This window comes from Lissotriton helveticus, chromosome 8 (assembly GCF_964261635.1).
Source record: "Lissotriton helveticus chromosome 8, aLisHel1.1, whole genome shotgun sequence".
Classification (NCBI taxonomy): domain Eukaryota; kingdom Metazoa; phylum Chordata; class Amphibia; order Caudata; family Salamandridae; genus Lissotriton; species Lissotriton helveticus.
In genome coordinates, this window is record NC_136069.1 from 1,232,374,863 (window position 1) to 1,232,446,951 (window position 72,089).

A 72,089-nucleotide genomic window follows, 5' to 3' on the forward strand; every position below is an offset into this window, starting at 1 on the left:
GGGCCTTTGCCTAATCCAAAACAGTTCTGGTCAGTCCTGGAGCACTCTGTTTACATGACTCCTTCTTTCCTTTCACAGTGCAGGTCAGAAACAACAGATGCCCAACAGGAGGTGAGCCAGCATTGTGGAGGGAAGGCACAGCCCTGGAGCACTCTGTTGACATGACTCCTCTCCTTTTACAGTGCAGTGCAGAGACATCAGACGCACCACAGGAGGTGGAGCCAGCATTGTGGAGGGAAGGCGCAGCCCTATTCAGGTCCCAGGTGCAACTCCTCCCGCCATTTAGATGGAGATCTCTCTAGTCACCACTGGGTGGACTCATCCTGTCTCCTGGAATCCCCCAGCCCTGTCACTCAAACTCCAGAAAAGGAATACACAACCTAGCAGAGGCAGGCTTGGATAGTTAGACAAGAAAACACCTACTTTCTAAAAGTGGTATTATCAAACACAGAATGATAAAACCAACTTCACTAAAAGATGTATTTTATCATTCTGAGTTCAGGCATACTAAACTCGAATTTCTACCATGTTCCCTGAGTCAGTTAGGAGTATAAGATGTAATAATCTAACTGCTGATTCTGGCCTATGGAGAACAAGTAGCCTTGCAATAGTGAAAAACGAAAATGGCTGTAATTCACTATTAGGACATGCCACACACACCAGGGCTTGTCCTACCTTATACTTACAATGCATCCCGCCCGTGGGCCTACCATAGGGGTGTCTGACATGAAGAAAAAGGAAGGTTTAGGGACTGGCACTTGGGAGCACTTGCCCAGTCAGCATGGTAGTACCAGACTGCACACAGGCTCTGCAATGGCAGACCTTAGATTCACTTTTACAGGCTGCTTCTGTGGGTGGCACAACCAGAGCTGCAAGCCCACCAGCAGTATTTGGTTTACAAGCCCTGGGCACTCCCGGTGCACTGTACTAGGGTCTGACAGGTAAACCAAACCAGCCAATCACGAAGTCACTAAGCCATATATCAATTTACACTAGGCAGAGCATATGCACTTTAGCACTGATCAGCAGTGGTAAAGTGCCCAGAGTCATAAAACCAACAAAAACAGGTCAGACAGAATACAGGAGGAAGGCAAAAAGTTCAGGGATGACCCTGCAAAAAGGGCCAAGTCCAACAAGAGGCATGAGGTGGAAGGAATTGTTGCCCAATCTCAACAAGTTGATGAGTAGGACTAGTTGTACGGATATTTTGATGATCCACTTAGGAAAGACCTAGATGGTAGTGGAGAAGGGCCTGTCACTCTTATGATCCATGAAACAGGATTTGAGAGAGATAAAATCACACTGGTCAGGGTGTTTCATAGCCTAGAAGGTGTTTATCCCTAGGAGGTGTTGGAGAGGGGCAATCAAGCCATCAGCTGTAGATAAAGCTAGGAGAAAGGTGAATAGAGAAATGCACATTTTTGTAGAGACAAACTTTTAGGAAGGCCACACCATGTTGACTTACGTTATGAAGAGGTTGAGTTTTTCAGGGATGACGGAGTGCATCTTTCATAATATGGGATGAGATTACACTTGTTGCAGTTGAGGGAGTTTTTGGTTAGGAGACTGAGGAGACAGGAATGGTTCATCGAAATAGGGGGGTGGGCAGAAAATGTAAGTTTGTACCATTTTCTGGTGGCGATTGGCCCACAAGTTTGCAAGCCTTATATTAAGGTTATTTTGGTTAATATAGGCTAAGCAAGCAGGAAGTTCTGGAGTTAAAATACATCATAGAAATATCAAGTTCAGCACAGGTTAATTCTTTCACTGCTAAGCAGAGGAAGAAGTTAAAGTGAGACAACCAGAGAAGTACAATAGGTCTGGATGTCAAAGTTTGAAGGGTATGTGTACGGAGGTGGGGTTAGGGGAGGGTGTTATGGAATGTAGGATATTGAATGTATAGTGAGATTTTATTTCTGTAAGGCCTTAGTCCGAGGATGTTTATGTGATACACACCTGTTTCAACAAAGTGGCCTTTTCCACACATACAAAGAGTCAGTGTGCCCCATTTCACCCAATTAAAGATACTGTCTTGACGAAGAATGCATGATGACACAACAATCTCAAGAAGTTTGAAAACTATCCTGTGGACGGAAATAGACAATTTATTGTTCTCAGAAATGGTAAAATGCACACCCAAATTCAACACTCTTCAAATGCTCAAAGGCAATACTTAGGCGTGCAACCCTGGTGCGTACTCCGTTCGTATGCGGTTCAACATTGTGTATTTGAAGAAGGAGCCTTGTCAGGTCTCCCAAACCCAAGATGCACAGGCAACAAGTGAGAGTTAATGCAATTATCACGTTCAAACAGTTTGTTCCTTTTTGCTTTGAGCATTCGAAGATTGTTAAAATTTGGTGTGCATTCTACCATTTCAAATGAACAATAAATGATCCATTTGCATCCACTGGATAATTTGCACCCTTCTTGAGATTGTTGTGCCATGATCATGCATTCTCCATCAATATAGCAGCTGTAATTGGGCACACAGCACTGGAGGTTCACATTTAAATTATGATTTGATGTACTGAAAAAAACAGCAGGCTCTGTGTTTGCTTAGTAATCAACCAGTACATATTGAAGGAATACCTGTGTATATCCAAAGAAGTGTTAACGATCAAACAATCATATGTATCTGTAAAATCTTGTGCTTTATTAATGCATTACATGTTTCTGTTTTATTTCCATTTTTTGTATAACAGCGTTGCCACAACAGTTTATTCTCTGCACCTCTTTCTTTAATGAGATTTTTGTTATGAGGTCTATATTTAGCATTGTTGATATATATTTCATTCACATTGTGCATGGCACGATGATAGTATTCCACTTATTTTCATTGCACTGAGCGGGTTTGGTGTCACATGATATGGATTATTCACATGGTACAATTTAAAAGTACTTGCTACACTAGCGTCTGTTTAACAGAGCATTCACTAATGGATTGAATAGTTTTGGCTGGCTACACTGCCGCAGGTAAATTGAGTGTTGAGCTTCTGGCACATTTAGGATACTTATTTAAAACATTCAATTTAATGCTAATGGTTTCTATTGGACACAATGGTGTTTACAGGCTTGTTTTTGTGAATGATATTATTGTGTGGGTTTTGGTAATGAACATGCTGTTTAGCACATGGTATGAATATGGGAGCACATTACCAATCACACGGTGAACCTGAATGTTTGGTAAGTTGGAAGGATTTGCATTTACACAAACATGTGTCTGATTAACAGTCACTTTATTCACTGGGTGCATTTGGTGGAGGGTTGTGTTATTGGTTGTTGGGAGTAGGGTGGGACTAGGGCTAGGGTTAGACCTTTAATTGGAAGTAGCGATTAGGGCTTCTGGTGTGATTGGTTGCTGGACTGGGTGTGGGACTTAGAGTAGGGTTAGGCTTTCTATTGGAAGTAGGGACTAAGGCTACCTGTGCCATTAGTTGCATGGACTTGTTATGGGACTACTGGTAGGGCTAGGGCCTTTATTGGACGTAGGGAACAGGGTTTTTGAACTGATTGGGTGCTTGGACTAGGGCTAAGATTGGCTGTAAGGTCCTGGTCTCCTATTGGTTCTAGATTTTAGGGCTAGTGTTGTGATTGGATAGTGTTAGGGCTAAGGTTCCCATTAGTTGAAGGGGTCACCTGATTACTAGGGCTATAAAAAAAGGCCAGGCTTAGGGCGTCTCAGACCGGGCAGAGAGGCTAAGGGCTGAGAGGACAAGGGCAGTTTCCTGTTTGAGCCTGTTAAGGGCAGAGAGGACAAGGGCAGTTTCCTGTTTGAGCCTGTTCGAGACTGGTCGGGACTAGGGCAAGAAATGCTGCCCTTTTTCTCATTTAGCAATACCCAGACTACACCATCCACAAACAGAGCAACACACTCACGCCAAATGTACACCACGCACAACACTATGCACAGACTAATGTACCAGCCTGCACTACAAACCCAACCAAACCACATCTACACACCCTACTATCCCAACTACCACACATATCCACCATCACCTACAAACAGTATTCAACTCTATCCTATACCACTAACCAATACACTCATCACTAACACAACGCCAATCAACACCATACATAACTACATCCCATTCAGACACACTCTCCCTCCTGTAATTACACCTAACAAACCACCTTTTATCACTAAAAAATGTATAATCATCCTTCCATCAGTTGTCCAACAAACACCCTCCTCTCCCTTCTACCATAATAACACTACCGCACAACACACACACTGCATGCCACCACACTTTGTAACTCTTGCAACAAACCAGTGGAAGATAAACACTATCACCTCTGCTTCATTCCCTCCTACACACAACATACACTCTACTCAAAAACACATCACCACCCCCTCTCCGTCACATCCTCCTCTCACAAACAATACTACACAACCAAATCCATTGCATGAAACATATACATCAGCACCCTTTTTCACTACTCCTCAAAAGCAAAACATATCACACACACCAGCACAACAAGATCTTCAAAGCACAACACCTCATAATACTTACCATCACAAAATACGAACATATACCCACCTTTCAAACCACACAAAGGAACAAACTCACAGCCAAGCTTTCACTCTTCCACGACATCTAACACAGATACAGCAATACAGCACCTCCCTTCTAACTGCCTCTCATCCATTGGACAATTTATAACATTACTACATGACCCACATGCTGCACCACCTCCCCTGACTCATACACATTCCGCCTTAAACACACACAAACAAATATAAGCAACATGCCACACGTCACAACTTTGCTTCCCCATGTCTACTTCACAACAATGTTACACCACAAAAGCAACACAGCACTCCAACTCACTCTCAAACTCCATCTCCAACACATGCAGACCCATCAAAATGCCTTCTTAGCATGCTGGATGAGGAACACGATACAGAACAGCTACACGATTGCTATCCTAATACAGCTAATACCAGCACTAAAAACACACCTGCTACAAACCCACACAATACTGATCACTCTTCTACCAAACAAAGTCCCACTATCACCAAAGGCCACTCACTAAACTGTCTACTAATAAATGCTCGATCCCTCTCTAAAAACAAGCATCACATCTACAACCTTCTCACCGATGCAAAACCAGACATACTATTCATAACCGAATCATGGTTGGGAGAAGATATAGCTTCAGTCCTGCATGAAGCCATTCCTCTAGGCTATCAAATAATCACCCAAAGTTGTATAGCCAAAAAAGGAGGTGTTCTAGCTGTTTATTCAAGCAAACAATATATATCACTAAAATTTAACACATCTCCATAAAGAATTGTTAGGCTCTTCTAACGAGATGCAATCCTACACTGTCTTCCTCCTGTAACTTCCTGCTCCTTTACAAACCTCCATCTAGCATGGCAACATTCCCAGACGCACTTCTAGACACAGTTACAAACCTGATAACAATACACTCCAACCTATGCGTTCTGGGTAACCTTAACATTTGGTTTGATAAACCCAATATGACCCATCCAAAAACTATAATCACTGGCTTAGATGCATTGAACCTGCATCAGATTGTCCACAATCCGACACACACCACTGGACATATCCTAGATGTCTTTTTGCTAATACTGAACTAGTTACCTTTCAAACTATATCTCCAGTCATATGGTCAGACCACCACTTGCTTGCCTTCCAACATAATACAACGCTAAGCGACTCACCTAAAACTACCTTACATCCATCCACTTATCGGCTGTGGAACAAACTCAATTTGGAATACTTGGAAACACAGCTAACATCCAGTACAAATCTGGAAAGCATCAATTCGGTTCAATATCTATATGAGTGGCTACAGGAAGCTTTTGACATCCTGATACCACTCAAAACCACACAACAGAACAAAAGAAACAAAGCGCCTTGGAGAAACATAGAAATAAAAGACATAAAACAACAAATTAGAAAGCTGCAACGTACCTGGCTCAAAACAAACAAGACAAACTTCACCTACAGAAAATTAACAGATTATACAAGTCGGCTATCAAAAAAGCTAAGAAAAGGTACTATTCAGACAGAATTCAAAACGCTAAATGTGCAAATAAAGAATTCTATAAAATATTCAATGAATTTCGCATACCGAATTGCCTAGAAGGAACTCATCCTGTTACTCAGGATTTCTCAGACAAACTGGCAAATCATTACACGGACAAAGCAGACACATTGGAATCGTACTTAAAACAGAAACAAAGCACCAGCACTAACCCTTGTACAAAACAACAATCCAAGAATGCTCTAATCAAGCCTCTCCGTTCCTGCCAACACATCTCACACGATGAATTGAAGGACCTGGTCAAAGCAAGCAGGCCTGCCATCAGCCCTTCTGACCCCTGTCCGCTACAAACTTTCAAGACAATTCTTTTAACAACCTCTGCTACCACTCCAGTAAGAAGAATCATCAACGATTCCTTAACTACTGGAGTATTTCTAGAAGAACTCAACAAGTCATGCATACGCCCTTTACTGAAGAAAACAAACTTGGACCCGCTGAACCCTGACAACTACAGACCCATTACAAATGGACCGTTCCTGGGCAAACTGATAGAAAGAACAGCGTTCGCCTAGTTGTCACAATTCATTGAAGAGAATTACATACTTTCAGACTTCCAAACAGGATTCCGTCCGGGAAGAGGCACTGAATCTGTCCTCCTTGCCATCTGGGATGACCTAAAGAATACAGTTGACCGCAAGGGGGTTGCTGCGCTACTCCTCTTGGACCTCTCAGCTGCCTTTGACACGGTTGACCATGACACTCTAAACAAAGACTCTATGAAGCCGGCATAGATGGAACTGCTTTAGACTGATTAGCGTCCTATCTTCGAAACAGAACTAATGTCATCCATACCCCACCTTTCTCATCCAAACCATACTCCACAAAAGCAGGGGTCCCTCAAGGTTCTATCATCTCGCCCATGCTTTTCAACATCTACATGTAGTCATTACCAGTACTGATCAATAAATTTCACCTCACGTGCTATAACTATGCAGATGACATGCAAATACTCCTTCAACTGGAATGCCCCAAAGACATTGGAAAATCACCAATTTTCAGCTGTCTCAGAGCCGTGGATCAGTGGATGCCCTGGATCCATCTCAAATTGAATGCTTCGAAAACTGAAATACTCACGTGTGGCGATTGGAAACATTACAACCCGCTTGCCGCATGGCCAGATGAACTGGGATCACTGCCTAAAGTATCGAAGGAAGTAAGAAACCTTGGAATGACCATGGACTACAAGCTGTTGATGAATGCCCAAGTGGATAAACTAACAAGATCAAGCTTTGCTACTATAAAAATGCTGCGACGAATTTTCCCTCATTTGGGATTTCCACACAAGGTCCAAGCTACCATCTCCCTTTTTCTGTCCAAACTCGATTACGCCAATAGCCTCTACCACAGATCCCCTTTAACGACCATGAAAAGACTACAACAGATTCAGAACTCGGCTGCCAGACTACTCTTGCATACTAATCCGCGAGACCACATCTCCCCTGCCTTGAAAGCCCTGCATTGGTTACCGGTTGCCAGAAGATCCACGTTCAAGCTGCTTTGTATCACCCACAAATCAATACATGGAATGGGACCGCTCTTCATCAGGAACACAATCACCAAACACATTCAACAAAGGAACCTCCACTCTAAAGGAGCATCTCGCCTCAAAATCCCACCATACAAGAAAAAAAACATGGGTGGCACATCCTTCTCTGCTCAAGCAGCCAAACTATGGAACTCTTTACCCCCCAACATAAGGTCCACCGACAACCACCTTATCTTCAGAAAACGACTCATGATTTGGCTCTCCCCCACAAAAGCTTCATACGCAAACAGAAATTTACAGCTTATCCCTCTGTATACAAGCATTTGTTTTTCCACTATAGATATGTGCCTATCTTTGTATATTACTTTGCATACACATGTAAAATAATTATGTTGTTGAGAGAAAAAATAATAATAATAAATAAATAAAAATCATCTTTGGTCTACATGTTCATACTTCCATTGTGCATCTACGTACCTTCCATGTACTTGTATCTGTGTGTCTGTTACTTTTCTCCTGAAAAAGCATATCCAATGCACTACCCTATTTCTCATCCTGTGCCTCTATCAATATCTTTAATCTACATATATTTATATACTTTCAATGTAATTATGGATCTATATATTTATCACTTTCTTCTAATTTAGCATTTCCAATGCACTACCCTTTTTCTCAGCCTATACTTCGCTCAATATATCTTCTAGCCCAACCTTCTGACTCATCTCAAACTTCTTCTACTATTCCTTCCAATGCACTACCCTATCTCTCATCCTATCCATCTATCAATATATCCTCTACATCCACTCTCTCATTTATCCCAAACCCCATACCACCACTATGATTGCCAAAATAACCCTTTCTAGACTCTCTCCTACTCTACCCCTCCTTGCATCATCTGACACCTCTTTTACTATACCGATCCCCTAAAACAAACCTTTCTAAATTCTTTCCTCTGAGTCCTCCCCTCCAAAACTCATTTGTACTCATCCAAAAGCCTCTTCCTAATGCTAAGATCTAAAAAATAGAAAAAAAAATCTTTCACTCTTTTATCCCTCCACTATCCTTTTCAATCGAAATTAACAGACTAACATGTTCACTTCTCAAATTCCATATTAAACTATACTAATATACTACCCAAATAACTGAACAACATATCCACCACTCAAATTACTTCATATTTTGTTACTATACTAATTTTCAACAGTAATCCTTTATGGGTTCCGGAGTGGCGTGCTACTCGCCAGAAAAGTGATTCAACACCCATCAGGGGTAACAAGTGTTAAATAAATGCAAACCTTTCTTCCCCTTTTATCCCTCCGCTATCCTTCTCACTCCAAGTAACTGACTAATATCCACCACTGAAATTACTTCATATTTCACCATATTAATTCACCACTAATCCTTTGTTGGCTTCCTGAATAGCGTGCGTCAACAAGCGCTATATAAATACAAACCTTTGTCCTCCTCTATCCTTCTGCTATCATTCCAAATCCAAATAACTGACTAACCTATCCACCACTTAAAATGTACTTGCATGTTTCACTATACTAATTCAACACTTATCCTCTATGGGTCCTGGAGTAGCGTGCTACTCGCCAAAAAAGCACTTTGACGCCTCATCAGGGGTAGTAAGCGCTATATAAATGCAATTACAATACAATACAATATAATCGGTACAACAGTATGTTTGGTTATGTGCTGGTCACCATTGGTTTTTATGTGATCTGTTTTATCCCAGTTCCCCCTGAGGAAGCGCAGTTTGCCTGAAATGCAATGAGTTTATATCACCTATGTTGAGGTATAAGGAACGATGAACCACCATGTGATTTAGAGAAAAGCCTAGTGAGGCATCTCCTTGAACCTGTTTGTTGAAACATTGGAATTTGAAAACAAATGTATTAAAAATGGGTTAAAATAAAGTATTTCCAATGGATGAACAGGAAGAAACTGCTTACTTGTTGAATGCATCAACTCTCACTCGTTAGCTGTGCATCACAATATTAAAACGCGCACAGACAGAGTACACACTGGGGTCGCACGCCTAAGTATTGCCTTTGAGCATTTCAAGATTGTTGAAAATCAGTGTGCATTCTACCATTTATAATGAAAATAAACTTTTTGCGAGGCCTAAATCTTCCTTTTTAATACAAATATGTCACTCATCACAGAGGTAGGCTCTAAACAACTCATAGGGCAGGGGCCATTAATTTAAAATGTAGGACATGCATATTTAAATTTTAAATATCCTGGTAGCAAAAAACTAAATTCATTTTTCATTATTGTATGGCCTACCTCTGCCAATGGATAATATTGGGTTACTTTATTACATTTGATAAGTGCTAATGTTTGATTGGGAACAGGTAGAAATATCAGGCATGGACTCAAATGAATTGTAATTTAAAATCATCTTTAATGGTAAAGTTACAATTCTGAAAATGCCTTTTTTAGAAATTTACATTAATTACTGTCTTCCTTAATCAACAGCACATGCTTGTTCCACTTTTGTAATTGATTCCTACACACAGTTTTTTGTCTCACTTTCTAGTGTCCCAATCAAAGAATTTACTCAGCCTAGAGGAAGACCTTTGTGTAAAACAGCTGGTTTCCTGTGACGGTTGAAATGCGTCAGCGTATTGTAATAAGTGATCAGAAGGCGAATATCATCACTCAAAGATAAATTCATTAATGCGTTGAAGAAATTAAAAACTCGATAAAAAAACAGTTTCAACCAAGAAACACGCTAGGAGAAAATATTTGCCCTCTCTCCCATTCTCTTGTCCCTGACCAAGTAGGGCCACCAGATATCTGTAGGATCAATTGCCTGAGGGAGTGTAACACACCATGTAATCCATTGTTTGTGAATTTTATGCTGGACACATATATTTTACAGTTTTATGTGTAAAAGACTCAATATATGTAAGTGACGTTCTGTTAGAGCTGTATGTCTAAATTTCTATGTGTTAGTATTGCAAATAACGCTAGACAAACAAATATATGTTTTCTTTTTGTAATAAGAATCTATACATGGAACAACCAGATAAAAAGAATCAATGATAAATCAAACAAATGTCTCATCTGTCATAGTATATTCACTGCCTGTAAGTGCACAGATGTTTATTTTGAAATAAGGAATAGACAGAGAGACACTACTATAAGACTAACATTATAAGAAAGTGAGAGAGAGAGAGAGCGAGAGAGAGAGAGAGAGAGAGAAAGAGAGAAGGGGGGCTTAAGAGTGAGGAGTGGGAGAAAGCACACCAAGACACAAATCAGTGGCCTTAATTGCCCTATGATCCATGTAAGGTCTATAAATCGACCAAAGTAATATTTCAATTAATGGTGGTGGGGGCACAATATATGCATATTAGACTTTTAAAAAGTTGGCATTTTCTTGCCCTAAATATGTGGTGCCTGCTGCCTCCATCCTGGGTCACATGACAGTGAATAGCTTGGCAGTTAGCCTTTGTGTATTGCTCCAAGACAGTGAGACAATGGGGCCAGATGGGATGGGGCAGAGCTGTTCCCTACCCCTCATACATTTCAACGGGCTGTTTTCAGAACTCCCACAACGGAACCTAACCCCAGTCTTTTGTCACACCAGACCTCTTGGAACCTTGGCTGGGGAAGGGAAGAACTTTCCAGAACCAGAGTTGGGGGTAGCCAAGATGTGACTCCAACTTCAAAGGCTGAATGAGCTATAAATATTGAAACTCCTGAACCAACCTTTTTAGTATACTCCTCGGCCTGTGGAAGACTTCAGAAGGGCTGCATTGTACTCCTGAGGACTGCCCTGCTGCTTGAGGCCTACCTAATTCTTCAGAGCACTACCTTACTGCTTGAGGCTTGCCTTGCTTCTTGGAGGAGAGAGGACCATCTCCTTGAAACCAGGACTATCAGAGTGAGTCCAAGGGCTAGTTGGTTGGCCTCCTCTCAGTGCTACAGGGGCAGAGCAAGCTCCAGAGATTTTGAACCCTGCATCTGGCTTCTGCTGGGGTGAGTTTTAACTCCTCCAAGTGGTGACCCCAGGTCCTTGGCTCTTGGAAGTGGTGCTAAAGGTGCTTCTCTTGCCTAGCCTAAAAGTTGGGACCTAAAAAACCTTTTCACCAAAAAGTGCCTGAAGAACCAACACAAGACTTACCTACCAGCGATCCGTCCAAGGCACATCGCCTGAGGGCCTGACCTTGCAGTAGCTCCAGCTATGTTTTTCTCGGCAGCAGCAAACCCTGTTCAGCAGGATTTCCGAGGGACTGTATCTGGCCTCAAGGAGCTCTCTTCAGCTACTGCTGGCAGCTTTGTCCTGCTGGAGGTTTTCGAGTTCCAAAAAGTTGTCTACATTTAAAAGTAAAAATCTTCATGAGGTTCAATGATGAAGGGCTTCCCATCGACAAGAACAACCTCCTCGGACTGGAAATCTATCTTCTCCTGCTCTGAGCTTTTTCCTGCTATCGTCAATGGCTTCATCAAGACCTTGTCCAAAGCTCTCGATGATGACGACTCCTCCTCAAACACAGCCTGCTGCCTTGTCACTTTGAGCTCCATCTTCTCCTGGAGTTTTTCTCAGAATTTCTTCTAAGTCCAAAGGTAAGCCGAGACCAAACTCAATCCATCTTGTGTATCTGAAGCATGTGCCAGGTCTCGCACAGCCAGATTCCCTCAGTTGGCACTGTGATCTTTTAGGTGCTATTTTTCACTAAAAGCTTACAAATGTCATACCTCTGGATCTACTGAGTGGATTTAATTTGCCTTTATGTCATTTTATTGCAATTTTCTCTATTTTTCTAAATTAGAGTGAGATTTTTTTCTTATGCTGTGTTTTTCCTTTATTCTTGTTTGTGCAGTGCATAAATACTTAACACAGTGCCTTTAAGCTAAGACTGACTGATTTTGTACCAAGCTACCAGGGGGTTAAGCACAGGTACATTTTGTGACTTTTGTGGTTCACCCTGACAAGAATTGTGGCTGTTGCTTGAGAAGGTTTTATCCCCCTCAACCAATAACCCAATTTCTTACAATCTCTCTCAACTGAAAATAGAAACATACAATGCCAGTTTAATTTTTGAGCAGGGCCTCCTCGCCTTTACTCAAAGAGACACATTGAGAAATACTCAAAATAATGATGTATCCCATCTAAATGACAAAAAGGCAGAGGCCCCGTGTGGAAATAAAAAATGGCATGCATCGTCCATGCGCTACAACTTCCCCTCGTAGTTGGTGGTGCTGTCGCAGCTGCCCTGTAGCTGTAAGGAACCTCTCGGAGATTTCCAATTATATCAATTCATTTTTTTAAAGTGTGATGTTGAAAATGGGTTCTGCTTTTTTAGATAGGTGCACATGCGCATGGAAGAGCGTGCACGCAAGTCCACAAGCTGGCTTTTTTAGTATATTTTGATTTAATGATGAGGGCTTTTATAATTTCTCATCATTATCAACATAGGCTGTATGCACATATTCCAAACAGTATAATTCCAGATGATGAAGTTTACACAGACTGCACACGTATATGGCAATTCTTTCATGCTACCAGTGCAATTTTGTCCTGCCATTAGCATCAAGTGACCAATGCTAATCTTGCACCAACTGACTAGTGTAAAAAGTATTGTCCCAGTCAGTCGATGCAAACGATGATGCTAAATTACTTCACACCAGTGAAATCCATGTAATCTAGCCCAGTTATTATAAGTACACATTGTATTGTGGTCTGTGCTTAAAAATACATCTTAGTCCCAAAAAATTGAATGCTGGTGTTCATCACCTGCATTCACCAGCATTCAATGTTTTTGGACCAAGACGCATTTTTCATCATCACACTTTAAGCCAGAGCAAGAAAGGAAAAGCAGGAAAGGTTGAAAGAAGAGAAAGAAAATGACCGTAAAACAATGGCAAACAGAGAAAAAAGGGGTGAAAAAGAATACCCAAGAATGAGTTAAAGAGACAGGAAATATAAGGTGACGGAAGATAGAGACTTGAGTTTGCATAAAGGGTAGGTAGGAACAGGCGCGACTGATCCTGGTAAGCAGCAGTGGGAAGGGGAGGGGGTAGAGGGGGAGGAGGGGGTGTTAAATAAAAACACTTACCTGCCGGCCGGTCTGTTGGCCGGCCGCTACCGCCTCTCCTGCGTCCTCTTCCTGGCTTCTTCTCATCAAAGAAAGCAGAAAGCACCAGGCCATTTTAAGGATTTGGGGGGCCCCTCTTCAAGCTTTCAATTTATGATCCAATTTCAGTTCTTTCATGGCCAGTTGGCTAGGTCACTCACAGTGCACAGGCAGACTCATCCAAATTCTAAATTTGTTTACGTCTAATATTCAAGGATAGTGGCATCTGTTTTCAATTTTGTAACACAGCAACAGCTCACTATTATTAATGCAAATAATATCCATGACCCCCTCCCATTTCTCATTTGTGAGGACCTGTTTAGATCTAAAATAAACTTGTTTTATGGATGTTGCATGAAACAAAAACACAACATTTCTCTGCAAAATGTCTGTAATAGACTCCACACCCACATTAAAAATAAAGGAAAACGGTATTTAAAACTATCTGTTTAATAATCAGGGCAAGACTCTGCAGAATAGAGCTGGCTCTATCAGGGGTCCCCTGGAAAGGTTGGGGCCCTTGGCCAGAGCCCACTTTGCCCATGCCTTAAAACGCGTTGTGATTGGTCTGAGCACCGTGGATCGGCACTCAGCCAGATAATGGGAGGCTGGGCATGTTCTCCATGCAGGCTGTAATGCCGCCTACATTGAGAACATCCAAAGTGCGAATGAATGTTTGTCCGGCACCACAGGGCTGGTCAAACATTCAAGCGCACTTACATAGTGCCCATCTATCCCCCTCCTGCACTGAGAGCAAAGCAGATCTGACCCGCCCTGCCCGATAAGACGCCACAGCTGAAAAAATCAAAGTATAAAAACGTAGAGTTATTATCATCTTATTTTTCTTTTTTTCCACTGCGAAAAGCAGTGAGGCGACGCTCCTCCGCCTTAGATGAGAAGCCGCCACAGCGTAGGAAGCATTAGTATTCATCAGACACAGCATTTGGCAGGGCCGTTCTGCACACTTCTACCAAAATCTTTTCATCCTTCCACGTATTAATATTATTTTTATTTTGCACGAGTTAAGTGTTGACTATGGTCCATTTGGAATTTTTAATTTCAGATTGTTCCCATGCTGTTTGGTTATCTAGCTCCAGAAATTGGCACTATAACAATCTCTGCAATGCGTATGCGGGTGTCACCGGCACATCAACCCGCTGTAAACTTAAACGTCTCCTGCTTTTGAATGCTGTGCATGTGCAAATGCAATAACGAGCCAGAATTACCTTTCACCTCTGCCGAACGCGAGCGCGAGGCCTGCAAATCAAAGCGTAGGCCATTGTCAGGCAAGGCAACAGCGAATGCCTGACCTAAGAGGAAATACTTCAATCTGCATGATCACAGCAACTATTCGAAACATTCAGATAAAAAACGACTATAATGGCTCCTTCGGCCTTATGCATGCCATGACAGCAAAGCAATCACCATATCGTTTGACGAAGGATGCAAACCGCGGCATCAGCCCTAGAGAAATGAGAGATTTAATGCACACAGACATGTGTTTACTCTGCACATAGAAGTAAAAACAACAGCAAAAAGAAGTATCCCCCACCCAGAAATTAAGAACTATTCTCCGACATGTTTGTTAGTTCTTCTACTACAAATTAGAGTTATTTTTTTTTCCTTTCATTATTTGCAACTTGAGTCCAGGCTTGGAGCACCGCGCGAAATCAAGGTCCCACTTCACTCCAGGCTGGTCTGGATCCGTGCACAGCTTGCAATAAAGAAATTAGCAAACAGGGAACTGCAATTCTGTGAAAACACTCAAAAACGAAAAGGATTTAAAGTGACAAGATCCAATTAAATTTAATTATCCGAGCTGTATTTTCATTTTAACTGACAATCTTTATTAAGGATGTGCATGCACTAAAGCTAGACTTCTGGGGCAAATTGCGTGCTGGTAATGCAGTTATCTTATGCAAAATTCCAAGTATCTAATTTTCGTAAACGAAATTACACGCAGGGGGTTAGCAGAAGTGGGTGGGGGAAGTGGAGTCCCACAAAGGGTTTATCTGCTTGTTTCTACAGACGTTGAAATTACCTCGTAGAGCAATATTAGCCTGGGCCTCGAGTTTTCCGACAGTACATCTAAGAATGTTCTCTTCCAAGGTCGCCATCTTACTGCTCTCTTCCTAGTTCTAATTGCGGGGGCACAGAGAATGTGAAGGTTAACACAACCGCTTAACTGAAAGATAGAAAAACGTGTTGAGCTGATTAGACAAAAAACAAATCTTTGATTAAGTACCTGTGAGTCTAATGCACTGGTCACAAGTAGAGAGTAGATGTTTTCTAAGCAGTAACTGTTTCATTTTCTATTTCCTACTGTAATCAGCCGTATAGTTTTTATATTTATACACCTGACACACAATTGGTGTGACCAGGGAACAAGTTCTAAAAAAGTGCAGTGGGGGGACTAACCAAATAAGGCAGTATGCAAGTGATATGGAGTGTGACTCCTACAGAAGTGGCGTAACAAAACTTGAGGGGTCCCCCTGCAAAGTACATGCAGGGGACCCCCAACGCTCCGGACCCAGTCCAAAGCTTTTTGCCCAGGGGCCTGCCAGTTCCAGAGGGGGCACCCAGAGTTGGGGGGCCCTCCCTTACCGCAGGGGCTGCGGGGCTTTTGTTACAACGCTGTCCTACAGGTTATATCCACATTGTTTTACACACTTATAGTATTTATTGTCAATGGATAATGTGTATGTATGATGTAAGGCACTTTGACACCCTACATTGGGATGCGTAGCACTATAAAAGTAATACAAAATAATTTGTATAGATTGGAACATCTGAGATTCTTGCAGTGCATGCATATCTTTTATATACAGGGATTGAACAAAGTCAAAAGCTTGCCTCCGAATCGTAGTTTCTCTTAAGTACTTGTGAAGTGCATGTTGTGTGCCTTTGTTTACCCTACTTTGCATTGGCATCTATGTGTGATGTTGTTCAGAAAGCTACCAGGCAGGATCATCCTGGAAGAAAAGTACAGCTGATGACCCCTTCAATTCGGCCTTTATCTTGAGCCCAGCTGGAGGTAAAACCAAAAAAGTTCGCCTCACCGCTTGCACATTGCTGCTGAAAACGGAAAAGCACATGATGTGCAGATGCATCTCAATGTGCCCTGGTGCCCGAACATTTTACCAGGAAAATTCAGGATGTTTCAAGGCCCAACTTTTTGACAGTGTTGATGGCTCCCACCCTGTGAAAATAGTAGATGGACGCCATCTACCCATGTGTATCTAAGACTTGTGCCCTGGCAGGGGGCCGCTCTTCAGCAGTGGCGGAGGAGCATCGTCCCACTGGCTCAGAGCCAGCAGTTGAAAAATAATATGATGTTCTATCATCGCTTTATTTTTTACCTGCTGTCTGAGCCAGCATGCGTAGGGAGGGGCGGGCCATTAGAGGGGGCGAGGAGTACCGGTTTGTGCACTTCTAAGTTCGCCTGTATATTTGGGCAGCCATCTTAGGCCTGCCAAACACACACGCGCACTTAGGTTTCTCCAAACGGGCTGTACTGAACAGTCGGGCTGGAGAAACTGCACAGACTCCTGAGCATGAGCGGAGCGCCAAATGAGCCCACTCAGGCCAATCCCCACACTGCTCTCACAGCATGAGAGCAGTGCAGAGATTGCACAGGGAGTCTGTGATGCTGCCCCAGTGCCATCTGGGACAAGGAGGCTGGCAGCTGAACATGAAAGGAGGCTGGCAGCGTCAGGTAAGTTCCTTTTAAAAAAAGTATCATTAACCCCTGTGCACCCCCTCCTGTGCTCTCCCTTACCTCTCCACCCGCTGCACCACTTTTTGTTTGTGGTGCCCGCCATTGTGACCCAGGTGTTACTATAGACTCTACATGCAAACAGACCTAATTGAGGAAGACTCCCAATTTTTAAAGGCCAAAATACTATTTTGGGGTATCTCCCACCTAACATTACCCCTTTTTAAATGTTAATCAATGGGGAAAATAAATTCCCAGACTATTTCCTAACTCTCTATTTCCTATTTAAAATGTGTGGTGGGAGTGATAGACGTAGGTCAAGTGAGGAGGGCTGTCTAGGGTGTTTCCAGATAAGGAAACCAAAGAAAGTCTTCAAGCAGCACAATGTACCCCTTTGTGTGGGTGAAATGCCCCTTCCTCCAGTACAGTAAAACATGTTTGCACCAGCCTATGGACCATACTGTATTGTGCACTAATGCATCCTGCATAATCTCATGACCCAGAGGTGAGAATTTCGAAAGCTGTTTACAGTCCCATCAACAGCAGTGGCATGGTTCCATCAGGTCTAGAAAGGGATTCAGAACTCAGGGGTTTAGAGTATTTGAGTTAAACTTTATGTGGTGGTACCATCACCGTTTTTTGGTAAACAGCCTACTCTTTTTTGGTATCACAAATTAGTTCGTACATTATAGGCAGGCGAAGATATTCCATGGGAGTAACAGATGAGCTATGGGGATGAAGAGCTGGAAGGGCCAGATCCTTAAAAAAAATATTATGTGTTGAAGTCATAATCACTCGCTGAAAAAGTGGACAGCTCGACATGTGAAATCTGATTGCTTCATAAGGCATGGTCAGTTTGTTTGCTGAGATGTTGCTTGTATTGGGATTTCTGGAAAATATTCACAATTTTCCACACTTGTGAAACTTAGGAAAACCGTAGAGAGTGTTTATATTGGAGCATTAGGGGAATGACAACTTATTTTTAGGTTAGCTGAAACCAAATACCTTAAGTTAACAACACATGAGAAAGTGGTCTTTGGGTCATTTTCCTTCTGCCACCAGCTTGTTCATATCAGTCCCTTTAAGCCATTGCTTGATTGAAGTTTCTCACATTTGGCTCAGACTACCAGAGTATTGTGCCCTATTGTTATGACCCACGAGGGTCACATGGAAGGTTTAGATCAGTGAGCCCTGAGGCTAATCCACACTTTCCACCAAATAAGAGCTGTGGTTGAGACTTGAATGAACTCAAACCTACAAGTTATTGTGAGAAGGAAAGGGGATAGGGAATAGTAGAGAAACACATTGGAGGCTTGTCTTGTATACTTAAGGATTGCACCCATCTCTCTCTCTAAAGGAGTGTAGAACATCTGCAGAGGTAAAGGACACGCCAGTGGGACAGCAAGTCTCGACATAGCCATCAGCACACACTGTTTGAATATGAATATAAGTTTGTAAATATAACATAACTTAGCAAGGTCAGTCCCCATATTGCTCAAATGAACTTCCAGTAGTTAGTGCTGGTAAAACCCAGGAAGTGAACGGATTCGATCCTCAAGCTCGGTAGCATAAGAAACGCTGTTGGTGAGAGCTACTTCCAATTCAGTTCATGACCCAAGATTGACCTTTTTCACAGGCGATGCAAGTGAGCTGGACTAAACACGAGGGAAAGGCATGGAAAACAAAATAGAGGTGGGGGAAATGCAAGCAGTGAGTGAACTGGTACAAATGAACCATAAAATCGGGTAGTTGTGAAGGAACTTGTTCCTGCTAATTTGCTGCTTAATTTGTCCTGGATGCAGTGTTTCCATTGTTCTCAAGAGTCTTTTTTTCTGACTGGCCTAGGAATGCCCGATCCCTTTATCTCAACATACTCCCTATTGTCTGGTCTTCCACAGTCATGAGGGTCTGATCTCGATTTTTTTTTGTGTATCCCTGTTGTTCTTATTTCTAGGCGTGGGCGGACCGCGCGGAATTTAATTCTGCAGAATCAGGGAGAGCTACATAAAAACTCTGCTAGATTCTGTTGAGTTCCACCAATGGGCGCAAAATACCCATCACGCTGCTCACACTCCGGCTTTTTAGCACTGATAGCACATTCCATACTGAGAAATGAGCGCAAATGGCATCACACTATTTTTAAGGGGATTCTTCTGCCACTCAAGTCTAAAATTTACTCGAGAAGCAGCTAGGGTGACCAACTGGCGTTGGTGCAAATTCAGGACGGTGAGTGTAAAAATTCAGGACAAAGGGTCAAAATTCAGGACACAAATTCAGGACAGGAGGTCAAAATTCAGGACAATGTAAATGTAAATGTATTGCGACTTATATAGCGCACGTATCACCCGAAGGTATCAAGGCGCTTGCTTAGGGAACCCGTCCTGGTATTCCCCTGTGAGATACCCCGGCAGGGTATCCACAAGGTGAAAGCCAGGCATCCCTCCGCGAGGGGCCGTAGTGGAGATTAAGCAAGCTATTGCCCAGAGTCGCAGAGTGTGACCCCATGAGTCGAATAGGCACCGGAGCGAGAATTGTCGAGTCCGTGGAATTTTTGAGCCCGAGACCCGCCGAGGCGGGGAATCGAACCCTGGTCCACGGCCGATCTCAGCTTCCGGGTCTGCCGCCTCTAACCACTGAGCCACGCTTCTCCACACAATTGGATATGTGTTACAGACACATCAGAGGTCGCACAATAGTATATAAGTAAGCCCAGCCATATCCAAACACATTCAACCATTTGCAAACCTATCTATCATGTATCCTTCCATCTATCCTTTCACTCATCCATCCCTTCATCCATTCTTTATCCATCCATCCACCCTTTAACCCTAGCCATCTGTACACTCATCCATCCACTCTTCTACCCATCCATCCATTAACTCATCCATCCAGCCATTTACCCTTTCACCCATCCAGCCATCCTTTCTCTTACTCATCCATCCACCCAGCCACTCATCCTTCCACCCATCCACCCTTTCAGTCATCCATCATCCTCCCTTTCTCTCTCCTACGTCCCTTTCACTTAGCAATCCTTCCTTCCATCCATCCACCCACCCATCCATCTACTCATCCACTCATGAATCCATCCATTGACCCTATCACTCATTCATCCTTTCTCTCATCCATTTATCCTTTCACTCCTTCACTCATCTATTCATCCTTTAGTCCATCTACCCTCCCTTTCACTCACTCATCCATCCTTACATCCACCCTTTCACTCATCGGTCCATCCATTCACCCTTGCACTTGGTTCTATTTTTGACTGGATACAATATAAACAGATAGCTCAATAAATAAGAGTCAAGATACGAGGTAGCTAGAGTTGACAGGCTTTAATTAAGCATAAAGGACTGGAACAGGACAGCCTGTACGGGGATGGGATGGCAGGGCCCGGCAGCTGCCGGGGCAGGATCTGGGAATGGCTAGCAAACTTTAATAACAGTACACAATATTTATAGTTAAACAGATACATTGTATTCAATACAGTAGGCATAGCAGTAGGCGGAGTTTGTAGCAGTCGCGAAAGATAAGGCATAAAGTGGGTGTAACAAGAGGTGTGTACAGGGCGTATACATAGACATGTGATGCAAACGTAACAGAATATGTCATAAACGGGGCGGAAACATGGAGGGGGCTACCTGAGCAGCTGGGACCTCTAACCTAGTGGTGCGCGCAAACTGACAATGACGTGTTACCAGGGAGAACTGGGGGGGCTATGACTTCTGCGCTAGAAGAGGAGACGAAAGTCTGGAGTGTCAGAGCGACATGTACCTAAAGCCTATCTAGTATCTAGTGTTTAGAGAACATGTTGATAGAATCCAAAAGTTATCAGAGTAAAGGCTAACAGACACTAAGACTGGTGCATGCATTATTCTATATGTAGTGCGTGTGCGGGGAATATTCTATGAATATTAATACAGTATTTCTCTTACATGGAGACATAAAGGCTAGACCATGACAGAAACTATTGATGCGATTCAGTAGCTTAGGAATGCAGAGAAGGAGGGCTGGACTGATAACTAGAAACATAACATACTCTTGGCAGACTGGGAGGCAGAGCCAGGCCGAGCCGGGCACTGCGAGGCATGAAAGTAAGTGAAGGGTCAGGGATACAGGTGGGGGCTGTATCGCTCCTCGGAGAGGGTTCAGGAGACAGGAGCTGAATCTGAGTCCGGGCCCTTTTGAGGCCTAGAAACGGGGATAATTCAATGAATTAACGTGCATACTGTAAAACGTGGCAGCGTAGCTTTACATAGGCCTGATATTCGTTATATTTACGAAAACTGGAAACTGGCATACTAGAGATGGACACAACTGTAATTGCGTCTTTAATCGATCAGAGGGGAATACATGCATATCGATCATGCACATATGACATAACATGGGGAACACGTAGGCACATATAACATGGCAAAATTTACTTTTCCACATTCCCTCCTTGTGCCCTACGTTTCCATCAGCAAACATCTATATTCATGATACCATCTATCATTTCATACAGCATCATTTGCTCGTCTCGAATTGTCTTGGAACGGGACTTAGGACTAGGAATACAAGAGGTAGCGCACATGCCGCAAATCGCAGGGCCACATTGTATACAGAGGCAGCAACTGAATATGATCATTACTGCAATACCTAGAAATGACAATACTTTCCATCCCCAGGCAGATATGATATCCCAGAGCCAACCGGACCATGTCCAGGTGCCTGGATTCTGGTGTATCTGATGGGCAATTTTATGAAGTCTGGTTATAGCTGAATAAACAGACGGCGCGTTATTAGGAATGAAAATGCAGCAACTAGATCCGATGACTCTACATGCTCCTCCTCTATCGGCCAGTATGACGTCAAGAACGAGACGATTTTGGAGCACGACAAATCTCATAGCAGATTGCTCTTCGGTTAAATTACCTAGAGCAGAAGTAGTCTCATTCACTACTGCTTCAAGGGTTCTGGTTAACCTACGTATTAACTTACTATTCTGGATAGGTCCTATAAAAAAGAAGAAACCTTTATTGAAATCTGTATACTGTTCTAGAGTAGTTTCAGTTTGATCGACAATTGGGGACTCGATCTCCCTTCTATGTCTGACGTGTACTAGATGTGTGTTTCTATGATAATCAGATGGGGCTAGAAAAACTGGTGGCAGTAGGAAGGCAATGTAACATGTTCCATCCCAATCGAGGGGCAGACGAATATATGCGGTCTGACCACAAACAAAATAAGAATGACGTGAGGCTTTGAAAATAGATTTCCCACTGTCACTATACTCGACAGTAGTAGTACAATCACTATGTCCTACATGTGCGGAACCATTCTTTCGGACACATAATTCGCCTTTGACTGGTAGTACTGAAATAGCAGGTAAGTCTGGAGTAGTATCAGACTGAACATTCAGGACCATAAAATTCGAAGAATAATTACCTAAATTGTAAACTTCATTTTCTAGATCTAACCCTGTTCTATGGGGGAGACCTTGCTTGTCTGGAAAACATGTTCTATTCAGAAGGGACATATCATTTGAAGATGACGTTAACGTGGACCATGCCCCACACGAACCATTATGTGAAAACGGATAAGGAAAGAGTGGCAGAACTCCCTTCGGTGTCTGGAAAGGGGGGAGTCGACCACACACCCAACAATTAGTGGCATTGCTGGTCTGGTGTGAATAGTGTAACATTCTGATGAATGTGTTATTACGCATAGCAAGACGATAGGATAACTCGTGAGGAGGCAGATCACTAAATGTGTGCTCTACTGTAGCATTAGAAAACATATTTACATGAGAAATTGGAAAACATAAATGTAATGCATAACTTGTGCAGGTAACCATCAAACTCAAAAATAGAAGAAAACTTAGAACAATGATACATTTGATAGAGTTTTGACTAACTCTCTCACTATGGGGGTCTATCTCATACATGTCAGAAACCTGTCTAACCGTTTCACCCGAGAGGGACTTAGACAATTAAACTGGCTGACTTATTTTACTAGACCGGAGCTTTAATTTATACTCCTGCTGCGGAGTTTTCTCTAACAGAGGAACTTTCAGTTCGGGATTGAAATTAATGTCTGGTTTAGAGTCTGGTTTCAGGCAGTCTTTAAAAATGGAACAGTCTTTGGAATTGTCATTAAAAGTCTTTTTCCCGACTCCATGAAATTTCTTGATATGCGACAGATGGACCCAACCCTTGCGGCCTTCCAACTTCACGGCCGTGCGGGTGGTCAGAAGGACTAGTCTCGGCTCCTTCCAGCGAGGCTCCAGCGGACTTGAACGATCAAAGTTCCTGACCAGTACGAGGCTTCCTGGAACGATTTCATGCGGTTTCACCTCGGTATTGTCTGGAAATGCAGCGGCAACCTGTGAACGACAAGAGTGTAGGGCAGACATCAAGGAAGCTAGGTAATCTGTCAGCATATTACTGGAAACATCTGTAATACTGCGGGGTCTAGGTGTACCCCACATGTTTGGGGGGCGGCCGAATACGACCTCATAAGGGGACAGACCTGATCTGGAGTGTGCGACCATGCGCATAAAGAATAAAGCAACTGGCAGGGCAACTAGCCAGTCCACACCTTTCTCTTTACATGTCTTAGCAATACGGATTTTCAGGGTCTGATTATGTCTCTCTACGAGACCGGCTGCTTCTGGATGGCGCACACAATGGAACTTCCACTGGTACCCTAACAAAAGGGAAACATGTTTCATCAACTCAGATGAGAATGACTGGCCGTTATCAGAATACACGACCCTAGGGAGTCCATAACGGGGGAAGAATTCACGAACCAACTGCTTGGCAGTGGTCGCTGCTGTATAATCTGGAACTGGATATGCTTCTGTCCACCTGGACAAAGCGCATACAACTACGAGGACATACTTGAAACCTCGACATCGCTCCATCTGAATATAATCCATCTGGAGGACTTCAAAAGGGTGGTCAGGAGGTTGGAATCCACCTTGTTCCACCGGGACACTTTTACCTGGATTGAACTGGCAACATATCATACAGGTACGGACTTTCTGCTTGGCTGCAGCTCGTAAGTGCTTGTTGAACCAAAGGTTCTGGATACTGTCTAACATAGCTTTTTCTCCTAGATGTGTTGGACTATGTGCGGTATTGATAATGACTTGAACCATAGAGTCGGGGAGAAACCATGTGGCTTTTCCCTTCGTCACCCATCCCTGATCTGTCTGGACCCCTCCTTGTTCGGACCATTTCTTGATTTCTTCGGGAGTGGCATGTAACTGCATGTCTATGACATCTTGTGTAGGGTCCTTAACTGTCATACATGTAGTCTGTTCTGGAATGAATGTCGGTGTCTTGTTAACTGGAATGTCTGGTGTCTGAGCTGTAAGCTTGGCTGTTCGATCTGCTAGATCATTACCTTGGGAAATGATGTCAGTAACTTTCGTATGTGCCTTGCACTTCATGATAGCAATAGCTGTCGGTAAATGTATTGCATCTAACAGGGCTTGAATGAGGAGACCATGCTGAATCTTGGTTCCATGAGAAGTCATGAAACCTCTCTCCTGCCAGAGCACTCCGAAGTCGTGTACAACTCCGAATGCGTAACGTGAATCTGTATATATGTTTACTTTCAGGTTCTTGGCACGTATGCAGGCTTGGGTCAGAGCAACTAGCTCTGCTGCTTGAGCAGACAGGATGTCAATACGGTGTGTCTCTATAACTTCAGTTTCAGTAGTCACTGCATACGCGGCTACTAGTTCTCCTGTACTTGTTCTCATACATGAACCGTCCACATAAAGTGTCAGGTCGGGATCTGGTAATGCAATGTCTGTCAGGTCTTGTCTTGGCTTAGTCATAGTATTAATGACTTCCACACAGTCATGTGTGGCAGGATTTGAAGTAACTGACGGTAACAGTGTAGCGGGATTTAGAACGTTGCAGCGTCTGATTTCTATGTGTGGCTGGAACAGTGTCATTTCATAACCTGTTAAACGTGCAATGGTCAAGTGCTGTGTCTGTGTTCGGTTTAAAAGAACTTCCACGGAATGTGGAACTTGTACTGTCAGGGAGTGTCCTAACACTATGGAATCACTTTGTCTGATAGCTAGAGCTGTGGCTGCAACTGACTTGAGGCACGCAGGTAAAGCCTGGGCTACTGGATCTAATGCGCTCGAAAAATAAGCACAGGGCTTGTACTGTCCGGCTTGATCTTGTGTGAGAACAGATAATGCAGTACCATCACGTTCTGTGACAAAAAGTGTAAAAGGCTTACTGTAGTTCGGTGTAGCTAGAACAGGTGCTTGGCATAAGGCTTTCTTTAATTCATTAAAACTAAGTGTATGTTCAGATGTCCAAGGGAGGACAGTCGATACGGCTGCCTCCTGTGTTGTTAACTGTATCAGTGGCTTGGCTAGAAATGCATACTGAGGAATCCATTGTCTGCAATAAGAAGTAAGGCCGATAAAAGCACGTACCTCCTTCTGTGTCTTGGGCTGTGGAAGACTCGCTATTAACTGGATACGGTCTGGTGTCAACTGCCTACCCCACTTGGACAGTAAGTGGCCTAAGTAGATCACTTGCTGGACACAGAACTGGAGCTTTGAAGGGGACACCTTGTGCCCCATCTCGGCTAGGAAATACAGAACTGTAAGTGACGCTCGCTCGCAGTCACGTTCAGAACGGGCTGTGATCAGTAGATCATCGACATACTGGAGCAGGGCAGTGTCAGTTGGCATGTGAATATTGTCTAGTTGTCTTTTAAGTGCTTGACTGTAAATACTAGGACTTTCTGTGAAACCTTGAGGAGCTCGTGTGAATTTATAGCTCCTTCCATTTAAACAAAAACCGAAAAGGTACTGGCTGTCTGGATGAATGGGAACACTGAAAAATGCATTCTTGAGGTCTATTACAGTAAAAAATGTAGCTTCAGAATCAATGGCTGTTAATAGGGATGAAATATCTGGGACTACTGGATACTGAGGTATGATACATTTATTAAGTTCTCGAAGGTCAATCACTAATCGATATACTGGAGGTGCATTTGGATCAGTACGTTTCATGACTGGAATGATAGGAGAATTACATACATTGGAGTCAGTTTCTACAACCACTCCTTGAGCAATGAGCTCGTCAATAATTTTGGATAAGGCTGCTACAGCCTCAGGTGGCAATCTGTACTGTCTGATCCGTGGCAGGACTATACCTTGCTTGAGGGTCACACGATGGGGTGTGATTTGCATACAACCAACATCAGTTGGACCATGCGCCCATAAATGCTTGGGGACATTCAGTAATCTTGGATCAAAATCACGTAATACATAGTGACCTTTAAAGTCCCTTAAAAACAAACGAACTCCCTCTGGGGAGCAACAAATTACTGCACCTAATTCTTTTAATGTTTTAATACCTAACAAATTTTCTGGACATGATTTCGTAAGTAACAAATCAGTAGTTCGGGACAATGGACCAACTTCTAGAGTAACTGGCTTTGAAATCTCGTTTACAATAGGCTTTCCTGAAAATCCAAGGGAAACATTTCTAGAGCCTGAGAGCGGAGCCCCTGGAACCTCGTCATGACTGATAGTAGTCCTACTTGCCCCTGTATCAATCAGAAACTTTCTGTCTTTCCCCAATACTTGACTGTGTACATAGGGACCCTCTTGATCTACAGGTATCTCGATGAGAGGCAAGCCTACCTCCCTCTCTAGGCTGTTTCATGAATACTGTTGATACTCTGGATACTCTGTCTGGGCATACTGGTACATTTGCTGTGTAACATGCTGTGTTGCAGCGATGGGCTGCGATGCTGGAACTGTCTGTTGTGCATTCTGTGGTGACTGAGAAGTCTGTGTAACTTGTTCTGGTCTAGGCGGGCGTGGTCTTTCTTTAGTCTTACCAGTAGCTATGTTGTGTTTCAGAACTGCACACTCGTTTATAAAATGACCTGGCTGTTTACAATAATTGCATGTCCCTTTAACGGGAGCTGCAGGATGACTGGCTTGATTCGGACCCCTCTTCTGACTGTCTTGTGGAACAGATTGTGCAACTAGTACTTTCATTTTCGTGTCTTTCATACGTTTCCTTTCGTGTTCTTGCTCTTCCCTGATTCTATTCTGGTGATACTGGAGCATCTGGAGCATTTGTGACGGGGTATTAGCTTGCCAGGTACTTTCGACTTTCAAAACTCGATTTTTAACTTGTGGGCTTGAATTCTCGACTAGTTTAGTAACAAAAAGATGAGGGTATGACTCGCTACCTGTCTTCAGACCACTGTTAATTATAAAACATTTCTCGAATCTAGAATAAAAATCACTAGTATCTTCGTCTGGTTTCTGTTTACAGGCTGAGATTGCATCCCAGTCTTCCTTTTTCGTGGCTAATAATCTTGGCAAAACTTGAATCAATAACTCGGGCAATTCTTTACATTTGTCCCCAAGACCGGTACCTGGTACTCGTGCATTATCTTCAGCTTCTAGAGCTGTCCAATCAATCTTTTTCTCTCCCACCTCCCATTCTTTTTCCTTGAGTTTTTCATATACCCCTGCGGGCAACAGGACCTTTAACATTTTAATGATATCTGGATACGTGTATTCTCCCATACGGAGCATGTCTTTTAATTCACAGTGGAACCCTGCTGGATCTTTGTCGTGACAGGGAATTAACTTCTTCATCTCTAAGAGTTCCATCTTGGTAATCGGGGTGTAAACAAATACTCGTTCTAGATCGCCACCCGTTCCTCTAACTGGATGGACTTCTCGTAACGGATGCTGTCTGTCTATACAGAATGGTTTACTTTCTGGAGGTGAGACGTGGACAAAATGCGGGTTCAGAAACGTTCGGTATTTGTGGCGCTGTTCTAGGATGACACTAATTAGATCGGTACCTAAACCTTTCCATCTATACTGGAGTAACTCGTTCAGAACATCATGTAACGGACCTGGATCAGAATGCTGTCCCTCATACAGTGTAATGAGGTGCTGGATCATATACATACCCACCAGTCGCTGCTCGGCTGGGGGCAGTTTCAGAAACATTTGTGCCACTATTTCGTCTGGAAAAGTGGTAGAATCAGTAATCCATCGGACTGCTGATCGGGCTAGTTCTTGTTCATGCATGGTACTAAGTTCACTATAACCGATACGTGATTTCAGAATGTGATCGGTAGCTTGAAATACTTGTTCGAGGGAACACTGTTCTGGTACTGGAGAAGGAAAAGCTTTCTTGTAGTCTAGACGTGAATGTCGGTCGGAAAGTCTAGTTTTACCTACATACGCTATTCTGGAAGGATTCTCGTCGTCTACCTCTTCAGTAGAAGAGTCGTTTTCTTTCTCGCTTACTTGTGCTGCTTTGCGTTTGTCGTGAAACCTTATTATTTCCTTACGAATTTTCTTGTACATACTTTCTATACTACTGAGTGTCTTGTGTCTACCCTCGGCTATATTATCACTCCACCTTGTCAGGACTTTCATTTCGGTCGGATCTTTAGTCGGACAATCTTGTTCCCTTACTAAACAATTGATTAGAAACTTTAATAGCATGAGCTGGGTCTCAGCTTTCCTTAGAGACATGATTTCACCAATACTTTCTGGATCGTCTCCTGTACGGATGAAACGATATATTCTGTCTAGATCTTCTTTCATATTCGGTAGGGTGTCCAAATACTCGGTCACCCGTCTTACACGCAATGAATATATAACCATATTATCATCGCCTGGGACTGGATCATAACGGCATTCGGTAAGAGCTCGCTTGATATCTGCAACGGACTGATATTTGGGCGTACGCTGTAACGCACGTTCATGTAACTCGACTAATGTTACACGTTTGTGTGGCGGCGGGGTACCAGGAGGACCTCCCCCCGCGGCCCCTAAACTGGAATCGTCGACGGATACTCTTCGTGCTGGCAGAGTGACTGATGTAGCGGGAACTTGTACTACGGGCTGGACCGGGGGTACCGTAACAGGTGCTGTAACAGGTGCCCCGGTGGCTGGAGGAACAGAAATTACATTATTTACAGGAGCTGGCAGAGCAGGATTTGCATATTCTGGGACTGTGTCGTCCAAATAGGACGAGAGAAAAATATCAGCTGCGGTCGGTTTGTGACGTAGCTTAATCGGAACTAATGGCGGCGGAAAATTACATGGTGCTTCCGGGGTTGCTTTCGGCAAGCCCTCGGCAAGAAGAGGATACATACCCTTAATGAGGGCATTTCTCTGTCTGTCTGACTGTTCGGCTTTAACTCGTTCACCTATTTCGATTAATTCCCTTTCTTGGGCTCTTTCTGAGGATTCTCTACTTAATTCTGACTTTCTGATTTCTTTTTCGGTTCTTTTATGAGATTCTTTGCGCCATAACTCGATGGCATCTTTCTGTGACTGTCTGGCTTTCTTTTTCCATAATACTTCTTCTACTCGCATGATGCACTCGGCATCCCATGTACCTGATACAGGCCATCTATATTTCTCTTCTAGATCTTTAGTATACTCGACCCATAAGTCTAGATATAATATGGCACTTATGCCATGCTTATGATACATAAAATGACCTGGACTGTCCCTAGGCGGGACAGGAACTGCTTCCTCGAGCAGACCTTTTCTAGTTTTTAACTGACGTAACTTAGAGAACAGAGGCATGACTAGACTGGAGTCTAGAAACAATACAATACACAATAAACACAATAATAACTTTAAGAAAACAAATCACTCATACCACGACATTGAAAACACATGAAATAACATTTAAAAATAACGGTTCGGACAAAATACTACCTGGAATACTGAGAACAGAAACACATGAATTTCTCGAGAACAGAACTTACTAGAATTACTTAGATGCACTGCTGAAACAGTACGAAACATACCGGTCTCATAAAGAGACACGTCAGGACCCGCATCCACCTAGGTGGACACTTCGTGTTGGATTTGCGTACCCAAACCCACGGACCAGAGACAAATTAATTGACCCTGTCTAGATACTACCCCAGCAACGGTACTCACCGGGCAGCAAGAACGGAAGGCCTCGGACTGGACTGGACTGCTACGACGACGGACGACGAACTTCGGACTTCAGTTACAGGTGGGCCTCCGGATACCTCGGACCTTGAACTCTCGGCTTGGGCTCTGGTCGGGACTCGCCGCGTTCCTCCACCGCCTCGTCTGGATGCTGGACCGCAACCTCCGTCTCCTCCGTGGACCTGAGGGATACTTGAAGCAGAAATATCTGCCGCTGCGCAGGATGGTTCCGTCACGGCTGCAGAGGATCAGGGGGCCTGCGTGGCTTCTCCGGCGCGTGGGGAAAGGGCAAGTCCCTGTTCGGGCGCCATTATGTGGTAAATAAATAATTAATTACCGGTTCTATTTTTGACTGGATACAATATAAACAGATAGCTCAATAAATAAGAGTCAAGATACGAGGTAGCTAGAGTTGACAGGCTTTAATTAAGCATAAAGGACTGGAACAGGACAGCCTGTACGGGGATGGGATGGCAGGGCCCGGCAGCTGCCGGGGCAGGATCTGGGAATGGCTAGCAAACTTTAATAACAGTACACAATATTTATAGTTAAACAGATACATTGTATTCAATACAGTAGGCATAGCAGTAGGCGGAGTTTGTAGCAGTCGCGAAAGATAAGGCATAAAGTGGGTGTAACAAGAGGTGTGTACAGGGCGTATACATAGACATGTGATGCAAACGTAACAGAATATGTCATAAACGGGGCGGAAACATGGAGGGGGCTACCTGAGCAGCTGGGACCTCTAACCTAGTGGTGCGCGCAAACTGACAATGACGTGTTACCAGGGAGAACTGGGGGGGCTATGACTTCTGCGCTAGAAGAGGAGACGAAAGTCTGGAGTGTCAGAGCGACATGTACCTAAAGCCTATCTAGTATCTAGTGTTTAGAGAACATGTTGATAGAATCCAAAAGTTATCAGAGTAAAGGCTAACAGACACTAAGACTGGTGCATGCATTATTCTATATGTAGTGCGTGTGCGGGGAATATTCTATGAATATTAATACAGTATTTCTCTTACATGGAGACATAAAGGCTAGACCATGACAGAAACTATTGATGCGATTCAGTAGCTTAGGAATGCAGAGAAGGAGGGCTGGACTGATAACTAGAAACATAACATACTCTTGGCAGACTGGGAGGCAGAGCCAGGCCGAGCCGGGCACTGCGAGGCATGAAAGTAAGTGAAGGGTCAGGGATACAGGTGGGGGCTGTATCGCTCCTCGGAGAGGGTTCAGGAGACAGGAGCTGAATCTGAGTCCGGGCCCTTTTGAGGCCTAGAAACGGGGATAATTCAATGAATTAACGTGCATACTGTAAAACGTGGCAGCGTAGCTTTACATAGGCCTGATATTCGTTATATTTACGAAAACTGGAAACTGGCATACTAGAGATGGACACAACTGTAATTGCGTCTTTAATCGATCAGAGGGGAATACATGCATATCGATCATGCACATATGACATAACATGGGGAACACGTAGGCACATATAACATGGCAAAATTTACTTTTCCACACATCCATCATTTCACTCATCCTTCCACCCACCCACTCACTCATCCATCTTTTCACTCATCCATCCTTTCACTCATCCATCCATCCTTTTACCCATCCAGCTACCCTTCCACCCATACATCCAGCTATTTACCTTTTCTCTCTTCCATCCTTCCACCACTCACTCATCAAACCATCCATCCTCTTTTATTATCCATCTATTCAACCTTTCAATCATCGTTTCACCCTTTCACTAATTCATCCAGCCATCCACCCATCCCTTCACTTACTCACTCGCCCACCATTTCATATTAATTTTAAGCTGAGCCTTTTTGAGCTGCAGGAGCCACCCAGGGCAGAGACAGGATCCACCACAGGTGGGGGGGGAGGGACAGGAGCCATCACTGGGGGAGGGGGTGGCAGGAGGGGAACAGAATCCACCAGGGGGGGCACAGGGGTAGGCACGCGGTATTCTAGTATCATATTGGTCTCTTCCAGGGTGGGGTAGGGCTCCTCACCCCCTCCTGGACAAGACAATGAGAAGTCAGTCTCTTTTTCCAAACTGTTACTTTTGCCATCCCCCACTGTGATGTACAGTACTTAAAGGAGAACTGATTTAACTGATTGTCCTCCTTACTTTGTTAATCAGTGGGTGTGATTGTGCCATTTCTTTATTTTATTACATTAAAGACTTCATGTTTGAAGAATCGAGGTTTGTTTACAATTTAGTGACAGTAATTAAGCTATGTGCTGTGAAGAGTACCACGTGCTGCCTCGGTGTAATCCAGACCTGTTGTAGGATGTTTGGGGCCCTGGGCAGAAAGGGAATGTCTCACACAAATTCCAGAGACATGACTCATTCAGGGCTGTTTGCATCTGAATGCCCCCTGCTCCTGAAGCTGCAGCCCCTCCCTCTCAGTCACCTTCGAGCACCTCTTAACAGCTCATCAAGGGCTGGAGGTGTGAGGGGTGGGGGCTGCAGCTTCAAGAGCAGGGGCATCTATTCAGATGCAAACAGCCCTGAATGTGTCATGTCAAGTCAAGAAGGGAGGTGAGTGGAAGCTGTGCCGGTTATAGAGAGGTGCGACCGGTGCCCTGTTAAAATTACGGACAAATGGCGTCCGTTAAAGAATCCTTCACGGACAACGGACAGACGGCGGAAATTACGGACTGTCCGTGAAATTTACGGACGGTTGGTCACCCTAGAAGCAGCCCGCTGAAATCGAGCGCTCGTGTTTGTAAAATCTCACTTCAAGTCCTCCTAGTCCTCCTAGTGAAGGGAAATCTCACTATGGGATGCAAAATCACACTTGTGCTCGTCAGCTCGCATTCTGACGAGCCTCGCGTTGTTCCTATTGTCATCGCGTTGCTCAACTAGGAAAATAACGTCACGCTGCAATTGGTGGAATTTGGTGGGAACTTTACATTACAAAAGTAACACATAGTCTACAAAAGTCTCCAGTTTCCCCTGCGGAATTCCAATTTTACCCAGGCCTACTTATTTCTTATCTGATCTTACATTTTGGGTTACCTTGAAGAACTGTAATCTTCAATCTCAGGGGTCTCACTAATACAAAGAACTTGGCACAGAAGCTGAAATATGAAAAGACATCTTTATTAATCTTAATTAAGTGAGACTACGTCACACAGGAGACTTAGGAACTGAATGAGGCAGTCTAAAGAGTACAAAACACAGATGCCTTTTATATGCTTAGGGTTACAAACTCAGCACAAAAGTATGCAAAATACCTAATATGGACATACAAGATCTGCAAAATATTAGCCAATAGGAAAACATTCAAAACAAGGCGACATATAACCAAAACGTCCCCCTTACGTCGTGTTTCTGCCCAACCCACAAGTAAATCAATTACAGCACCTATAGGTCAATCAGTAATGGCAGCACATCTCAAGAGCAAGTCATGTCATTGAATGATTAAGTGAAAAACGCCGTATTTTTGTTCTTACTCTTGATTTCACATCGCTTTGTTTTCTCAAGTTATTGATTAATTTATCTCCAAAACAATGATGAAAGTGTATATTGTGTATATATTGTCTTGTGTTAGTGTGATATTGTATTGATTTAATGTCTTGTCGTCAGAATTGTAAATATTGTATAAATGTTCAATTGTGTCCTTTTTTGCTAAAAGATACAACTTCTCCAAAAAATAAGATATAAAAAACAAGAATAATTGGTATGAATAAAAGTACCGTACCAAGTTTCATGAAGTTATACTTGGTCTCTATTTGATAGAATCTTCTGTATTAAGACACGAGGGTTGGGGCACTCTTTTTTGATGTTCAATAGGGTTACAAACTCAGCACAAAAGTATGCAAAATACCTAATATGGACATACAAGATCTGCAAAATATTAGCCAATAGGAAAACATTCAAAACAAGGCGACATATAACCAAAACATCCCCCTTACGTCGTGTTTCTGCCCAACCCACAAGTAAATCAATTACAGCACCTATAGGTCAATCAGTAATGGCAGGACATGTCTGTGTGCAATTAGGCCAGCTGGTGTCTGAGATTGGTTTTCAAAACAAGGACAGAGGGGGTTTTCAACACGTTGCAGTCCAAAGGGCAGAGACACTTCATGAATAGAGCAGCCTGTGTAAAGGCAACGCAAAACGACGACAAATGTAAGATGGAGTCAAAATTAAAGAACCTCGGACCCTCCTTTTGCCATTACACAGGCAAATCCTAAAATTATTTTGCAAACATTTTCAGGGCTCCTAGTTATTTCAGCGACTATTGACAATGCCAGTAAAAAAATAAGAATCAGTCTCCAAACACCTATTCTATGCAATCGCACGGGAAATACCCAGAGTCCGTCCAAGCCTCTCTGGCAGGCTACTATTGTCCATCAAATCTGCTTCTGTTGTTTTCTTCCGCATGGACCTCTTCATTCAGGCCTTTCATGAAAATGGTGCTTCTCAGTATCCGTTGGAGTGCCCTCCTGGCATACACTCACAGCTCATTTGAAAGTCTCAATGTCTCAATGCAGTGCACCAATATTTCCGGTGCTGCAGGCACTACAGATATTGTGCTCTTTGTTAGTCATGGGCACAGATCATCTCATGCAGACCCAAGTACTATTAATCGGGAAAGAGTAACAGACTTTCACACTCAGCAACACTTTCAGGTCCAACACTCTCATTTCAGTGTCAGAGGATGCTCGGGCTGCTCTTTCATTTAATCATAGGTACCACAATGTAGTGCCTTTTGCCAATCTTGGATCCTCCGGTCACTGCCTTTCCGTTGGAGCAAAGAAAAGGGGGTGTGTGGCCAAAACTCAGGCCAAGGGGCTCAAGGGGCTGCACACTGTCAGAGGTTACCAGCACATGACAGGTGGAAAACTGAAGCCTCAAAACAACAGGGATCCTTCTCTTTTGCACTGAAACTGGTTCTGTGGCAAAACCAGCTCCTCCTTCTTTTCTGATGCTCAACGCCTTCTGATGAAGCAAGCACAATACTTTGGAGATACCACTGATGGTACGCTGGCGATCGCTGTCCAGTCTTGCTACTTTTCTGGGTGCTGGGACTTTTCATCTATAGCTGTCACTGATGGGATTGTGGGTGAGTTCCGCAGGTTATTATGACTTAATCCCGCAGAACCTAGTGACATAGGAAATGTGACACAGTTATTAGTTTCCTTACAATTAGTACAAAAACAGTTTATTGTTTTTAACAAGGGGATTGCAAGCAGGTGGCCTGCAATCTTCAAAGGAATGGCCATACGCCATGGGACTATTGTGATCTAGAATACACTGTAATTCTCATAGAATACAAAGACAAAGGCAGTAGGCAAAACAGTGCCTCTAGCCTCTTCAATTGGGTTTCCATGTGAGAGCATATCCTCTACCATCCAAGGGTAGATAGCTACTTGGGAATTCTATCTGAATGGATGTCCTCACACATAGTGGCATTGTCTAATGGAGTAAACACATTTTTTTTCTCTAAATGATTACATATAGGTGTTCCTAAATTCCTTATCTCGATCACCTCAAAAGAGAAATCACATAGTACAGATTATCAGGGACATGTAGATACCTCCCTTTAATAATTGTGCCTCAGGTGGAGTATGCAATACAAAAGCTAATGATCAAAATGTGGAAACAAAAAACAAGAACTAGAGTCCTAGTATTTCCATAATTAGAACATATCTGCTCCATCAAAATTTAAAGAAGCAGGAACAAAAAGGGTAAAAATCCAAATTAAAACAGTCATTGAAAATTTGTCATGTTCAAAAAAATAAATGTAAGGTATTTCCTATTGAGGTGGAAAACGTATCTTACTACCAACAGAGTTTTAAATTCTGCTCCATGGTTTACTGAAGCCCTTAGGTTGGAAAAGCAAAGTTGCAGACAACAGGAACGCAAGTGGCGTAGTAACTATGACCCGTATGAAAAAAGCTGCTATAAAGAGAAGATAAAGAATTATAAATCATCAATTATCACTCAGAAAAGTATTTTTTTTAACAATCAAATTGAATCAGCCAAAGACTCAATTAAACAGCTTTTTCAGGTGGTTTCCCATCTGTCCGGACACAACAAATCTCCAACTACAGAAGCCTCTCAACCTATGTGCAATGCACTCTCTATTTATTTTCAAGAGAAGGTTTGTGATATATATTCCAACTTTAATAAATACACTAAAGATACTTATCAGGCCCATATCTCGACCACACCTACCTTTAAACCCGCTAATCCTTCCAATTTCTCTTTTAATCACATTTCGTATGAGCTACTTCATAAACTTATGTTGACTACCAACTCTGGCTCACCGAACGACCCCTGTCCACCTTCTGTTTTTAAAACTGCTCCCGAAATTATCTCAATTGTTCTTGCAGATATTTTCAATGCTATGATCACATCAAACATCTACCCTACCTTATGGAAAAAGACAGTAATTAAGCCTTTACTCAAAAAAAGCACATTAGATCCTTCCAAGGTCACGAGTTATAGACCCATATCATGTATTCCATATCCATCGAAGATAATTGAAAAAATTATGAATACTCAATTATCTGAATACATAGATACTAACAACTGCCTAGACGCTTCCCAATTCGGATTCAGGAAGGGACACGGGACGGAGACGGCATTATTAAAAGCCTCAGATGAGATAAGAATGATCCTCGATAAAGGAGGTGCCGCGGTGCTCATATTACTTGATCTTTCCGCGGCATTTGACGCGGTCGATCATTCTATTCTAATCGACCGTGTCAGAAAAGCCGGAGTCTCATCAAATGCCGTCTCACTCCTTGCCTCCTTCTTGACAGATCGAGAGCACTCGGTTTCCATGGGCGCATTCTCCTCTGACTCTTTCTCACTACCTTGTGGAGTCCCCCAGGGATCCTCGCTAAGTCCAACACTTTTTAACATTTATGTGGCGGACTTAGCGAGGGTCATTAAAGCTCATCGTCTTGCAGTAACATCGTACGCGGACGATACACAGCTTTTCCTGGCCATTAACAACAATGGAATAGAAGTTGCTGATAATTTCCAAAAAGGAATGCTTGCCATATGTAATTGGATGAATTCAAACTGCCTGAAACCTAATTCGGAGAAAACCGAAGTGATGGTGTTTGGAAAACTTATTCCTGCATGGTCTCCCACATGGTGGCCTCAAGATCTTGGCCCCCCACCTAACCCGGTCACCAAGGTTAGAAATTTGGGTGTCATTTTTGACAATAGACTTTCATACAATCATCAAGCCAACTCTATAGTTTCTGCCTCTTTTTTCACACTTAAAATGATTAAAAACCTTCAACCATACCTTCCTTTAAACACCATAAATACTTTGATTTCAACTCTATTGATGTCTTGAGTCGACTACTGCAATGCTCTTCTGCTTAATGCTCAAGAACAAGTAGTCAATAAACTTCAGCTGGTCCAAAATGCAGCTGCACGACTCGTTACTGGTACACCCAAATTTAAACCCACTTCAAACATCATTCGTAAACTGCATTGGTTACCGATCAGGCAGCGAATTAAATTCAAAGCCCTGTGTATTGCTTTTAAAAGTATTCATGAAAAATCTCCTTCTTTTCTTAAAGATGCCCTCTGTCCCTATCAACCATCACGCACTCTCAGATCTGCGAATGCTAACCTTTTGAGAAGGTAGCCAAAACCAATAAGGCCATTTGGGGAGACAGATATTTCGCAGTAGCTACGGCTAAATTATGGAACACCTTGCCAGGTGATCTTAAGAACATCCCTACATTAATAGCATTTAGAAAGCAGTTGAAGACCTGGTTATTTAATTATTGGAGTTCATCATTTCTTGGGTATAACCTTCATTTTTTTCTGTCAAGCGCCAAGACACCCTTGGGTAATCGTGCGCTCAACAAATTGCATAAAATAAAATAAATAAATAAATTATTATAGTATTGAGTCAGTTAACCAGTCCATCACTACCCTGACAGTCAGACTGGAAAACATCAATGTAGGCCTAAAGAAAATTCTTGAAAACCAGTCTGGTCATACAAAAGGAATAAATGAGCTGACTGGTGAAAAGAATACGGAAAAGGTAAATGTGAGTAGGACACAGCTAAAATCCCCAATATCTAGGCACAATGCAACATAAGTCTGGGGAGAAGCGGTAAAAGAAAAATCTATAGGAAGAACAAAAAAAATGACTCGGGTGATAGTCAAGTTTGTGACATAATACCAAGAGTATGGGAGATGCACAAAAGTCAAAATAGTACACAAATGCTAGCTCTACCGCTGGCCGCTACACCATATACGGTAATCTCAGCTAATGTTCCAGTTCCTTCTTCAGGGAAAGATGAAACCATGTTTCCTTTATGGTACAAAGCCATACGCTACTTAGGAAGCAGAACAAAACTGACTAATGTAATATAGAAATTAGGTCACCATGTACAAGAGTCACAGATCTATAATTTATCCTTACGTCCAATCAGGATACATAAATCTTGGGCTGCCTGTTCCTTAAGGGAAGGGGGGCAGTAGCGTGACTAACAGCAGGTGACACACTTTGATCCTGTATATCTATTTTATTTTACTTCAATCCTATATAGCCAAATTTGACATACACTGGTGAAGTGTTGTCTGTCTTGTTCACAGCACGAAAAATCATATCTGTGAAATTTAGTATCAGCGCAAATTCACCCAACTGTTGTGCAGTGATATACATCGTCATGTAGAACCCTTCACAACACAGGTGAACTTGTAATAGTATCTAAAGCAACAACCTAAAACAAAAACATGCATAAAATAAAAAAAACACACACATGCCAAGCCATCAGATATACGCGCTGTATATCAAGCACAAAAAGCATAGACAAAGTAAAATAGCATATGTAAATAAGCGGTGACACACAACACCATTGTATGCACTTTATGCACTGTGAACCTGCAGCCCAAAACCCAATATTCTGGCCTGCTTAATTTGTCAGGCTTAATATCAAAATTACAGTTTCTTTTAAGCACTTTCTTTAACTTTCTTCATACTTTGTTTTACTTTCCTTACCCGCCTTTTGACAGCTGGTCACTAGTCAGTTGTGATCGGCTGTCAATACACTCTACTGTGTCACTTCTGACATACAGGACCAGCAAGAACAATTCATGATAGGACCAAATACACAAACATAAAAAAAAACACATGAACATTTCTTTCCAAAGGAATTACGCAAAAACACATCTCTTTTCAACCAACCAAACTCACGTGTCTTGTCAGCCTTAAAATCGCCCAAAACAATCCATGAATGATCTGTGGGCAGAAGCAAAAAAAAATACACAACACACAAAAGAGAGACATTTCTCATAACAAACAAATATCCTTTATAACTTTTAATCAGAAGACAAAACATGATACACATTAATAAACACAAAAATACATTTCTATTACTTAACTGTTACCATCTTGTCAGTCAGCTTGCAACATTAAGCTAAAAGTAAAATTGTTTCACTGACACTCCATGTTAGCTTTGTGCCACAATTTCCATTGTGAAAAATAATTCTTAATTGGCAAATCGTTCTCACTTAGGCATGTAGCCTTCAAAATTTTAATAAAGAGCTTTGTCTTGTTTTCTGTCTAAGACTTAATGCAATACCTCTTTTTTTTGTCAAATAAAAGCAACTAGCGGACATTATTTTTTAGAGCAGAGATACAAATGTATCATTTCTGCAGAGCATTTAGCATGATGTTGGGACTTTCAAAGAAACCCTTTTTTCATATTTTCCCTTTGGAATTAAGTTCTTTAATGTATTGAGAACTAATGCTTGTTGCAATGGTACTTATTTCATCAACCTTAAATAGATAAAGGTCTCAGTAAGTCCAGCTAAAGTTAAAACCTTCCACCCTGATATTAAACTCAAACCTCTGCACCGGGCACATTGGCTCACTGAGCCACTTAAAAGCAAACCCAAATGGGAACAACCTGCAAATTTGTATTATACCTAAATGTATGTATTTACTGAAGCCTAAAGCACTTTAAAGCTATTGTAAATGGCAAGAATGCCCAAACTTTACCCAAATTCGACTTTGATATTTGGGGCACTTAAAAATAAAGATCCTACAATTGCATTACTAATTAATCATCCTCAGAATGTTCTTTACAGATTGCAGAGATTGGACATTAGACATATCTCATGTAATTCCTTAGAAAAATTAGTTTTTCACGCCTGCGCCAAGTGAAATTCTATATGCTAATGTCCTCATTATGCAGTATAACATAACTTAAATTAAATTATAATGCTGGGAGGTCACAGTATAAGTATTAAGCTTCATGAATAGTGTAGTGCTGTTAGCACTCTAGTCGACGCACGCACATACCCCTACATCCGCAGGCCAGGTGTGGCCTGCGGGGCAGAATAAATGGAAGGCGTGCGCTCGGGCACGTCACTTCCGACTGGCACTGAGTGTGTGGCTGAGTCGTTCCTGCTGCGTGTCTCCACCCCTGCGCAAACGACCAACCCACATTTGGGCCACACACTCTGCCGCACAACAAATAGTAAAAAAAGAATTTTGTAGCACTTATTTTTAATAATTATTTTGCTTAAATAATAATTATTTTTAATAAACCCAATCATTTTTGATAATTCCACATATTAAGGTTCTGTAAATCCTCGAATCTGACTTATTTTCTTTTTTTTATTTTGCTCTGTGCCACGTAGGCCTGCAAAGGTAGCCTAGTGAACAAGGTGGCCTGGCCTCCCCAGTTCATGTACACATTAACCAGGTTTACTCTGAAATGAACTGTAAGAAACTGACCTCTTCACCTGAAACTGACCTCACAAAGTCAATTTCCCTGATTGATCTTTATCTGAGATTGCCAATCATTGTTCAAGACATCGTTAACTTTTTAGTTTCCTTGCACTTGCCTTATCTTGTTTCAGCATCTGTTACTGTTTCTTTTTTTTTTAAATGTTTCTTCATTACATAGGTTAATTATTATTTAGCAACAAAACCAAGAATATGGTTACAGAAATGCTTAAAGAGAGGAAAACCCTTAATTGAAATGTCTTCCAATAATACAAAATAATGAACCTTAGTTTTGAAACCTTTTTAAAACAACATTCTGAAATGCAAAGATTCACCCATGCAACTGAGGGCGAAGTCCTGAGATTGGTAAATATTCCTGTTTATTTAGCTTGTCTCTCAATGTTTGTAACATGAGCACGGTGGCTGCCTATTTAAAACTAAAACTAAGACATTTCAAGTTTCAAAATGCGTGTGCAATACAGCAAGATCCAATGTATTCAGATGATGTGTTTGCCTGTTAATATCTAATACAATGTATCTAAGGAAAATACTGTAAGTTTATTTATTTTTTGCAAAACACCCAACTTTGTTTTTGGGGGCTCTTTTTATTCCTAGTGAATGTGAATTTAAATTTTAGTTTTTAAGCATTTAGACATTTTGCCTAATAGACTGAAAATATCAAGAAATACCACGAACAGACATTGAGCTCATTTCAGACATAAACAGAAAGAGGTCAAACACTCAGGACACACAATACGGTGCGCTTCAGCCATTTATTTCATGAATAGCGCCATCGCTATTCACTTACAGAAATTGCACTAATGGGAAAACCACATAGACATTTAAACACATATTTAACCCACATATCAATACTCAGAACAGAAACAAAGGACAGCCCACAGACTGTACTTAAACCAAACCATTTGTAAATACTAGTTGTAAGTCATATTTACAAGAAGCGCTTCTCAATTGTGTTCCAAAAGACTGCAAAAACAGCCCAACAGACTGATGTGTGTCCAAGAAGCGAAAATACACTCAATTCACTAGCTTTGGCTAGCAGAACACCAAAAATCGCTCTGCATATCTTCATTCATAAAATTGCACAGAACAAAGGATCCTTGTATGTATTATGTCCATATTTTAATTCCCTGGGGATACAGAATCACCAAGGAAGAAATATGTTTGTATACCTAAACCTATTTAGGTATTCCTTCTAGGTGAGCCGGCTAATTAATTTCACATCACACTATGGTACCTTCCAAATAAAGCAACACATTCTTCAATGTGAGCTTTAAAAACAGGCATGCCAAAAATACTGCAGAATATACAAGTATTATAATCAAAGTAGTGCTTAATGTACTTTCCGTACGTGCACCGTTCAACAAAACCAAATAGAGAAAAATCTCCTCATTACCTGTCTACACAAATTGCAATTTGCATATCAAATCCATACAAATCAAAAGTTGGCCAACACAAATTCCAAAATTCCAAAGCTACAGTAAGCTTTACTACACTACCTTACTTTTACCAATCAAAAAGTTGTCAAAATTCTAACTGCCAAGTTCTAAATGACCTAACGGTCCTTTTTTAGAATACTCACGTCAAAAAGGTTCTCAGTCAGGAGTGACATCATGTGGAGGATCAAAATCAGGAAGATCAAAAATATACTGGGCTGCAGAGACAGAGAATCCCCAGAATCCCTGTGCACAGAGTACTTTCGTAGTAGAATCCTGTCATGTCCTCCTCAGTAGATTTCAGTCTCCTGTCAACATCACTCCTTCAGAAAGTCACTTCTCTAATGAAGCCCATGTTGGCCGCGCCATTTGAAGAACTGTAATCTTCAATCTCAGGGTTCTCACTAATACAAAGAACTTTGCACAGAAGCTAAAATATGAAAAGACATCTTTATTAAACTTAATTAAGTGAGACTACGTCACACAGGAGCCTTAGCAACTGAATGAGGCAGTCTAAAGAGTACAAAACACAGAGGCCTTTTATATGCTTAGGGTTACAAACTCAGCACAAAAGTAAGGGGCAGTCCTAGCTTTTGCAAGCATGCAAAATACCTAATATGGACATACAAGATCTGCAAAATATTAGCCAATAGAAAAACATTCAAAACAAGGCATCATATAACCAGAACGTCCCCCTTACGTCATGTTTCCGCCCAACCCACAAGTAAATCAATTACAGCACCTATAGGTCAATCAGTAATGGCAGGACATGTCTGTATGCAGTTAGGCCAGCTGGTGTCTGAGATTGGTTTTCAAAACAAGGACAGAGGGGGTTTTCAACACGTTGCAGTCCAAAGGGCAGAGACACTTCATGAATAGAGCAGCCTGTGTAAAGGCAACCCAAAATGACGACAAATGTAAGATGGAGTAAAAATTAAAGAACCTCAACCTCCTGACCCTTGTCAAGTCATGACAAGTATACTTTAAAAGTAGTCCTTTTCAAAGATGTAGCTGATGAGACAGCTGTTGGTTGGTCACTGAGGGAAAAGCATGGCAGGGAGCAACTGCTGCCTCTGCTTGCAGGCAGGTTATCGGCAGTCCTCTGGCTATGCCACTGTACCAGGGATCTGCCAGGACTGGGGGTTCCATGATGAGCAAAGAACAGAACACATCTATTTCCCTAATCATTGTAATAACCTGACTAAACTCATTGGATTAAAAAGTGTTAGAAATGGGATTTCTGGTTGGCTAGGGCATGAACCTAAGCCAGGCAGGAACTACCACTCTAGTCAGGGCAAGGGAGTTACATGTTGAAGATAACCCCTGCTCACCCCCTTGGTAGCTTGGCACAAGCAGTCAGGCTTATCCCAGAGGCAATGTGTAAAACGCTTGCGCAACACACACACACAGCAGCAACACACTAGGCCCACCACAAAAGAAACTCCACACAAGGTTATATAAAAAATAGCCTTTGTATTATCCAAAAAACATTAGAATCATAATCACAAATATACACTGTGCCCCCTGGCACCAGGTAGTAATTTACAGGGGATTATATACATGACAGGACCAATTGGGCCACTCTCAGAACCATCTTAAAGCACAAGTAGCAAATACAAGACAACCAGCAGCTACTTATAAAAAAATACTGTGCCTCATATCATATTAGTATTAGGCATCATCCTAAGCATACACACCATAGCATGACATTATGCATCATCATCAGCATAAACACATTATGCAACAATCATATTAGGCATACATCCTAACAACCAGCAGTGCACCTCAGTATCACTAGGAAGGTGCACACATCTCCTGGGGGCCTTAAGCCACACCAGCACACCAAATGACCCCAATCCAACTGGCCTTCTCTGGGGCCCATATGCCCTCTGTCCCAAAAGTCAGGGCTCCAGCTGGGGCCTTCCAACTGGCCCTTTGGCTGCCTTTGCAGCAAAAACAATCTGCAGGATGCACTGGGGGGGTGGGGGTGCATCTCACCCCCTCCTCCTCAACCAACAAACGAAATGCCCTGTCGTTGTAGCTGCCCGTGCTCTTGTGGTGCAGCTGAGGAAATTGGCTGGGGCACCATTGTGCCTCTGGAGCCCCACTCTGGGACTTCTACAGCAAAATTGCCCCCACGTTATAGCTGCCGTGTTCCTGCGGAACAGGTGTGAAGAACAACCAACACTGGCATTACAAGTGCCTTCAGGAGCCCCGTTCACTGGGCTCCTCCAGGTACCACTCACTTGGCACCAACTGTGCTTTGGGAGCACCGACACTGCTCCACACTGAGGCCCCACTCACCGGGGCTTCGCTGGGGGTCCCAAAAAGAAATGCCCCCTTCGGTATAGCTGCCCGCAACCTCGCGGTGCAGCTGGAACAGCAGAAAGAATGGCACCAACAGAGTGCCGAGGGAGCCCCTCCTTCCCGGTGCTCCTCTCGTGCCAAACAACTTCAACCCCACTCACAAGGCTTCCAACGTGCTGATTTCAGGCACCGGCAGTGTGCCTTGGCCGGCCCCGCTCCTGGGGACTCTTCTTACTCTTCCGGCCTCTAGGGACCTGCCTCTCTCTCTCTCCACGAGACAGGGGTGGAAATGGAGCCTGCAAGGCTCCCGGCTCTTCTGTGGCATGCAGGGCTACCCTCACTGATATCAGAGCCCTGCCTCACATTAGTCACTGTGTTGCCTGACTTTCTCTCTGGCCGTGCTGTAATTGGCTTCCTGATACTGGCCCGTCCACAGTCAGGCAATGGGCGCCTGGCTTCCGGGTCACTTGAGGCAGTGGCCCACAGCACGAAGAGAAAGACGAAATGCGGGGCATGGCTCCCGCCCCACCACAATGCGGGGATGGCTCCTGCTCCGTTCTCCTTAGGTCAGAGGGGTATTAGGGGGGGGGCACCACTCGGCCACAGCTCACCCCTCCTTCCTGCACCAGCCACCGAAAATGCGGGGTAGGGCCCCACTTTCCTTCCAGCCACATGCGGTAATCCCTATACCGGGATTCCCTCTAAATCCTTTGCAGCCCAGCGCTGCACGGCACCAACGCTTTCCTCATCCTGGAGCTTTCAGATGGGCCCAGCTGGGCAAAGACAACAGCAGACAGTCTAGCAAGCTGGGGCTCCAAGGCCAGCAGACCCCTCAGCTGACTAGCAGGTCAGCAAGTCCATCTCCAGAAGCGGTTCCTCTTGGCAGGCTGGCAGCCTGCCAGCCACAAGTCCAAGTAAGCACAAGCAGCACACCAAAGCACACCTTTAATGGGGCACAGCTCCAGTATATATATAGTACATTTTCCCTTTGGTCTGCCCTTGGCACAGGGGCTTGGGGAACCAGTCTCAAATGGTTCTGGAGCACTTTGTGTACAGTGCTCACACCCTCTTTTGTCAGGTGGGGGCTCGGCCATCAGACACACCACAGGGGGCGGAGCCAGCATACACCCAGGCAGGCGCAGACTTATTCAGGGTCAGAGGACTACTCCTCCCACTACCCTAAATGCAGATCTCCTATTCAGCCTAGCGCTGACTCACCCTGCCCTTCCTGGAACTACACACCTCACTGACCCCTGTCACTCCAGAGCCAGACATTCAATACACGTCAGACAGGCAGACACATAGCACACAGAAATGACAACTTCTGAAAGTGGCATCTCTTAAATAGTGATAATAAATCTGCGCACACCATGGCGTAGCATTTATTACTACTATTCCAAACATAACAAACTTGACCACAATGCTCCTCTCATATAAGGAATTACCAATGAAACACTTAGCAGGGAATCCCCAATGCATTCCTATGAGAGGGCAGCCTCACAGCAGGGAGAAACCAAAATGGCTGTTTGTCAATACCAGGACATGTCACACACTTAAGGTAGATGTCCTATCTTTCACCTTCAATGCACCCTGGCCATAGGGCTAGCTAGGGCCTACCTTAGGGGTGACTGACATGTAGTAAAAGGGGGGTCACAGACGTGGCACACACTATAGGTGTCACGTCACAGCAGCAGTAACACTTTGTGCACAGGCCCTGCAATGGCAGAGGCCTGAGACAGATTTGAAAGGCTACTTTGGTGGGTGATGCAATCAGCGCAGCAAGCCCACCAGTAGCATTTCATTTACTGGCCCTGGGTTTCTGAGATACCACTTTACAAGAGACTGACAGGTAAATTAAATACACCAAACAGGTGTAGACCAATCTTACCATGTTTACCACATAGAGCACATGCACTTTGCACTGAACAGTAGTGCTAAAGTGCTCAGAGTCCTAAAACCACCAACACCATTACAGAAAAAAGAGTAGTAGGAAGGCAGAAAGTTCAGGGATGACCCTGCAAAAAGGGCCATGTCCAACACAACCCCCTTCCAGCCAAAAGCCAGGGTAGACCAATCATTACCTTGATGGGCTTCCCTGCTTGGGGCGATAGAACATGGACGCAGGCCCGCAACTGCAGGTGCATAATCCAGTTCTATGCCAAACTGAACCCAGGTGGTTCCCTCTGTCAAAGCTCCCAGGACCAAATAAGCTACCTTACTGGTACTCCCTAGCTGTCCATGGCCAGGACCTGGCCCTAGGCCATCCAGATGTCTCTGGTCCTTGCCATCTGACAGAGTGGGGGGCAGAAGCCCCAGGTACGTTGTGTCCATTCCCCACTCTTCCTCTCATCAGTGCAGTTCTAAACTGCCACTGATCCTCCAACCTAGGGTCCGCACCCTCAGGCTGACCAGAAGTCACAGGTAAGGCTCTCCTCTCCCTACCTCTCCTTCTAGGGTTCCACACTCTCATCCTATAGGAGGCACCCTCAGAACACAACTCTACCACCAGTTCAGGCCCTCTCTCCTGCAACTGGTCTCCCAACCTAGGATCTAAAACCTCAGGTTGCACCGGGGTCAGAGGCGAGGACTTCCTCCCTCTGCACCCCCTTCCAGAGTTCTGCACCTCCCACCTGGATTGGTACCCCCAGAAGACAAAACGGTAGGGACAGTGGTTACACATGTCCTTCCCTCCATGTCAGACAGAACCTGAACTTGGCCTCTCAACCCAGGGACTAAACCCTGCATCTGAACCGGGGTCAGAGGCGAGGACTCCCTCCCTCTGCACCCGCTTCCAAAGTTATGCACCCTCCCACCTGGAGTGGTACCCCTAGAAGACAAACCAGTCAGGACACTGGTTACATATGTCCCTCCAGCCAGGTCAGGCAGAACCTGGACCTGGCCTCCCAACCCAGGGACTAAACCCTGCAGCTGAGCACCTGCCTGGCACACCAGGACTTCCTGGGGAGCAGGCATGCCACCCCCAAGTGTTGTAGTTTGACAGCGATTAAGTTGAGCGTTAGCAAAAGACATCCGAGTTCTGGCTGTTATCTTGACGTTTTGCGGCGTCCTTTTTGGATTCATGGCGGCCATTTTGTCTGCCACACATTACCTCGTGCCGACCATGTGCTTTGTCCTATCTTTCTGCTCATGGCCGTTCAATCTGCCCAGCAACAGGCTAAATATAGCATCTCTGTGTTTTGCCGCTGACCGTTAGGGTCCACATCTGCTTATGATTAGCCCTAGATTGGGATGTGTTAGCTGAGACCCCAAGACTGTTAACTCCTCCCACTGATCGATTGTGATTCTCGATATTACCTTGTATGGTCATAAAATGTGCTCTTGTGCTTTGTACCGCCTTCTTTTGAGCCCCTGTGCGGGTATAAGTAAACCATGTGTCCGTTAGCCCTGTGTGCTACTTCTCGCAGTGCCGAAGGGTACTGGTTGAACTTTAGCACCACTTCATGAAGTTTAATAAATTCTATGTTTTGCATTTCCAGTTTCCGTGCCAACTTTTTCCTTTGGGTCTGAGGACTTTGTGCGCAGAAGGGCGAACCCCTAGCACTAGCGGGCCAGGCTGAGGCCTGCACGACAAATTGGCGCCCGGCACGTGGGGCTCATCGGTGACTCGGATGCCCGAAGGATTGGTCATGATGAAGGTTCGGAACTTCGCTGAGGAAGCGATTGCTGCCAGAGAAGACCCGAGTCTTGGCACCCGAGGTGGTTCTTCCTTACTTTCCGATCCGACCATCCAGGCGGCGCCGGTCCTCGACTGAGATCTCTTCTGCTGGTCTGCCGTGCAGTGACCGTTTGGTCGAATTTAGAACTTGGCAGTTGGAATCTGGACAGCCTATGATTGGTAAGAGCCGTTCTGCGGCGCCTGTTGTAGGTTTGGCCTTTGGAGTGCCACGTATGATAAGGACGCTTATCGTGGCACGTTTGATTTGGGATAGACTAGTCTACTTTGTTTGTTTGGAATTTGTTTGGATACATGTGTTGCAACCCATATAGGCAGACGTAGCATGGAGACGTTTCTCCGCTTTTGTTTGTATAGCCAAACGTACTAAGAAAGTACCTTAAGCGTTCTTTACCTATAGTAGTGCATATCTTGCACTATTTTGGAAGCATGTCTGTTTGTCGCGCACTTCGAAGGTTGTGCTGCTTGTTTGGTGGTACCAATTTACGACTTGAAGAGTCGCAGCCGGCTCCCCCCGAGGGGACTCCTACTAGAGATATGTATGTGAAGTATGGTCTTTCTGCCATAATGTACAGCAACTTGTGGCACAAATACACTAGAAAGGATCCTGAGTTGCGTTGGCCATTGTATGGGTCGTTTGATGCGCGAAAGGTTGAATATGTGGAGCGTTGTTTGTTTGAGCGAAAGTCTAGACGTGATATGTTTGAGAGTTTGCGAATGTGGGAGAAAGAAGTGCGACAGCAAGAGAAGCGTGAGCAAGCGTTGATTGAAAAAGAACAGCGAAAGACTGTGTATGAGAAAGCGCTGGAACTAAGAAAGAAAGAAGCGAAAGAATTACAGGAGCGAGAGGACAAAGAACGTAGGTTACAGATATCTGGCCAATATCCTGTCCGTCAGCCTCTCTATCCTGTCCTTAATAAACCACAAGATGAATTTTTGTTATTAGATCGACCTCCACCTCCGTATGCCGTCCCGTCTGCTCCGTCCGGGGATGATGAGGATTCTGATTCGGGACAGCAGAAAGCGCGGGACTCTCGATCTATGTTGTCTGCTGGACACTCGAGTGACATCAGACAAGCCGCTCGTAAAGCATTGCGTAGTACTGATTCTGCTCCTGCTCTTCTTACTAGTATTAAGGATTGGTCTGAAAAGGCACAGATATATTATAGTTCGGCATTTGCTGATGAAGTTGTAGAAATGTATCGGAAATATTCCCCAACATTAGAACCTACTGATGTTTCCAACGATCATAAACAGTTACGTGATGGTCTTTTTGCTTTTTCCCAGGTGGAAGATACGATTAGACGACTGGTTAAGATACGGGACGAGGTGCGATCTTTGAGGGAGCAGAAAAAGGCTGCGGACGGCGTTCCACAGACTAATCCACCCGGAGAGACGCAGCTTCCTATCTTCGTGACAGATAAGATAACACCAGTTGTCATGAAACCTATGCGGGAAGCTGCGCCTTTGTATGTTCCTCCTAAAGGAGCGGGTGATAATGATGATAAAAGCTCTGTCGATGATAAGGGATATTTTATTTATAATTGGGTATATACTCCCTGGAATAGAGCAGACGTAATGGCGCTTAAGAATGCATTACCTGATCCGCGTAAAAACCCAGCCGCCTTTTACGAAGAAGTTGAAGGTGCTTTAAATTCTTGTGTTATGACCTTATGTGATATAGATTTGTTTTTCGGTCTCATTTTACCCCCAGATATGTGGAGGACCGTTCGTAAAATTGATGATCGCGCTATTCTTGGCGCCAAATGGAAAGCGATAGAGCGCGTAGATGCGGACAGCGAGCCCGCCCAAAAACTGCATCAGCTAATATTAGATCTTCCTGCAGCTATTTTGACTAAGCTTAAAACGATTATCCCCCCTAAAAAGATTGATTGGACTGTTTTAGCGTCCTGTAAACAAAAATCAGATGAATCGGTTTCTGATTTCTTTACTCGTTTTGAGGAAGCTTTTCATGATTTTAGCGGTCAGTCCCTTACTGACGATACCGGCAGACATTTGTTTGTCGATAAATATGTTTCGAATTTGTTACCTGGCATAGCGAGCCGCTTACAAGCTAGCGAGAGTTCTTGGACTACGTCCTCTCCAGCCTCTGTTTTGACGATGGCTCAGTATTATGAGCGTCAAGAGGCGGAACCGAAGGGGACCAAGGACAAGAAATCAAAAGAGTTAAAAACAAAAGTTATGTTGGCCCAAGTGTATGGTCCGCCTTCTAGAGGTTATGATAGGGGCCCTGACAGAAATTATGATAGAGGTGACCGACCGCCTCCCAATACTCCCTATAATCATCCGAATGTGTCTTCGATTCAATGTGCGTATTGTAAACAGATTGGCCATTGGGCACGAAATTGCCCACTGTTACGTTTTCAGCAGGATGCTAGGGGGCGGGGTCAAGGGAGAACTGGTTCAGGTTTCTCAGCGCCTCGAGGTAACATGAGTGATCGTGCCCGATCCGACATGAATGCACGCCCACAGCAGAGACAGAGCACATTCGATAGGCGTAATCAATGTCAAATTTCTGATTATGTTCAGTCTGATTTGTACGATTCTGCTCATGCATAGGATTGCGTAGGATGGGGTAAGGAATCAGTTGAAGTTCCAGTAGATCAGACGGGTCCCTATGTTACAGCACATGTTTTGGCTCTACTGATCGCTTTCTGGTTGATACAGGAGCTACACGTAGCGCTTTGTCTAAACAATTGGTTCCGAGGGCTCCCCTGTCTGACACAACTATTACTTCGATAGGTTTCGATGGAACACCTTCCCTTAGCCCATTGTCCCAGCCACTCCCATTCTATGTGGATAAATTCACTGCTCCATGTCCATTTTTGCTTTCCCCTAACACACCAGACAACATTTTAGGCCTTGATATGCTAAAGTATTTTAGGGCTACTATACGATATTTTCCTGAAGGGGTACGAGTTATTTTGAATGATAGTTACATTGAATTTGACAGAATTTGCCTGGTTAAGGAAGACATTGCATTAGCCTCGCTTCCTGAATCTTTATGGGCTACCTCAGACACTGATGTGGGTCGGATGACCATTCCTCCGATCCAGATTTGTGTTAAGGAGGGAGCTGTGCTGCCTCATTTGCCGCAGTATCGCATTTCACAGGAGGGTGAAGAGGCACTCATACAAATTGTACATGATCTGATACGAGTTGGGGTAGTTGAGGAAGTCCCATACAATGTTTGCAATAGCCCGATTCTTCCGATTTTGAAGAGAGACACTGACTCACGAGTTTACAGATTTATTATTGATTTGAGAGAGGTAAATAAGATAGTGATACCGCAATACCCTGTGGTTTCTGACATTACGACACTTCTCACTTTAGTTCCCCCAACTACCACTACATTTACTGTGATTGACTTGAAAAACGCCTTCTTTTCGATGCCTATTCATCCTGACAGCCGATATCTGTTCGGCTTCACTTTGAATAATCGATCGTATAGATTTTGTAGAGTTCCTCAGGGCTACACAGAAAGTCCGAGTATTTACAGCCAAGCATTGAAGAGGGAACTTGATTCTTTTGTACTGATCGAAGGTGTGGCTCTCATACAATATGTCAATGACATCTTGTTGGCAGCCGACACTCCAGAACAGTGTGAAAAATGTACCTTATCTTTGCTTTCTTTTCTTGTGACACATCATCACAAAGTCTCTCGAAAAAAGCTGCAATACTGTAGACTAAAGGTAACCTACTTAGGTCACCTTTTGTCTAAGGAGGGACGTGCACTGACATCAGATCGCATACAAGCAATTTTAGACACGCCAGTTCCCACCACACAGAAAGCGGTACGTGCGTTTTTGGGTCTCACTTCGTTTTGTAGGCAGTGGATTTTAGGATTTTCATACATTGTTAAACCTCTGTTAGCACTTTTGACGAAAGACACTCCAGTACCTCTTCCTTGGACAGAAGAATGTGAAAGTGCTTTTCGACAGTTACGACAAGCCCTTTGTTCAGCACCAGTGTTAGGTACACCAGACTATACAAAGATTTCCACACTTTACGTACACGAGAAAGATGGGTGCGCATTGTCAGTGTTGGTCCAGTTACACGGCGATAAGCAACGTCTGTGTGCATATTTCTCTGAAGTTCTTGACCCTGTTGCTAGAGCATTACCGGGATGTTTCCGTTCAGTTGCAGTAACAGCCGTGTCCATTCGACAGAGTGAGGGAATAGTTTTGTCACATAAATTGTTAGTGCTAGTACCACATGCTGTCGATGCCCTTTTGAATCAGACAAAGACGCAGCACTTGACTTGCGCTCGTCTTACAGGATACGAATTGACACTGTTAGCCCCTCACATTACATTGAAGAGATGTGCAACTTTGAACCCAGCCACATTGTTGCCATATCCGGTGACTCAGCCTCAGCCACAAGAAACACACAATTGTATTTTTCTGACTGAAGAACAGACAAAGGGTCGTATTGATTTGCAGGATACGCCCCTTCCAGACGCAGATGGTGAATTGTGGGTTAATGGGTCTTTTTCTGGAAAGGCACGCTACGATTTGAGATCGAGAAAAGTAACTTGATTTTTGTTGCGAGACTGGTTGAGCTACCGCTCTGGGTAGTGGAAACGGAGAGCCGATATGACAAGGGAGGGGGTTCAGCACTGCGTAGTGTAGTGACACCTGTCTTGATCTGTGGCGAAGAAACCAACGTCTGCCCAGGGTAAAGAGCTCATGGACTATTTTTGTTTTTCTATTTTTTTAGTTTTGAAGAATTAGGGTTTGTGACTATGAATGCTACCAAGAAGAAGATCTTAGGAGCATCAAGTGTTTTTGTTGTTTTAACAGTTATAGCAGTGATCATCTGGTGTATTGAGAGAGTGAGTCCTGCTCGAGAATTCTTTGTGGTTCTTACTACTCCAATTCCGGAAGAGCATCAGCATTTTTCTCTTCCCTATCATGAGCATAAGCATAGAGAATCTTTCATTAATAACACGTTTGTTCAGATGCTTCACCATACCCACGATGCCACCAATACCACAAATTGCTGGATTTGTGGTATGCTTCCAGCTCATCAGAAGAAAGGTGGAACACCATTTATTCCACTTCCCTTTTCACACAATGGTTCTTGTCGAGCCTGGTACACTCTTCTCTTCTCGAACAGAAAACCTGCAGTAGGTGGACTTCTCTTCCATTTGAATAAAGAGTGTTATCAAGATAAACATGGTTATCCTCAAGCGAATGGAACTATATGGGAATGGGAAGAATATCGACCGGACAATGCTTCTACGCCTTATGTCTTCACCCACACAAGAGACTCTACTACGAGTAACGAATCTGTAATTACTGTAACACGGACTAAAGCGAACCTTTGCGTGCAGAGCACTGGACGAATTCCAGTGGGAAACAGCAAATGTGTTACTGTATTAAATATGGATGCAATAAATGATAGTACTTTTCTAGCTTCACATAACACATATCTAGTATGTGGAAATCAAGGATATCATAGATTACCGATAGGGTGGTCTGGAATTTACTATGTATCTTTTCTATTACCCCCTGTTTTTCTTGCACCTGCTTCCTATCACCGAGATTTTAAATTGTTCAGAAATATTTCTATGAATCGTTATAAGCGAACAATTCGAGTTGATGATGTGGATCAAACGGACACTAGTCTCCAGAAATATGCTGATTTCAATTTAGGCCTGTTTTTGTTTGTAGGTGCTGCATTAAACAGCAGGAAAATACGACGATTAACTAGGGTTGTAGAAGCTGTTACCAATGAAACGGCTGTAGCACTTGGTAATATTCTGAGGAATTACAGGTTGCTAGAATTGTAACTCTTCAGAACCGTATGGTTCTGGATGTTATGTTAGCAGACAGAGGAGGAGCTTGTAAAATTATCGGAAGTAGTTGTTGTGTTTTCATTCCAGACAACTCACCTTCTGTATATGAAGCAATTCTCAAATTACATAAGATAGCGTCTGATATTCATGAGAAAAACGGTACCTGGACATTTGCTGGATGGTTTTGGGCTCTGATTACTGCTTGGGGTTGGAAACTGCTGACTATCTTGTGTATTGCTGTTGCATTAATTTTCACCTGTTGTATGTGTATACATTGCGGCCCAATGCTATGTTCTATGTGTATAAATGCCTGCATACCATCCAAACGAAATGCCGTAAAAGCGCAACAATCGTTGGATAAAGAGGTGACAAATATAATGTGCATAGATATACGAGATGAATGCACAGATTATCCGAAAAGAGCATATGTCTTTAACTAACGCTAAAAGGGTCGTCTGTTGTAGTTTGACAGCGATTAAGTTGAGCGTTAGCAAAAGACATCCGAGTTCTGGCTGTTATCTTGATGTTTCGCGGCGTCCATTTTGGATTCATGGCGGCCATTTTGTCTGCCACACATTACCTCGTGCCGACCATGTGCTTTGTCCTATCTTTCTGCTCATGGTCGTTGAATCTGCCCAGCAACAGGCTAAATATAGCATCTCTGTGTTTTGCCGCTGACCGTTAGGGTCCACATCTGCTTATGATTAGCCCTAGATTGGAATGTGTTAGCTGAGACCCCAAGACTGTTAACTCCTCCCACTGATCGATTGTGCTTCTCGATATTACCTTGTATGGTCATAAAATATGCTCTTGTGCTTTGTACCGCCTTCTTTTGAGCCCCTGTGCGGGTATAAATAAACCATGTGTCCGTTAGCCCTGTGTGCTACTTCTCGCAGTGCCAAAGGGTACTGGTTGAACTTTAGCACCACTTCATGAAGTTTAATAAATTCTATGTTTTGCATTTCCAGTTTCCGTGCCAACTTTTTCCTTTGGGTCTGAGGACTTTGTGCGCAGAAGGGCGAACCCCTAGCACTAGTGGGCCAGGCTGAGGCCTGCATGACACATGGGTAACACCTACCTCTGGTGTTGCATGACCGTCTTTCTGGCCCGATCTCCCAATCCCTGTCCGTCTGACAGTGCGCAAGGATCCCCCAGGACAGAAGTGGTGTCACCATGGTCACTCCTAGGAGACTCAGCCCTTATGGCTGGTCCCTGCCCCACTGGTTCTCCCACTGGGGACTCTTTCCCCCTCCCACTCCCCCATCTGGACTCCTGTGCCCTCCAATCAGGAGCGGCACTGCCAGGCACCAGAACTGATGGAGCTCTGCTTTCAGACACTCCAAGATCTCCTGACACTAGGATCCCCCTCAAATGGTCAACTAGTACAACCTAGACTCCCCACCTAGTGTTCTTTTAGGGAACCCTCCAGGCCCTGAGACTGGGTTTCGGGCACCTTGGGACACAGCCCACTCACACTCCTTCTCCGCGGAGACAGGAGGTGAGTCCCTGTACCCCTCCCACTACACCGTGACCTAGCTGGGCTACTCGAACCTCTCCCATCACTCTGGGCTGGAAGATACCTGAGTCGCTCCTTTTAGGGTCACTCCCCAATGCCTCCTCAGACCCTCTGGCACTCACCCAGATGTCTGCCTCCCTTCATCTAACATAGTCACAACATGAACATGATGGCTCAGTGATCTTAGATGAGAGTTGCCCCTGGTAATGTTTAGGATCATAGATTCTTTTCTCAAGTCCAGGCTAGAGAGGGCCTTATGATGGGAAGAGTGATTAACTAATTCTCAGCCAATCCCAGCCCAGGTGCATGAATGGAGCTTTCTACAGTGACACAGTTGAAGGAAGCCTTTAGGTGGCTGGTTCACCTTCCTTTTTGGACCAGTTCTTTGGGTGTGGGTCGGCACAAATAGCTAACAGCAAGCCAAATTTGATGTCAGGCAATAACCCCCTGTGGGTGTAGCTTCACCTGATATTTTGCAAGGCTACTTTGAACATCGTGCATGCCTGTTGAAAGGTGCATCTTCTCCATTTTCTCAGTATGAGCAACCCCAAAGCACTGCAGCAGATACTGCAGGAAGAATATATAAAGCTTAGCATGCAGACCAAGCACAGAAGTGTTATGGAGTTGTGCTAGGCATAGGAGGAACTTATATGCAAATCAGTGTCCACCGTGGGACTCTTTTCAGAAAAACATTGTCAACCCGCTTTCATTAAATTGGGGAAGCCCTGTTCAATGTATTATTCTTAAACACCAAGTGGTGCCTGCACACTTTGGTAATCTTTCATACAAACATGAGTGCAAACAACGATCAAAGCATAAGCATAAATACTGACAATGGTTTCTGTGGTTATTTCCGTATTATTTTAAAAAACGTTCTATATGCAGACAATATAATGAATATAATAGTATATATGAATAACGTAAGTGCCGGTAACGCAGTGCTCAAGCGTGAAAAACACATATACAAAATAAACATTAGAAGCAAAATATAAAGGTTCACTGGTTATGTATTTACAGGGAAAGGCACGATATGTGAAGCAATTACTGCTCAAAGCAATCAAGTGAAAACATTTGTTGACGTTTTGACCCCTATAGATTCTCGGGGTCTCCTCAGAACAATACTAGTCTGACTTATTATTTGCAAAATTTGAAACAACAGAAACCAAAATGGCCAATCAGTCTCTTTCCACTTAATATTCCAAGTATATATGTACCATACCACCCTAACTTACCAGGAGACATCTATCCACTGACCAGGGTGTAGTCCAGTCCGGGGACTTGTCTAGGTGTCTGGCTTAATTATTACGGGGGAATACTACTTTTAGGTGGTAATGCCAATGCCGCCATAATTACCGTTAGGCATGTCTCAATCTGCCTGTATGAGGTTCTGAAAAAATGACACATGGTTTATTTGTAATAGAAAGTCCAGATAACACTAATGTTATCTAGTGTGTGCACCGCACCACCATGGGGCATATTATCAAGAATGGCGTTAAAATATTGCCGCTTTAGCGGCGATAATGGGCTTGAAAATATGCCTTTGTGAATTCCCATAGAAGCCCAGGTTCTGGTGTGAACCTGGGCTTCTATCGGAATTCACAAGGGCAAATCAAGCCCTTTATCGCCGCTTTAGCAGCAGTTTCCTTCCGCTAAAGCGGCGAGAAATTAAACGCCGTTCATGATAATATGCCCCCAAATTCTCATACACCCCAAAGGTTTGTGTAAAGGTGCATTACAGCATAGGCAAGCACAATGGTCAAGAGTGAAGGGTGCATTACATGCAAATGCAAACCAATTGTGGTATTCCAAAACCGAGTGCATCATTTATAATCCAAAACTACGTCCTTGGTCTACCTTCAATTCCAATCAATGGTCGATATGTCTGGTCCAAAGTGCCACTATATCTGTGTGTCTACCAATATATCTGTAAACAAAGCCCGTCTTACGTAACTGCGGGAGGTGAGTGCTATAATCCCAACATGAAGTGTCCATTCCGTATCATCAAGGGCAACGTGTTACATGCATGCAATCACGTACCGGGGGTGACTCGTAATTAAATAAGCGGCATGCAGTTAAAAAAGAGAGATCCCAACATATCAAAAAATGCTCCAAGCACACAAACTGTACCCACACTTTCAAGTCCTGGCTAAGTAGAAACAGGTACAGCATCTGTTTAGCTCAATCTGAAATTACATGACAGGATAACATTGTCAACCAGGTCAACTAAACATTGTCGTGCTTGATTCCATCTTAATGATATATCCACACTTACTGCAAAATACGGACGCAAATGTAATCAGACTTCATCTCCATACCCTGCCGATATAGAACTGGGTGGCAGGATGTGCCCGAAAGTTGACATCTCTTTATCTCTCTACTGTCCGCAAAAACTAGACTACTAACCACAGTCACCATCTTAAAACAGCCATCTGTCACCTACATGAGTCAAGTTCTCTGTGACACATGTCGGCTTTCTGTGTCATTGTGTATCTACACTTACAAGGTGGAGTGTAACTTAGTCCTACCCATGTATGTCATATCCTTTATGGATAAGGACTCCCAGATAGATACCACCATATCATGTATGAAAAATACAAGTAGAAGTACATAACTCATCGACTATTGTAGTAAGTCTGTATCTACACGTCCAAGTACAAGTCGCACCCAGTCCTCCTCATTATGGGTGCATATCAAAACTTGTACCGGGATAGGATCCTAGTGAGCTGTGTAGGAAGAATAAAATCACTGTAATTGAATGTGCAAGGCAGTCAGATCTCCACCCTCTGGTGTGAAGAGACTCATTGTACTGCATCCTAATTGTCCAATCTTACATACAAGGACTATGTGTAAAGTTCACAAATCTTAATGCGGTACGTCCCTTATGTATATCACACACCATCAATGATGATAAGGTCATGTGCTCGGTGATGCCACCCTAGGTGTGCGTTGTCCAGAGGGTAGTCCTAAATTGGCTACCTCTATTACACATGAAGAATGGAAAGGCATCTGAGTTCGTCTACATCATTCAGCCCAGTGCATGTACTTTTAAGTAAGTCCATCCATTTACATTCTCTGCGGTTCAGTAGGTCACTGATGTTTTGTTCTCGGTTATCCATAGTGATAACTACTACCACCTGCCAGTATAACTCGTTCTCAGTGTGTTGTCGATCTCAATAGTGTCTGACAAGGGGTGACCCTTCCACCTTGCATGTAATTCTGATCCTGTGCTGGGTGATGTGTTGCTTTACCATTTGCGACGTGTGTCCCACATATAACTTCATACAATCATGTAAATTACATTTTTAGCATTGCAATTAGAGAAGGCTTTCTAGGTAAATTCCTTTATAATTTGTCACACCTGATTGGCATATTTCATTTACTTATAAGTACCTAGTAAAGTGGTATACCATATATGCAGGGCCTGTAAATTAAATGCTACTAGTGGGCCTGCAACACTTATTCTGCTAACCATTTAAGTAGTCCCATAAAACATGTCCCAGGTCTGCCAGTGCAGCCTGTGTGAATTATTTTTTTTTTGATTTAGATATTTTATTGTATTTAGAAAAAGAAACATACAATCGTAGTATAGTGAAAATTGGACTTGGCAAAAGAAATGTTTGCCAAGCCCACAACTCCCTTTTTAGGTCGAGTATCAGCGTGCATGCGCTGTCTGCAAGACCATCAGTAATCACTCTGGGGATTGTAACCTAGGACATTCTGGCATGCTTCTCGCAATTGGTTAATTGGTGCATCGTTTTTTGTCTCCTTTCTCCTTACTTGTTAGCGCTCCGATTAATCATTTTTAGTTTTTCGTGAGAAGCACCGGCCCTTACAGCCCCCTTACACTAGTAAGTGTTGGTTATTTGGGGACTACTTGTTTATTTAATTTAATGCTAGTGCGTACAATGAGGAATTTAATGTTCATGAATGTCAGTCTTCTAACATCAGAGTTACTCTCACAGGACCCTCTTTCTTACATTGGTGTTTCTCATAAATTCGAATCTTTTCATTGTTGTTTACCTATGGTACTCAACTCTTTTCCTATGCCACTTCTACTTTACTTAGTGTTACCTTTGAGGATCAAGTCACAGCCACAGGTGTTCAGAAAGGCTTGATGTTGTGGTGTGCAACCACAGCAAAAAGCCATTCATCTATCCCTATAAACAGATAATTTGCTGCTGTCATAGAACTACTGTCCTTTAAGCAATAACAGAACACCACATACAGAGCCATTCAACTAGTATAATTGTTTGGATTCATTTGCAATGCAAAAGGTCTTGCATCTTAAAAACTTTCATCTGTTGGTATTGTGAATGACAATGCCTTTTATTATTGCAGGTTTTTTTCAACACAGAAATAAAAAGCTTTGTCATTTACAATGTCAATTGCTCAAAATATCGCAATTGTGAGACCTATTGCATTGCAAATGCTTGTTAATACATGTAAGTCACCGCTAGAAGAGGCCCTAAAAAAAGGCCATTAGACAGGGTGCATTGTAATTAAAAATGTGGACATGTATTTTCAGGTTTTACATGTCCTGTTAGTAATCAACTCACAAAATCATTTTTCACTACTGTGAAGCTTATCTTTCTCATTGGATAACATTGAGTTACAATATTACATTTAGTATATGATATCTTTTGTTAGGTAGAAATGTTATGTTTGGTATCTAGAGAACTGTAATTTAAAATACTCCTTTATGGTAGTCGAATTTTAAGTCGCAGTTCTGAATCTGCCACTTTTTGAATGTTGGCATTTTCCTGTCCGAACCATTTGGTGCTTGCAGCCAGCTTCTCGGGTCACATGACTAAGTGAAGTTAGTAGTTGGTCTTGGTGTACTCTTCCCAGACAGTCACACAAAAGGGGGACTCGTTGTTGCAGGATAGGCCCTCCTGAAAGGATGGGGGAGATGGCGCTGTGCACAGCCCCACTTACACTTCAAAGGTGCTGCCTCCACCCGAACACAAAGATCTTTACTCTAGCCTTTTGTGACCCCAGACATCTTGGGACCAGGGCCTGAAGGAAGGAAATTCCAACATGATCTGTAGGGGGAAAAACTCTAGATGTTTCTTCCACTTCAAAGCTGGCAATAGGTATAAATTAGGACCCTCAGTCCCACTCTTCATTTCACTTCTGACCTGTAGAGGATTCTCAGAGGACTGCTCTGCAGCCAGTGGCCTGCTGTGTGCTTCAGAAGACTGCCCTGCCGCACCAAGAGGGCTACCCAGCTGCCTGGAGCCTCCTTCTCTGTACTGGGGTGAATGTTTGACATTGTTCAGCATTCTGTCCATCAATTGTGTTTTTTTGCATTTGTCACCCTGAGTGGGATGGGTATGCCCAGATGTGGGTCCTGTGCTCTCCTTGCCATCGGGCTAAAGCTAGCATGGCTGATGAGGGGTGATGCCCCAAAAACGGTCACAGGATGCTTGTTTTGCGGTCCAGGAAGGACCTGGCCTGGCAGATCGTGCTGGACTGTCCCATGCTGATTTGCATATGGCTGGATCCAAACTTCACTGAAGTGGCCAGCAAAATAAAAATTGATTAAACCCAGATCTGTGATTGGGGGTGAATGTTTGACAATGTATAACATTCCATCCATCATCTTTTTGTGTCGTATTTTTACCCTAAGTGGGAAGGGTGTGCCTAGACATGGGTCCCATGCTCACTACACCACCGGTGTCAAGCTTGCGTGGCTCTTGAGAGGTGAAGCCCCGAAACTGGTCCCGATATGCTTGTTTTACGGTCCAGGGAGGACCTGGCCTGGTAGTTTGGGCTGGACTGTTCCCATGGAGATCAGGGACAGGGCTGATGTATATATGGCTGGGTTTAAACTGGAATGGCGTGGTGAGCAAAATAATAATGGATTAAACCCAGATCTGTGACTGGGGGTGAATTTTTTAGACTGTTCAACATTCCGTCCATCATCTTTTTGTGTTGTATTTTCACCCCAAGTGGGAAGGGTATGCCCTGACGTGGGTCCCGTGCTCACTACACCACCAGTTTCAAGCTAGCCTGAATGATGAGTGGCATTGCCCCGAAACTGGTCCCAGGATCTTTGTTTTCCGGTCCAGGGACGACCTGGCTTGGTAGTTTGGCTGGACTGTTCCCATGGGGAACGAGGTCAAAACTGGTTTGCATATGGCTGGGTCCAAACTGGAATGGCGTGGTGAGCAAAATAACAATGGATTAAACCCAGAGCTGTGACTGGAAGTGAATGTTTCACAATGTTCAACATTCCGTCCATCATCTTTTTGTTTTGCATATATCCCCTAGGTGAGAAGGGTATGCCCAGACGCGAGTCCTGTGCTCTCTATGCCACTGGTTTCAACCTAGCCTTGCTGATGAGGGGTGAAGCCCTGAAACTGGTCCCAGGATGCTTGTATTCCGGTCGAGGGAGGACCTGGCCTGCAAGTTTGAGCTGGACTGCTCCCATGGGGCACAGGGTCAAGGCTGATTTTCACATTGCTGGATCCAAACTGGAATTGTGGGGTGAGCAAAATAACGATTGATTAATCCCAGTTCTGTGACTGTGGGGGAATGTTTGACAATGTTCAACATTCCGTCCATCATTTTTTTGTGTTGTATTTCCACCTTATGTGGGAAGGGTATGCCCAGACGTGGGCCCGGTGATCGCTATACCAACAATTTCAAGCTAGCCTGGCTGATGAGGGGTGATGCCAGGAAACTGGACCCAGGATGCTTTTTTTCTGGTCCAGGGAGGACCTAGTATGGCAGTTCGGGCTGGACTGTTCCCGTTGATAACTGGGTCAAGGCTCATTTGCATGTGACTGGGTCCAAACTGGAATGGGTGGTAAGCAAAATAACTATGAATTAAACCCAGATCTATGACTAGGAATGAATGTTTGACAATGTTCAACATTCCGCCCATCATTTTTTTGTTACATCTTTCTAAAAGTGGCATTTTCAGACCTGCAAAGTAAAAAACAGCCTAACTAAAAAATGTGTATTTAAATTGTGAGTCCAGTGACACCAAATTTACTTTCCCTATCTCTTACCAATTGGAGGTTACACTTGTGTCGCAAGGCAGCTCCAATGCTAATCTATGGGAGAGATAGACCTTGCTGTGTTTTTCACTACCAGGACATGCACAACTCCAAGATACATATCTTACTTTTTAAATATGCTGCACCCTGCCCATGGAGCTACCTAGTGGCCGACCTTAGTGGTGACTTATATGTGATAAAAGGGAAGGTTTGGGACTGACAAGTAGGTGAACTTGCCAGGTCGAAATGGCAATTTAAAAACTGCACACACAGGCACTGCAGTGGCAGGCCTGAGACATGTTTGAAGGGCTACCCATGTGGGTGCATAATGCAGTGCTGTTGGCCCACTAGTAGCATTTGATTTACAGGTCCTTGGCACATTTGGTGCATTTTACTAGGGACGTATTAGTAAATAATCATGGAGAAACCAAATGCCATCACATTTTACATACAGAGCACACGCACTTAAGCACTGATCAACAGTGAAAAATTGCCAGTCCTAAAGCCAGCAAAAACAAAGTCAAAAACAGGGGAGGAAGAAGGCAAAAGGTTTGGGGTAACCTCGCAAAAAGGACCATATCCAACAGGTATCCTCTTTCGATTAAGATTGCCTATGTTCCTTGTCTCCTTGGCGTTGCTGCTTGTGGGCTTTCTTTTGGGCAGAATGCATTGATTAAAAATGCGAACCACTTCCCTGGTCCATGAGGTTGATACATTCTAGATCTTGGGGCTGGTCTGTACCCCAGGTGGGTGACATTCCCAGGACCTCATGAGCTTTCTGTCAAGTTTGCACCATGGCCCCCTTATATTTGAATGTAAATTGTAATCGGAAGGGGTACCCCCAGTGATATGACATTTTTTTCAGCTTGCAAGCACTGAATTACTTCACAAAATTCTTTTCACCTTGCAAGCGTTTGGGCCGAGACGTCTTGATAGAGTGAAAGTGTGTCTCAATGGAACACACAGGTTCATGCTGGTGAGCCGCCTGCAAGATGTTATCTTTTATGTGGAAGTAGTGGTGAGAACATCCAGAGGGATGTTCTTTTGCTGCTGATATGTTAAGTAAACTCTGTGGGTATGGTCCAAAGGGTTGGAGTATTTATAATGTGCAAAGGTTACATTTAAGTAATACGTATGATAAATGCAATATTTGTAGTAGGTAATCATACTCAAATATTATAGGCCCGCATATACACGAAAGTGCTGATTTAAGTTACCCTTACTGCCAATGCCTGGTTAACTGAAAATCAATGCATTAACACTGAAAGGTCTGTTTTTCACATTAAATAGTTGTGTGCGCGCAATGTTTTTCTGTGTTGTTTCAGATCTTGTGTTTTCCAGTAGCCTTCTGTTAGCTAGTAAATAGACACCTGTTTTGTATTAGGCAACTGATAGTGAGTTTTCACTGGGAGGGTGATTCATGAGAAGAACTGTCTGGACCACAAAATATCAAAGATGTAACCTTTCAAGGTCTAACGTCGGAAACTCGTTTGTGCCTGTATGGGAAAATGGGGAGTTTGCCTATTCTCAGGAGTTTCCTTAAATTCTATTTTAGGATAAAGAAGATGGAAGAATATAATGTTGCAAAATAGAAGTTGTGTGCTTAAATAAGTGTTTGTTCCTAGAGGAGAGTGAGATTCATTTTCCAACACTCTGGTTGGAGACTCATCTCTGAGCTTCTTAGACTTCTCTACATGAGAGGCTATTTAGCCTATTTCCCTTATATCTACTGATTTATGACTGTGAATATTTTCCAGTCTGAGATGCAAAGGCGTTATGCTTGCGCATTGATTTTCTCATCAGAACTCTTCATTGGGTTTCTGAACTGACATCTTTTTCTCTCATTATTCCAACTTAAGTTAGAATAGGGACTTTTGCATTATGGAACACGATTGCTGTATGATTACTATATTAACTGTGATTATAATGAACATTTTATTCTATTTTATATTCAAATATCAATTGATGGATTATATTAACTTTTAATGCTGAAATCTAAAGATCAATACTTAAGGAATAAAAAGATAAAAGAGTACATGAATTGAATTGAAACCCTTTATCTCACAATAATTCTTTTATTGACTGTACTAAAAGGCTTTAATAATTTATTGATATGTAGATGTTTGCTCTTTATTCCTCCTTATCAACAAACAAATGTCCATACAACCAGTGTCGGGTTAATTGATGATTACTTTTGAAGACTGAGATATAGAAAACCCTCCCCCTCATGTGGAAGTAGTGTCCCCTGATAAGAAGAACATCTAGAGGGAGATTCTTTTCCTGCTGGAATATTGAGTAGACTCTGTGGATACAGTCCAAAAGGAGTCTCGTCGGTCTGTTGGAGAATGTGCCTTGACGTGGGTCTCTAGGTCCACTGGATTGATTGTGTCTATGACACCGCTAATACTTATATTGTTCCTCCTGGAGCGCTTTTTAAAGTAATCAGGTATATCTTGCTTCAAAGCGTAATCACGTTCTAGCTTTTTGAGGCATGCTTTGCAATTCACATTGTCCTGGCATGATCAGCCACTGTTGTTTCCACTCGTTCTAGACGTGAATCCATTTGTCACAGTGAATGATCAAGATTGTTTAAGGCCCTATTAAAGTCATGTCTGAGGGATGCAATGTTTTGACGAAGTTCAGTGAGCAGCATCTGGATGTCCTCTTTGGTGCTGGGCCCTGGGAATCTTGGTAAATGCATGTGTTTGAGGCTGTGGGGTGGGAGTTCACCCCTTGGGAATGTGGGGCATCAGACCTCTGCAGCATATCTTTATGGAGGAGGAGCGTGGATTTTTTGCCTTGCTTGCCACCATTGCCGTATAAATAGGTGGTCTAACTATTCCTGGGATGGAGTGCACGTTGCTGGATAGCCTGATTATCGTGACTATTTGCACCGCTCCCAACTGGCCCTAGCGTGGGTCCAGCAGTAGCTTATACCAGACGGCTGCTGACTCAATTTGCCATGTAGTATAGTTTCTCTCTTTTATTTGCTCAACTTGTCAGTCATTATGGGTTATGGCCCGGTTGCACCCCGTTTTAGGCTTCTCTATCGTCTTTATTGGTGGTCTGAGAGAGGAAGAATGAGTTGGCCACTGCCTGTCTTTCTGTGGTCTCTAATATCTGGAGGAACTCCTGCTCTTGCCCCTTTCCTCGCGGCCTGTAATATCAGGGGGATGGGAGGGTGGCTCAATTGATTAAGCAGGGAAGGCTGTCTATTTTATTTCCCATGGCTGAGCACCGCCTATCTCTGTAACAGTAGCCACAGGCATGTGGTCATGGAGGCTCCTCTAAACTCTCCTGGGATGCCTTCGATGGGATTATGGCCGCACTTGGGTCCTACCACCTCTCCATTCACTCCAGAGCCTAGGCCCTGAACAGCTGCTGACCTCATGCACCCAGCACTTTGAGTCTGGGCTTAGATCCATGAAGGGATCTTATGCTGCTCTCCTGCCTCACAGGGTGTACTTCTCTCCTTATGGTTTGCTTTGTCTGCTGCTGCATGGGTGTGTCCCGCTGGCCCGATGCAGCCCCGCAACTCCCTGTCACAGGCTGGTTAGGGAAGGTAGTTCAGCGGTATAGCATTGCCATGAAGGCTAGGCTCCCCCTCAGCTCCTCGTCCCTACAGGATCCATGGAGGCAGTATATTTTGTGAGTCCTGCTGGCTGTTATGCCTCCCCAGCAACTCCCCTAAAACTACTTAATTCTTAAGAAATTAGGCCAACCAAAGTTTTAGAAGTGGAAGTTCTTGAAAAGCATTATTTTAAGGTGAATTGTAGGATCGTACTAGGCTTTAGGAAAAAGAAACACTGGCAAAGCCAACAGGTCTGGCTGCCAACCTTTTGGTGGCTGCCTGCCTTTTGGCTTGTCAGTGCTTGTTTTGATTTGCTATGGTTTTTGTAGAACTATATTTTTTAGGAGCTGCCTCTCAATGCACAATTTGCCATAACAGTCCCTGGTACCTGTGGTAACTGCCAAATGTGGATGCATTCCTTTGAAAAGAGGAGGATGCTATTTCTCATCGTGAAGTTAGCTAACTGCTGAAGTGGGCTGACCGTTTGCCACAGGCTGCTTGCTGTATTTTGTAATAGGTGGTATTAAAATGTGAATGACGTACCATAAGAGACCAATGAACGAAAAGGGCTTGCCCAAAGCCTCTATAAGATATGCTTGTTACTCAACATTCCTTAAATTATGCCATCACACCACTTTGTGTAGTTATGTGCACAGTTATAAGCCATTGGGCATAAAAAAGTAGTGTGTTTGTGCTAATGGAATGGAACAAGAGAACATGAGCAGCTGTTGCTTGCTGTGCTTCTGTTTGTGCGCTATTTTTGGTCGACACAAGGATGCATGCCATGCTAAAATACAGCGTAAAATGATAGGTTAGCATTTCGCGTGATTGAACCTAATTTTGCATAATTACACATAATTTCGCACAATTGCATAAAAACAAATGACACGAATTTCGAACGACCCTGAATTGCAATAACACATTTTTTTCTCTATGGTCAAATTGCATACAAGACTGGACCGGTCATATAGGATACTGGGAAACCACACACATTTCTCGTAGATATGTAATATAATTTGGTCCCTCTTCTCCATATCCTTCTGAAGGGGGTCGATCTGCTCACTGCACTCACTTGGTACATAAGATGTTTATTCAAAACACATATTTCAGGGCTATCTTTAGCTCCTAGGTCACTACTTCCCGCATAAGCAAATAATCTCATATAAATGCAGAGAACATTTATTTGCTATCAATATAAAACAATTGTTCTTAATTCGCCAACAATATTTGTCATGGCTTTAAAAAACTGCATATTTCATAAAAGTCACAGCAAGCTGGTGTGCCAGACCTTTAACCTGGCTCTTTAAGAGTGGACATGACAACATTTATTTGTGAAGCGGTTCAGGATTCTAGATATAAAAGTCATGTTTGATGAGTTCAAGCCACACTCTAGGCTTGTTCAGTAATCCAGGCAGACAGTTTGAAAGACAAGGTCATCATGTCTGAAACTGAGGGCGCCTTTTCACATCGTTCCAAAGGTGTTTAACGCTTATTTTCTTGATGCCATATTTTGATCGTACAACATATTTGTCAGTTCTGAATACTTTTTTATATCCAAACATTTCTTATGCTCCTCAGTCTAATCTGGCAATGTTGCATTATAGGTGTTGCTGTTTGTTGAATAAACTTTCTTTTCAGCATTGTCTTATTTATTTAAATGAATAGCTTATTTTCGGTCATTTGAAATAATATTAATGTGTAAAATCTGCAAACATGAAGTTATAATTTAATAATCATATTATTTACAAACGCAAAAAATGCTCTCTAAACGAGCATATTACATTAATCACATTTGTTTCTCGATTGCAGTCTGGATTATTGAGTACAGAAATATAGGGTGCATATAGGTAAGTAGAGATCTACTTGTCTTAATTCCTCATCTACATAGCAAGACAATGGGCCAGGTTCACAAATGTGTCATGCAGCGCAGCACCCAAAAATACTGCGCTACGTTGCATGACCTGGAGAGAGCAGGAGTGTGCCATTTCTGCAGAGATATGGCACTCTCCTCCCCTCTCCCTAACGCCGGCGCTGGTTTGTATTGCCGAGCGCATGCACACACTTTTGAGCCCAAGTGCAAGGGTGTGTGCATCAATCTATCATAGGTTTTGTACTGGAAGGGTACCCTTCATGTACAAAATACAATACCTAAACAACTTTAACCCCTTCGCCGCTGGGCTAATTCCCCCATGACGCAGGGGAGGGGTGTCATGCGCGTCGCCGCAGTGCTTGTGACGAGCCTGGCTCGTAATGCTGCATGGTGGTGCTGTGCTCATGATGAGCTGAGCTTGTCACGACTCTGCCCACTTAATGGAACGCCCCGCACACGAGGGGAATTATCCCGCGCGGGCGTTCCGCGGTGGTTATGACGAGCTCAGCTCATCATGAGCACAGTGCCACTGTGCCTCATGACAAGCTAAGCTCGTCATGAGCACCGAAAGTGTTAAAAACATGCCCTACTTTGTACATGTGCTATACTGTGCGGCATACATACATAGTCGGAAAATCAAGGAAAAATGAAAACATTGCTCAGTTTAACACCTGCTTTCTAGCACCGTTAATTTTAGCCACAAAACCCTATCTACTAATGTTAGTAGAAAGCGTTTTGCTTCAAAAAGCATGGATGGTTGCATGGGAACGCTCATGTACCACCGATGTAACGCTTCCTTGATGCAAAGTAATGCAAGGCAGCACTTCACGCTGGTTTGCGTTACTTTTCCATACAAACCAACACAAATACCAATTTGCGTTGATTTGTTAAGCCCCCTAAAGGTTTTGCAGCAGATATGCATTACAAAAGTTATGCAAAGCCGACGCAAGACTTTGTGAATCTTGGCCAATATGTGCATCATCAAGGTATCTGTGTATGGAGTGAAGTATATTAAACCTATGCATACCTATATATACTAAACATATTTTGGATACAATATTCTTGTAAATCAAAATTCCCTGCTCTATATTTCATAGCTCTAACTCATAGATCAGTATTCATTATCTTGTTGTACTCTTCCATTGGAATTTCTTAATCACATTTGATATGCACAATAAATCTATATCTCTGACATCGATTAAGTAAGAAATTATGTGGCGGGGTTTCTATCTCACAACAAGTTGAAAGTCAGGTCCGAAGCAAACTGTTCAGTGGGAACAGTCTGACTGACCTGAGCAATACAAACATGTCAAAGAGCATAGGGGAATATTCACAAAGGAATTTTCAGCCATAAACATAGGTTTTCAACCAAAAATACCTCACTTATGTCGTCCAAGATTTCACAAAGAGTTACCTGCCAATTGGAAATGCATTCACTGTTACCCATTTCTCTGCCACATGTGTTTGTGGGAAGTGAAGGTGTGTGAAGTGAGAGTGTCCAGGTGGGCTTTACCTTGGAAGTATGGAAATGACCACAAAAAATGACATTCGTGGATATTCCCTACCCTTCTCCTTCCCACCCTCACGATGGTAAGAGAGGTATGTCCCTTCCAGGAAGGAGAAGAGATTACACTCAGATGAGGCTGAGATGTAGGGGAAGAACCTTTTACTCAGAGAAAAGCACTCATGCTAAAATCCCTCTGCATGGTTCTAGACAACCCTTTATGTTTTCACTCAGTGAGTTAAAAAATCACTACTTAGAATTTTCACATTAAGTGACTTCAGGCTCCACGAATTGGGTCTAATGTCAGAGTGATGCCCCAAAGGGCACCCCTGTTTTACAGAGAGTCTATTGTTCTCTGTAAGTAGGCTATAAGAGCTGGGCAGTGGTGGCAGCAGCATGAATACTTGGGAGACAGGCTATATTTCATCTATATCTTTAGTTGAATGATTACTGGCTATCCTAAGAAAATGGTATTCGTTACTCCCTAACTGGGATCTTTTGCCTTCTTCATATCAGTGAAATTTTTAGAGGGTACATGCTCATGTGTCTTTAGACTTATTGTTGAGACTAATGGGTGAATGGTGGACTCTATGTGTGTGGATATTGAACTGATTGCCGTCCACTTTGTGGTGGGCTTCCCCAAGTGCATGAAAGACATTGAAGCCTGCAAGCTAGCATTTCCTCGTCCCCCTCCTGAAAACCAGCGGTTTCTGTGGGTGGGATTGACCACCATTCCCTTTAAAGCAGAAAGTGTTCCTCTGTCAGAGCAGTACGAGCCCCACCACCCCCCTTTCCTGTCAGTGATCAGCATACATTAATGATCTTGTCTCCTGTCTGAGTTCATTACCGATTCTCTATGGTTTGGCTCAAAGCCACCCAGGAGAAGCGTCAGTGAAGCATGACCCCAGCATGAGCTGTTCATTTCCATCCAGGATTTGAGAGGCCCCTCAATATTAACATGATTCAATAAATATGATTAGCCAAGTCTAACCATAAGTATTGTGGTCCTTGAACAGTAGAGTATTTAATATTTCCCCTGTACCCAAGGAGGAGTTACACACAAGTGTAGCTGAGACAGGACCATCTTCCCTTCAGATTTCGCATAAATGTGGGTCAAGCCTGAAGACATCGCTATTGTAGTTAACCGTGCAAGGAGAAAGATCTGTATTCTTTAGCAATAAGCTGGACTGCAATATCATGTCTGGCGTTAGCCAAGAACTTTCAAGTTTACTACAACTATATCTATAATATGGTTACATAAATCATTTTTCATCTAGCTCTCTTCAACCATTGGTTTGTAGTTGGGTCATTCACATTTTGCATTCACCCATTACAGCATTCAGCGTTGGGAAATGAGTCAGCCTTTTCAGCCACTGGGTAACTTCACTTTGAGTGACTACATTTTGCTCCTTTACAAGTACATTGACACACAAGTTAGTTCCCTTCAGTGCCAATATTTTTGTTTTTACTTTATTATTACTTTAGTGTTACCTTTGTTTTTAGATCCTGATATGAGAGCAGAACTCTTTCAACCAGATGTGAACACAGGCCAAATCACAGGTTTCTCAGTTCATCTCGCCTGCTAATGCTGTTGTAAGTTCCTTTTGGAGTGATCTTTGTTTATCTGACTGGTGCAACTTCATGGCATACCAGATTGTGTCCATTTGAAAATGTTCTTCAGAAAGATATCATCTTTTTACTATACGTGCAATGAAGTACATTTATAACTGCACTCTTGTATGTCACGTTGGTATGGATTTTTTGACTACTTGTAAACCAATTTTGTTTGCATGTCCTGGTCGTATGGCCTTACAGTTTGTATTCAGCACTCTTGTATGTCTTTCCTATACAGGCATTTAACTGTTATATTGCTAATTGAAGCTGTGCCATTTATTCCAATTCCCTGTCTGTCTATGTGTATAGACACTAGTCTATCTTTTTACCAGTAGATCTATCTGTCTTTTAACTATCTGTCTAGCTATCTACCTGTACCTCTGTCTGTATATCTAGATACCTGTCTTTCTACCTGTTTATCTGCCTGTCTGTCTATCTAGATACCTATATATCTACATGTATACTCTATCCATCTATCTATCTATTTATCTATCTATCAATCTATCCATCCATCCATCCCATACATGCCAACATTTTAAAACTGAAAAGTGAGAGATTTTGAAAAGCTCTCTGAATGTATTTTCTCCATTTACATATAATGAAGAAGAGCCAATTTTAGTCAGTAAACAGTTAACATTAAACCTGAATTGGTCTATT